The following is a 71,161-nucleotide window of genomic DNA, read 5'->3' on the forward strand; positions in this document are numbered from 1 at the left end:
ACAGCACCTGTCCACCTAATTTTTTAAAATTTTTTGTAGAGATTGGGTCTCACCATGTTTCCCAGGCTAGTCTTGAACTCCTGGGCTCAAGCAATCCTCCCTCCTCAGCCTCCCAAAGTGCTGGGATTACAGACGTTAGCCACCATGTCCAACCTAAGAGTTCTTTAGATGTTCTGGATACTAGACTCTTGAGTAGAAAAAATATACAAACTGTTTTTCCCTCTGTTCTCATACCACAGCAACAATCAACACAGAAGACTTCTGTAATCAATGCAAGCAATCTATTCTGCAGCAGACACAAGCCGGGTATCCTCCAGTTCAATTCAGACACTATCTACCTGGACAGTTTCAGATCCCACAGTTGAAGGTTCAGTCCCACAAGATTATCCCCACCCTCCCACCAGTCACAAGTCCAGACCTCTGGAACTTCTGACCGGTTACTTCAAGTTGGGATTCCCATGACCTTCATTGGGTTTGATTAATTCATTAGGACTGCCCACAGAACTCAGGGAAATACTTATGTTTACTGGTTTATTACAAAGGATAATGACACAAATAAACAGCCAGATGAAGAGATACATAGGGCAAGGTCTAGAAGGGTCCCAAGCACAGAAGCTTCTGTACCCGCCGAGTTGTGGTACGCCACTCTCCCACAACACAGATGAGTTTGGATTTTTTTGTTTTTGTTTTTGTATTTTTCTGTAGACCTGCACTGTAGACATGGATGAGTTTTTATTTACCTTCTTGTGTTTAGCTCTCTGAAAGCTCCCTAAACCCTGTCCTCTTGGGCTTTATGGAGACTTCGTTGGATAGGCATAACTGAAGCATGGACAACCATGTAAAATTGTGATTAGAAAAAAGGGTATGATCAAGGCCGGCCACAGTGGCTCACGTCTGTAATCCCAGCACCTTGGGAGGCCAAGGCGGGCAAATCACCCAAGGTCAGGAGTTCAAGACCAGCTTGACAATATGGTGAAACCCCATCGCTACTAAAAATACAAAAATTGGCCAGGCATGGTGGCAGGCGCCTGTAGTCCCAACTACTTGGGAGGCTGAGGCAGTAGAATTGCTTGAGCCCAGAAGGCGGAGGTTGCAGTGAGCTGAGATTGCGCCACTGCGCACCAGCCTGGGTGACAGAGCTAGACTCTGTCTCAAAAAAGAAAAAGAATAAAAGGTATGATCTAATGCTAATAGACTGGGGAAACCCAGCAAGGCCTGTCTGTTCAGATTCTTCTTGGCCTCTCTGTGCAGCATTCCTTCACCCAAGATATGGGCAGGACCCTGTCTGGAATGAGGGTCTCATGATCTACAATCCAACAAGATAGGTCAGTTTTTTGTTTGTTTGTTTTTTGTTTTTGAGACAGCCTCCTGAGTAGCTGGGACTACAAATGTTTGCTACCATGCCTGGCCACGTTTTGTAGAGATGGGGTCTCACTGTGTTGCCCAGGCTGGTCTTGAACTCCAAGGCTCAGGCCACCCGCCCGCCTCGGCCTCCCATAATGCTGGGATTACAGGCATGAGCCATCATGCCCAGTCAGATTATTTCTTTATAGCCAGTGTTTATATGGAAAAGAGGGAGAATTAGAGTAGTATTTTTAGGTTTTATGACTGGTTTGGGGGAAAGGAGGTGCTGGTTTCTTTGACTGCCTTGTGGAAGAGAGATTCTAGTTTTTATGGATGGCCTCAGGGAAGAATGAGGGGCCAGAGACAGGACGGCAGGAGAAGGTCGGAGAGAGTTTTGCTTCTGAGGTCTAAACCATCCAACCTTATAACATGACTGTAACAAGGGTGAGGGGGGTTATAAGCCAGGAACTATGGACAAAAACCAACATATATCATAATATCACAGCCCTTATTAGATATATGATTTGCAAGTGTTTTCTACTACTTCTGTGGGTTGTCTTTTCACTTTCTTACTAAGTATCCTTTGATTCACAAAGATTTTTAATTTTGATGAAGTCCAACTTATTTATTTTTGTCTTTGGTTACTTGTGCTTTTGGTGTCATAGTTAAGGAACTGTTGCCTAATCTAAAGTCATACAAATTTTTACCTATGTTTCTCTCTAAGGGTTTATAATTTAGGCTCTAATATTTAGGTATTTGATAAGTCTTTAGTTAATTTTTATATATGGTGTGTGGTAGAGACTCAAATTCATTCCTTTGCATGTAATATCCAATTAGCGCAGCACCATTTGTTGAGGTCATTTTTTCTCTAATGAATGGTACTTACACCCTTGTGAGAAATTAGTTGACTACAGATGTATGGGATAACTTCTGGACTCTCAAGTTTATCCCATCATACTGATTTTTTATTTTAACTTAATATAAATCACTTTTGTATTATTGCACTTGGTATTTTGTCTTCAAAACTTCCAAAGTTATTTATCATTTATTTAATTGATTGAAAGTGAGCCAGAGGCAAATTTGCTGTCATAAAAGTTTACTAAAAATCAAGAGAAACGGCTTCATAGCACCATTACTTCAATGTTACAATTACATACATTGTTATTAGAATCATTTCTAAAGTTATAAATTTATGAAGCTTTGGGAATCCATTTCAATATATCAGAAAAGGAAATCATGTTAATAAAAATATCATTAGACACAAAATAATATAAAATATAAATGAATACATGAAGTGACAATTTTTAATATTTAACTCTTTTACAAACTTACGTACAATAAGATTAAAATAAGACAGCTGTGTATACAAGTTTTCCTATGGATCTGTTCATCTTCACTGCAAGGGTTGCTAGGTAATAACTGCACAGGGATATAGTTATTCTGAATGTTTTTCTCATTCTCAAAGCCAGTTGTTAGGGACAAATAGACACCAAATAGAGACAAATAGGGATCCCTTATTGGCTCCTTACATTTTGTTGGATAAAGCACAATTTCCTTGCAATGCTTTCCCATCCTTCTCTCCCAAATATTATTCTCTTTCTCTCTCTCTCTCTCTTTTTGCCTTTCTTTCTTTTTTTTTAATACAGAGTCTTGCTCTTGACACCCAGGCTGGAGTGCAATGGCACGATCTCGGCTCACTGTGACCTCTACCTCCTGGGTTCAAGCGATTCTCCTGCCTCAGCCTCCCAAGTAGCTGGGATTACAGGCACCTGCTACCATGCCTGGCTAATTTTTGTAGTTTTAGTAGAGACGAGGTTTTGCCATGTTGGCCAAGCTGGTCTCAAACTCCTGACTACAGGTGATCCGCGTGGCTCGGCCTCCCAAAGTACTGGGATTACAGGCATGAGCCACCACGCCTGGCCCTCTCTCTCTATTTTTTTTTTTTTGTTGTTGTTTTTTCTTTTTTGAAGAGACAAGGTCTTGCTATGTTGTCCAGGCTGGCCTTGAACACCTGTCTTCAAGTCATCCTCCCTCCTCAATCTCCCAAGCAGCTAGAACTATAAGTGTGTGCTTTATCGTTCACAGCTTTATAGTTCTGTTTTGTCACAACTCTCTTATATAGTTAATATACCTTTGGGAGAAGCATCACACACATACAAAAAGTAGCAAACCTTGACCTGATTGGCATTTCTGAGATTAAGAGACCTAGGAGAGCCAATAGATTTTCCTCTTCCCAACATTCAAGGAACTTCCTTCCAATTGTTTGCCAATAATGATATATGAAGTTTGTGGGTGTTTCTAAATTAGGGACTTCCTTAAAAGAGTTTGTGTTTCCAGAAGATTTGCTACATCAACCATCAACCCATTATTAGGGTGTCTTGTTCACAGTTCTCCTGCCCATTTTAAGATCATTGATTAAAATAGCTTGAAGGTGACCATGCATGGTCTATACCTCCATCCCCACCCATAACTATCTTCTTTTATACAAACATAAAAACATGCTTCTGCTGATTAAAACATACAGCACATGATTGGATATTAATGCTTTGGAGAGATGGTTTGGGATCACAATCACCCAGATACTCTCATTAGGAGGTTCTATAGATCATGGTCTGATGGAGGAGTTTGTGTTACTTGAAAGTAAACATCAAAGGAAAACAATAGAAAAATCTATCACTAACACCATTGTTAACGCAAATGAATCAAATAATAAAGGATGTTGATATAAAAACTTTTGATCCTCTCACCATGCTTTCTAGGATCTACCTTCTGCTCTCATCCCGCCTAAAAGTCATAGAAAAGCGTTGACACTTTAGGATACTCCCAGGTCCTGCAGTTCTGTTATTCCCAGTAGGGGACAATGTTGCATTCAAAACTGCACCAATTGCAGCATGTCCCTGGTGAGTTCTGTGTTCCTTCTCTATTTTCAAGACATAGATCTTTTTAAAGAGTCGTATATAATATTTTTTCTCTAAACTCTAAGAAAATGAGAGTTGAAGAAGAAAAACAGAGAAGACTTGAAGGATTGTTTTTTATCCACTGTCTTCAGCAGAGATATTTCATCGTGTGTGACATTCCTGGAAGTTGCTATCAAAGTCCCAAGGTACGAAATGCATCTCGTAAGTCATCAACCTCATACAGCGGCTGTAGAGAAAGAGGCAAATTGAGTGAATGGCTTCAAAACTGGGTTGGAGGTTTGGTGGGGCCAGAGGGGCTTCTAAACTGAGTGGATGGCTTTCTAACATTTTGGAAGAAAGTAAATTGGGAAAGAGTTTTTGGGGGTTTTTGTTTTGTTTTGTTTTGTTGTTATTTTTAAAAAAAAAAAAAAAAAAAAGGAGAAAAGAATTCTGACCAGGAAGGAAACACAACCCTCGGGAGAGACGGAAATTTAAAAATGTGAAACAACAAAAGAAAGAAAAGGGAAGGAAAAGGAACCTTTAGCAGAGGGCTCTGAATGGTGAAAGAGCAGAAGAAAAAGCTGATGTGGAGAAGCAATAAAGTTTTCATCAGATGAAAACTGAGAGTGACTAAACAATAAGAAAATATAAGAAATATACGAAGCTCCAAAAAAGACTACAGAGAAAGAAAGGAAATTTAAAAAGCAAGGAAGCCTCTTACCAAAAGGATGCGCCGAAGCTGTCTGGAGAGACGAACTGAATTTTCATGCAACCCTTCCCAGGCTTTGAAAGTTCTTTCACGATTTTCTACAAAAGTATTCCAGCAGTAAAAATAATCTTTAAAAAAAAACAAAAGAAAGAAAGAAAAAAAAAAGGCGGGGATATGGTAGTAGAAGATAGTTCGGGTTCCAAATCCAGGGGAAAGAAAGCAACCTGGCCCCATTTTCTCATTTCCTCAGGGCCTTGGCTCTGAGCCATGTACTCTTTTCTCTACTTGTAATTTTTAATTTCGGCTCCAAAGGTGAACCGGAATCCCCGCCCACTTCTTCCCCTCGTGCTTCCCCACTGACTCATTCGTTCTGCATCGCAATCCCGAATGCAGGCTGCTGCACTGCGCCTGCGCGGAAGGCCCTTTCGCACCTTTGAAGGTCATGATGGCTATTTGCACCCCGGCGCGGTGCAACCGCCTCAGCCCCTCAGGCTCAGCCTTGCGGTCCTCGCAGAAGTAGAGGCGCGCGGTGAAGATCCTCAGACTGAGGTTGGGGTTCCCTCGCAGAAAGTCGGCCACATGTCGGGCACAGTCGTAGCAGGGGCTCCAGGAGGTGAACCAGGTGACGCGGTAGCACCTGCCAGGGTCTAGGTCCCAGTCCGAGATGTAGCGGAGGAAAAGCAATTCCACGTGGCAGCCGGACTGGGGAGACAGAGAAGACCCCGCTAAAATTCACTGACTTTTATTGCGGCTCTGGTAGCCTTAGTCATTGTCTCCTGCAATGATCTTTGGGGATGCTAGGAGCTACTGTCCTTGTGTTACAGAGAGGCTAAGCAACTTGCTCAGAAGAGCACACCAGTAGGTAGAGCTGAACCCTTGGCTGCACTAGTCCTGCAGAGTGAAGGAAGGCTATGGGTGTTTGCGGAATGAGGAAGATGAAGTGCGCTGAGTTTGGAGGAAGCAGTGTCACACTACCTCACCGAAGATTTAATTTGTGTTTATGAAGTTGCTTTTTGCACCTTTTGAGAAGGAAAATGGCGGAAGTGCCTGTTGATGTAACATTGTGGAAATATACCTGGACCACTAGGTGGAGGTAGGACAGTTTATGAGGACCAGGTGAGAGGATCTGAAAAGCGGAAATAGATTTTGGTAAAGCAGACAGATGGGTGTTGTAAGAGAAGTACTAGGCACTGCCACGAAAAGTAAATTAAAGTGCTTGGTAAAATCAAAGCCTTCTGAAATAGAATGTGTCATGTCACCAGATAGGAAGGAGACTGGCATGTACCCAATACAAACGTAGGCAAAGAAAATTGCATGGTAATATAACCATCAACTAATGAGCCAGATGATGACCTTCCACCCCAGGGATGCTTCCCCGAGATTCCGCCAAGTCCAGACGTCACAGCATGTTAGGAGAAAGGAGATACCCACGGGCAGAAGTTTATGTAAACCCATCTGGATTTTGGTGAAAGAGTCTCTTGGAAGTGTAATTCTCTCGGGTAGCTGAAAGATCAGTTTAATTAATCAATCGGCCGAGGCTTCTCTGAGTTTTCTGGGGATCACCATGTTGAATGTATTCACTGGTCTATGATCCATGTGAACAGGAGGGAAAAGAGATCATTTGGAAAACAGAATTGAGCCACTGTTAATTTTTTCCCGAATTCTTCTTCCTTAATCTTCAAAAATGCTTAAGACACAACTTGTTTTTCACATTTAAAATTTCTGCTTGAACAAGCTGATAATAGTCTCCCAAATAAAAATGATTTTAGCTTAATTAATCTCAAAGGCAATTCAGATGCTGAGGAAAGTGGGTAAAAAGTTTGGGAGCAGTTGTTCTTGGCATTGAAGGAAAGTGTGGCATTAGGGTGCCCAGCATTACTGGGGAAGAATTAAATCACATATTTTGGGCCATGTCTAATATGAATGCATGGACATGGAAAAGGAAAGAAAAAAAGGATTTGAGGAATGTAATAGAGACGCGAGTGCCAAAAAAGGATGGAAGTAATAGCATCAGCAGGTGGCTCTAAAAGCACTTACAGTTGACCATTAAACTGCTTGCAAAGCTGACTTTAATTGATACCTTATTGCGAAGATGACCAAAGTCCAGTGAAAAGGAAGTAGCACTGTCCCGCCTCTTCACTACATAGCACAGGTAGGTCTCATGCCGACCCTTAGCCCAGCGGACATTTTTGAAGTGGTAAAGAAACTTTCTCCGGTTCATCAAGAGGCTGTGGGTGAGAGGAGGGAGAGAAAATGCAAGAGTACAGTTTATTATCTGATCACTCTGCATTTTCCTTCAGCTTTTTAAAGAAGTCGTTACTTGGGCTAAACCAAAGAAGATACTCTGGCTTCCTCTGCTGAATGCCTGAGCCCTACTGAGCCCTATTGAGCCTGGAATCCATCATAAACTCCTTTTCCTGCTTATATTTAAGGCCAATTGAGAGATACTCATCAAGGACCCCAAACCCTTACCCACAAGACAGTCACCTCCTGCCACTGTCTCCTAGATGCTGATGACTTGGAATTACAATTAAATTTGTTCTTCAACAAGAAAACAAAACAAAAAATAAAAAACTTGTTCCTCAGTCCCATAATTATATTTTCAGATTTCCCCTCCAGTCTTTACCTAAGTGTCCAACTTGTACCTCGAACTCAAAATGATCAAAACAATATTCCTCAACTGCCTCCTGTCCTAAACTGCCTCTCCTTCTGACTTTGCCACCTCAGGTAAGCAGGTTAGCAGCCTGCAACCATCCTTGACTCCTTTCTTCTTCCTCGGTCCTTATATTTAATTAATCATCTAAATGTGCTGATTCAAACCCCCCAATACATCTTGAATTTGTACCTTCTCTGTCTGCTGTTCTCTGCTTCGGTCCAAGCCCCCATTTTCTTCCTCTTTATCTGCTGTGCTGGCCTTTTAACTGGTCTCTCTACCTCCAGTCCCTCCAAAATAACATTCTCACACTGTCACCACCATGATCTCACAAAAACCCAGGTGCACCATGCCATTCCCATGCTGAAGAGCCCCTGATGGTTCTCTTCTGCCCGCAGAACAAACTCCAAACTCTTTAATGTGGTGTTTAGGCCACTTTTTACAGTTGGACCTCAATCTAAATTTATTTTTTTTATTTTTTTGAGATAAGGTCTCACTTTGTCGCCCAGGCTGAAGTGCACTGGCATGATCTTGGCTTATTGTAGCCTCGACCTCCCAGGCTCAGGCAAATCTCCCAGGCTCAGCAGATCCTCCCACCTCAGCCTCCTGTGTGGCTGGGATTACAGGCGCCCACCACTGTGCCCAGGTAACGTTTGTATTTTTAGTAGAGATGGTGTTTCACCATCTTGGCCAGACTGGCCTTGAACTCCTGACTTCAGGTGATCTGCTCACCTTGGCCTCCCAAAGTGCTGGGATTACAGGCGTGAGCCACTCCACCGGCCTATTTTTTAATGTATAAGAGTAATACCTGGCTGGGCGCAGTGGCTCACACCTGTTTTTTAATGTATAAGAGCAATACTTGGCTGGGCATGGTGGCTCACACCTGTAATCCCAGCACTTTGGGAGGCCGAGGCAGGTGGATCACCTGAAGTCAGGAGTTCGAGACCAGCCTGGCCAACATGGTGAAACCCCATTTCTACTAAAAATACAAGCATTAGCCAAGTGTGGTGGCAGGCGCCTGTAATCCCAGCTACGCAGGAGGCTGAGGCGACAGTATTGCTTGAACCCAGGAGGCGGAGGTTGCAGTTAGCTACGGTCACGCCATTCCACTCCAGCGTGGGCAACAAGACCAAAACTCCACCTCAAAAAAAAAAAAAAAGAGTAATATTTGATCATTGTCAAACTTGAATACTTGAATACTATGGAAAAATAGAAGAACTCTAAATTTTAAAATATTAAAGATTTTTAAAATCTCAAATATCATAGTGTCTAATAATGATAATTAGACATGGTGTCTAATGACAATGACTGTGAAGATTCTTGTGTTTATTCCTCTAGTCTTTCTACAGGTACATATTTACATAATTTGGATTATACTGATTGCATGTGTGATTTTGTACTCTGCTGCTTTTTTAACTAGGCAAAATAATCTAAATATCTTGCTATGCTGTTCCCACATAATGACTGATTTCTCCTCCTCTTTGTTTTCTGGCTCCTAGCACAGTGTCTTGCATATCATAAGCACTAACTTGAATAGCATTTGTGGAAATACTCTGGTAACCCAAGTTTCTTTAAAGAAATCAAGAGTCCCCATTGCAGCTGCAAACAGCAACACAAGCTGTACAGCGTGGTTGATGTGAAAGCACAGTGGTGTCTGGATTTTGTCCCTAGTCTTTTCCAGAAAGGCGTTTATCCAATTTGTGGAGCTAGTGCTGTCACCTAATGGTATGGGGGCAGAAGTGCAGAGAATTTGCAAAGTAAAGGGCTCAGGAATTTGAATAACGTTTGCTGGCAAGAGAATTGAAACTTTTCTTACTCATTGTTTTTTCTTACATTGAGGTATAATTTACATACAGTAAACTTCAACCATTTAAGACGCATAATTCTACGAATATTTTTGGGTGTAAACACCCCAAGCTGCTACCACAGTCAGGATACAGAACCCGAATCACCGCCTTCACTCCACCAGCGCTTCTTCCTCCCCCTTTGCAGTCCTTCCCCTCCCCACAGGGCAACCACTGATTTGCTTTCTTTTTTCCTCTTTTTATGGAGAGTGGAGTTTCACTGTGTTGCCCAGGCTGGTCTTAAACTCCTGAGTTCTAGCAGTCCTCCCACTTGGCCTCTCAAAGTGCTGGGATTATAAGCGTATGCCTGCCCTGATTTGCTTTCTGTAACTATAAGTTACTTTCATTTTCTAGAATTTCGTAGAGCATACATTATCTCCTCCTTCATGTCTGACTTCTTTCATTTAGCGTCATGACTTTGGGATTCATCCCAAAGTACCTTCTTCCTTTGTATTGCAGGGTAGTATTCTATTGCGTAGATATAGCACATGTTGTTCATTTGTTCACTTAGTGGTGGATATTTGGATAGTCTCTACTGCGGGGTTTTGTGAATAAAAGTACTATGAACATTCATGTACCAGTCTTTGTGTGGGTATACATTGAGAATTGATATTTTAGTAATGTAGTGCCGGTGATAGACCCTGACGTTAAAAGTTAAATACCAAAATATCAGACCCTGACGTTAAAAGTTAAATACCAAAATATCATACCAAAAAGGAGACCACCTAGGACAACAACTTTTTGTAGTTGTTTCCATTTATTTTTCATTTCTCCTATTATTTTTTTGAGGCAAGGTCTAGTCCTGTCACCCAGGCTGGAGTGCAGTGGCGCAAGCATTGCTCAGTGCAGGCTTGACCTCCTGGGCTCCAGATTCTCCTGCCTCGGCCCCCTAGTAGCTGGGACCACACGCACGTGCCACCATGTCCAGCTAACTTTTGTATTTTTTTATAGAAACAGGGTTTTGCCATGTTGCTCAGGCTGCCTGGGCTCAAGCGATCCACTCACCTCCGCCTCCCAAAGTGCTGGGATTACAGGGGTGAGCAACAACACCCGGCCATCTGTTTCAATTTAAATGTCTCCCCCTACATACATGAAGCGTATTGGAAAGCACTTTAAACCTTAGGCAGCAAACTGGCTTTATTACCAGTATACACATTATATAAGGTAAAAATTAGCCATGTTATTTTAAAATTAAAAATGCATATTTTGATCTAAATGGATACTAGGCCAGATACAGTGTCTCATGACTGTATCCCAACACTTTGGGAGGCCAAGGCAGGAGGATTGCTTGAGCCCAGGAGTTCAAGACTGCAGATAAGCTATGATTGCACCACTGCACTCCAGCCTGGGTAACAGGGTGAGATTGTCTTTAAAAAAATAAAAAACATAAGAAACATAAAATGAATACTAAAAAAGATACAATAATAATTAGCTTTATTTTAAAAGGATAATAATTATTATGGTAGTTACCATAGTACCAACCACCATTACTATTACTATATTAGCATATAATAACCCTTTGTGTATATAAGCTCAACACATAATAGGTGCTTAATAAGTACAGAAGAAAAAGAAAAGCAATTCTCTCTTTGAGACCCAGAGTTAATTAAGCATCATCTCTTACCAATAAATCCCTTTTATATTTAACTTACCCTCCTGAGCTGTATAGATGAGAAAGGCAAAGGAAACAACATCTTTTTACATGCACCTTGGTTGATGGGGTGTGTGTGTGTAGAGAGAGATAGAGAGAGAGCCTTATCATAAGGAAGAAAAAGTGTCCTGGAAGTATAGATAAGAAGGATGTGGCACAGATAATGGACTTCGGGTGGATTTTTGGGTCCTACTCTACATGAAAATGCAATAGGCCTGCACTGTTTCTGTCACATGTTACCAATCAGAGCAAAATGAATTGCATGATCCTAACCTGCTAGTTTACTTTGTCCATCCATTACTTCCCTTCTCTGGTTAGGGGCCTGTTTCCAGCTCCCTGTTCTGGTCATTTCTCTCCTGCGTAGGAAGGACTTTGCCGAAGGAGTGTTTCAAGCCTGCAGGCTGACAGCTGCTCTGGACAGCTGTGCTCCCTGAAGCAGAACCCTAGCTGCATCCCCAGCCATGCAAACCAGAAACAAGCGGGTTAAAAATAATCCTGACCAAGTCATTTTGCCATCACTAATGAGCGCCACAGATACTTTCCTCTTTAATGATGATATTAATCACTCTTTCGTCCTGTTGAATTTCATCTTTTCTCCTTTTCTGTCTTTCTCTGAATATCAACTGCTGATTTTACGTTTGCTTTGCATTTTACTTTGAACAAGTATTTCCAATGGACCCTTCACAGGGACCTATACCTCAGACTTGTTTTCAAAATCTCAGTGTAAACTGAGGAGACATTTGATATTGTTTGCCCTCAAGAAAATTTTCTGAAGGATATTAAATCCTCCATTAAAAATCTTTATTCTGTATATTGAATGTGATGGCTCATGTCTATAATTCCAGCATTTTAGGAGGCCCAGGCAGGAGGACTGCTTGAGGCCAGGACTTAGAGACCAGCCTGGGCTGGTCTAAGACCCTGTCTCTACAAAAAAATATATTTTTTAAAAATCTTTATTCTGTAATGCAAGTTCTTTATAAAGGAATTAAATTGAGGTAAAGTATAAGAATTAGGCATTATTCTCATACATTCATAGTAATCATAAATGTAGGAATAGAGTAAGTTCTATGATATTAACTGATCAAAAACTGCAAATAAAAACATTGTGAGGACCTTAACCAAATTCACACCTGAGAGGTAAGTTAAGCTATGTCTGAGCAAATGGAAAGATTAGTTAATGGTAAAAGTGCCATTAACTGCCTAACAATTAGTCCTTTAACATTAAATAACTTGCTTGAATGAATTTTTCTCCTTGCAATGGACATAATCAAAGTGACTTTCAAGCAATTAATTTAGAATGTTTGGCATTTCTAAAATTACAAATTGTCTTACTATAGCTAAATTATTTCAGTAACATCTCCCTAGGAAAGTGTGTCTTCAAGTTGTTTTATTGTTGAATATGTACAAAATTATTACGAACATTAACACTATCATTTTTAGTACAGTACTGCTATTACCTTTTCATGATTTGAGTCTCTAAAGATTTGCTATGTTAATATTATTACCATAAATTAGTTTCAACCATGGTACAAATCTCAGGACGAATCAGTACATTGTACACACTACTTCTTCTGCCACGTGAAAAAGAGAGAAATCGAGCGAAGTCTGAAACAGAAAGAATTGGGCTGACAGCATATAAGATCTGAATAGAAGAAAGGGAGACAGATCAAGAAAACATATATGCATATTGATCACGCTGATCTTCTCAGTCAGACAGTTATATGAGAGAAAGGGATAGCTACCAGTCTCATTACTCGGATTTGCTCTGAGAGGAAGGCCAGTGCAATCACCCACAAGGAGACTGCCTCTTTACCTGTCCATAGCGGTGTCCAGGGTATGTTTCTTGGCTCCCTGAAAGTCTCAGGCCAGAAAAATCTTGCTTCAATTAATGATGGTTCTCTGCCTCAGTCTGACAGTGCATTGGCCCCTCACATTCAAATTTGAGCTTGCCCTTTTGGGCTCCTCCCCTGACAGCATCACCCCCACCAGGTACCCCAACGGCCTTGCTCCTGATTTGGATCCAGTGAAGATGGGTGGGTGGGGCTGTCATAGGCAGAGTCACACAGGTTAAACGATTGAGGGCAGCTCTGCTTAATGTTTAGGTTCCTTTAGGGCTGCTGCTCTGAAAGTCCAATCCATGCTCCATAGCTAGCAAAGATCAGGAGGCAGTAGCAGTAGACACTTAAATTATAATCATGATAACACAAAATAAAAGTACAATGATAATAGTAATATTTATGTAAATACCTTAAAGAGCATTTAAATAGCTTCTTGTGGTGTTGTGTTAAAGAGCACTTTAAAAGCCTCTATTCCCCCATAGTCCCACAATATCTCTGAATTCAGTAGACACAGCCACTAACAGTTCCTGCTTTGCAGTTAAGCAAATGAACTCAGTTATACAGAATTTAGAACACAAAAATTTTCCCTCCCAAACCATGGATTTTTTTCTTTCTGATTGCATTACAAGAATTGCTTGAAGACTAGATATTTACACCAAAGAATGATTTTTGCATGAGCCATCCTTTTTAGAAAAAAAAAAAAAATCCTTAATTTGGAGTCGGAAGCAGCAGCAGTCCCCCAAAATACAAAAATGCTTATTTCACCAGACAGAATCAGTGTCTAATTGACTACATTGAATTTGGAAAACAGGCTAAGATCTTCAAATAAAAGACTTTAATTTTGTGCTCTCATAGAACTTGGTCTATTAAAGATTTTATTTCTCTCTCCTACTGTAGCCCATATGCATTCTATTTATTCACTGAGTGGATACTTAATGGCTACTGTGTGATGGAAACTATGCCAAGTGCTAGGGATGCAATGGTAAGCAATGCAGGGTCTCTGCTTGCTTCCTGACTCAAGGCTTTGATACCATCTATACCTTGATGATTTTCAAATCAATAGCGCTAGGTTGGACCATGTATTTGTCTGTTCCCACACTGCTGATAAAGACATGCCTGAGACTGGGTAATGTATGAAGGAAAGAGGTTTAATTGACTCACAGTTCCACATGACTGGGGAGGCCTCACAATCATGGCAGAAGAGCAAGGGACATCTTACATGGTGGCAGGCAAGAGAGAGCTCATGCAGGGGAACTCCCTTTATAAAACCATCAGATCTTGTGAGCCGTATTCACTGTCACGAGAACAGCATGGAAAAGGCCCATCCCCGTGATTCGTCTGCCTCCCACTGGGTCCCTCCCATGACAAGTGGGAAGTGTGGGAACTACAATTCAAGATGAGATTTGGGTGATGACACAGCCAAATCTATCAGACCGCTTCCTTCAACTCAAGACAAGGGTGTCCAGCTTTCCTCTCAGAATCTCCATTTGGATGGCTGAGCACCTCCAGCCTGTCTAAAACAGAGCCGCTCTTCTCTGCCTTACCTGCACTTCTTGCCATCTTTCCCATCTCAATAAACAGCAGTATTCTTCCAATGGCTTGGCAAAACCTGGGCAGAGTGTCTCTCAACTCCCCTCTTTCTTTTAAATTCCATGCACACTCCATTAGCAAATCCTGTTATCTCTGCTTCCAGAATATATTCACAAACTGATCACTTCTCACCACCTCCAGGTCCAAGCAAACTGGATTATTACATTTTGCCTCCCAACTGGCCTTTCTGCCTTCCCCTTGTTCGACTGTAGTCTGATCTCCACACAGCAACTAGAGTATTCATTCTGGAGCATTTAAGGTCCTGTCACTCCCCTGTCATAACCCTCCATGGATTCCCATTCTCTCAATATAGGCCAGCAGCCTGAGATGGCCCACAAGCCCCGCTACCATCTGCTCTGCTTCACCCCTCTGGCTGCATCTGCCTCCACTCTCTCCCTTGCTCACACAAAGAGCACACACTCCTTCCTCTGCCCTTGAGGGTCCCTCTGCTGAAAAGTTATTTTTTTGTGTATGGTTGTGGCTTACACCGTCATATATTTCACGTCCTTATTCAAATACTCTCTGGTATTTCAGATTTGTCCTAGTCACCCTATCTAAAATATCAACAAAATCTCACCATTCTGACACTCCCTTGCCCCCATCCCCTAAATTATTTTTCCCTTTAGTACTTGTCACTTAAAATACACTCCTCAGTAAACTAAAGACAAGTAAAATAATCTGTTTAAATTATTTTTTAATTAGCCATGAGATTCGAAATAATAATTAATGATAATCATTTCTGATAATTATATAATTATAATCATTACTATTTTGAGGCAGAGTCTCTCTGTGTCACCCAGGCTGGAATACAGTGGCATGAACACGGCTTACTGCAGGCCTTGACCTCCTGGGCTCAAGTGATACTTCTGCCTCAGCGTCCCGAGGAGCTGAGACTACAGGCATGTGCCACCACACTCAGCTCATTTTTGTATTTTTCTTTAGAGATGGGGCCTTTCCATGTTGACCAGGCTGGTCCTGAACTCCTGGGCTCAAGTGATCTGCCCTCCTCAGTCTTCCGAAGTGCTGGGATTACAGGTGTGAGCCACTGCACCTGGCTTTGTCTGAATTACTATTGCTGAAAAAATTCCTCAGGGCACCAGCAAGATAGTAGACGGTAAGTTGCCTTTGGCACTCTCAGTTCTATAGGACAGTTGATCAAGGAGCAGAATGGAGACTCCAAATTCATCTGCAGTGTCCACTGGAAGGTGCAGGCGTTTGAAATCTGAGCCTTTTAAGTTGTATCCTCAGATGTGAGTTGGGCTTTTATCATATTTTCACCCATTTGTCAAGAGAATAACACACAGGTACACACAATTGGGCTGTTTTATTGTTTTAAATAAAAATGGCATAGATTTAAGGTGCATAACATGGTGTTTTGATATCCATAATGAAAGGATTACTACAGTCAAGCTAATTAACTTATCCCTCTCCTCACATAGTAACCTTGTATGTGCAAGTGTGTGTGATTACCGCACCTGAAATCTGCTGTCTTAGAAAATTTCCAGTATACAATTTTTTCTTTTTGAGACAGAGTCTCACTCTGTTACCCAAGCTGGTGTGCAGTGGCACGATCTTGGTTCACTGCAGCCTTGACCTCCTGGGCTCAAACAGTCCTCCCACCTCAGCCTCCCGAGTAGCTGAGACCACAGGTGCACACCACCACACTGGGCTACTTTTTTTAAAAAATTTTTTTGTACAGAGAGGGTCTCACTATGTTGCTCATTTGGGTCTTCAACTCCTGGGCTCAAACAATCCTCCCATCTCAGCCAAAGTGCTGTGATTACAGGTGTGAACCACTGGCCTGGCCCAATACAGTATTTTTTAACTACAGTCATCATGCTGTACAATAGACCTCTAGACTTATTAATTCTGTATAACTGCAACTTTGTACCATTTGAGCAACATCTTCCCATTTTCCCTACCTCCCCATGCCTAGTAACCACCATTTTACTTTCTTTCTTTTTTTTTTTTTTTTGAGACGGAGTCTCTGTTGGCCAGGCTAGAGTGCAATTGCGAGATCTCGGCTCACTGCAACCTCCACCTCCAAGTTCAAACGATTCTCCTGCCTCAGCCTCCCAATTAGCTGGAATTTCAAACATGCACCACCACGCCCAGCTAATTTTTGTATTTTTAGTAGAGACAGGGGTTTCACCATGTTGCCCAGGCTGGTCTCAAACTCCTGACCTCAAGTGATCCACCCACCTCGGCCTCCTAAAGTGCTGAGATTACAGGCGTGAGCCACTGTAGCTGGCTCACCATTTTACTTTCTGCTTCTATGTATTCAACTTTTTAGGATTACACATATAAGTGAGATTATGCAGTATTTTTCTTTCTGTGTCTGACTTATTTCACCAAGCATAATGGCCTCCAGATTTATCAATGTTGTTGCAAATGGCAAGATCTCCTTTTTCAAGGTGGAATAATAATATATATATATATCACATTTTCTTGATCCATTCATCTGTCAACAGACCCTTATGTTGCCTCCGTCTCTTGGCTATTGTGAATAGTGCAAGAGTGGACATGGGAGATATCCCTTCAAGGCACTGATCTCATTTTCTTTGGGTATTTACCCAGAAGCAGGATTACTCAATATGGTAGTTCTGTATTAAAATTTTTGAGGATCGCATAGTAGTTCTATTTTTAGGTTTTTTTTTTGAGAAACATCCATACTGTTCCCTATTAATGGCTGTGCCAACTTACATTCCCACCAACAGTGTACAAAGCCTCCTTTTGCTCCACATTCTCACCAACACGTGTTTTCTTTTGTCTTTCTGGTAACAGCCATCCTAACATGTGTGAGGTTATGAGATAGGAAAAAATAAAAATGTAAAATGCGAAACCAAAAGTATATAATAGGGGCCGGACACGGTGGCTCACACCTGTAATCCCAGCACTTTGGGAGGCCGAGGCAGGCGGATCACCTGAGGTCAGGAGTTCGACATCAGCCTGGACAACATAGTGAAACCCCATCTCTACTAAAAAAAAAAAAAATAGCCAGGTATAATGGCAGGCGACTGTAATCCCAGCTACTCAGGAGGCTGAGGCAGGAGAATTGCTTGAACCCGGGAGGTGGAGGTTGCAGTGAGCAGAGATTGTGCCACTGCACTCCAGCCTGGGCGACAGAGTGAGACTGCGTCTTAAAAAAAAAAAAAGATGTGTGATAGGAAAAACTGACATTTTTTTCTTCCACATTCACACATCACTCAACACAGCCCTTCTGACACCAGATGTGTGCCGGTCTTTTCCCAAACACCAAGCAGTTTTCCAGGGGACACCAATTGAGTGTTCTATAATTTAATTCAGCTCTGGCACTATCTACCTAGAGATAGCATCAGACCTCACACAGATGGTGGGTCTGTGCCACAAGATGGCCCCCACTTCCGATGCCAATCTCAAATTTCAGGTTGTGACCTGTACTTCTGATCAACCGGCTTAGGGGTTCCTACAACCCACGCCTTGGGTTCCATTAATTCGATAAGCTGGCTTAACAAACTTAGGGAAACACTTACTTAACTTTTGCCAGTTTATTATGTTAATGAAGCATATGATAAAGCATACAGGCCAGGTGTGGTGGCTCATGCCTGTAATCCCAGCACTCCGGAAGGCTAAGGTAAGTGGATCACTTCAGACCAGGAGTTCGAGACCAGCCTGACCAGCATGATGAAACTTCCATCTCTACTAAAAAAACACAAAAATGAGTTGGGCATGGTGGCTCACACCTATAGTCCCAGCTACTCAGGAGGCTGAGGCATGAGAATCGCTTGAACTCAGGAGGCAGAGGTTGCAGTCAGCTGAGATCGCACCACTGTACTCCAGCCTGGGTGACAGAGTGAGATTCTGTCTCAAAAAAACAAAAGATACATATGAACAGCCAGATGAAAGTACAGAGGGTAAGAACGGGAGGGGTCTGAGCACAGAAGCTTCCTTCCCCTGGACTTGGGGTGTGCCACCCTCCTGCTACACAGATATATTTACCAACTCAGAAGCTCTTTATGGAGACTTGATCATGTAGGCACGATTAATTATTAACTCTATTCCCAGCCCCTCTCTTCTCTCAGGAGAATGGGGAGTGGGGCTGAAAATTCTAAGCTTCTAGTCATTACCTGGTCTTTCTGGGGACTGGCACCTCTCCTAGAGCCTATCAGGAGTCATATCATTAGAACAAAATGTACTCCTGTCATCCAGAAATTCCAAGCTGTTCAAAAGCTCTGTGTCAGATGCTCTTATCACTCAGGAAATTCTCAGAGTTTTAGGAACTCTGGGCCACGAACCAGGGGCAGAGACCAAATATATATTATCCTTATTCTTTCACAGAGATGATATCTCATTGTGATTTTGATTTGTATTTCCCTCATGATTACATTTTCACACACTTGGACAATTGTATGTCTTCTTTTGAGAAATGTCTATTCAGGTCCTTTGTCCATTTTTAATTGGGTTATTTAGGTGAGAATAAATATGACTTAAAAGCTGTTTGTGGACCAGGCGCGATGGCTCACGCCTGTAATCTCAGCACTTTGGGACGCTGAGGTGGGCGGATCACTTGAGGTCAGGAGTTCGAGACCAGCCTGGCCAACATGGTGAAACGTCATCTCTACTAAACACACAAAAATTAGCTGGGCATGGTGGCGCGTACCTGTAATCCCAGCTACATGAGAGGCTGAGGCAGAATTGCTTGAACCCAGGGGGCGGAGGTTGCAGTAAGCCGAGATCACACCATTATACTCCAGCCTGGGCGACAAGAGTGAAACTCCATCTCAAAACAATTTTAAAAAGCTGTTGGATCCCCAGAAATACTGTAAGCCTTGAGAGAGATGTGACTGTATTCTGAGTCACATATGGTTGCAACATCTGCTTCTCAAGTTATAGACTAACCCACTTCCTTATTTTTCTTGTACTGTATAGTAACTAGAGAAAATTAAATGACGTCAAGGACAAAAACCTCCTGCCTTGTTAATTAATGACCCTTATTATAGGTTAACTTCTCCTTTGTTGTCTTGCTTTGCTTAGATCAGATGACAGAAAACATATGACTATTACACCGTCTGCAAAAGATGCTATATGTACCCTTCCCAAAAAGAAACACTGCCTATAATCAATCAAATTGTTATAGCTATGCACCAACCTTGTATGAAAAATGTTGTAATTATGCATAAACTCCTGTGTCTCTACCTGTATAAATGATACTTTAACTTCCCTAGTTCGGAACACTGACTCCATTTCCTTGGAGCTGGTGTTCTTAACGGACTATCTTCCAACTTTGTCCTTGAATAAACTTTATTTAAATTAGATTCTGACCCTTTTGATTATTTTAGGTTGACATTTTTGTTTTGGTACTAAGTTGTATGAATTCCTTATATATTTTGGATATTAAATCCCTGTTCACCTTTTTTTTTTCTTTTTGAAACAGTGTCACCCAGGCTAGAGTCCAGTGATGCAATCATAGCTCACTGCAGCCTTGACCTCCCAGGCTCAAGCAATCCTCCTGCCTCAGCCTCCTGATTTGCTGGGACTACAGACACAAGCCACCATGCCCAGATGATTTTTATACTTTTTTTGTAGAGATAGAGGCCTCACTTTGTTGCCCAGGCTGGCCTTAAACTCCTTGGTTCAAGTGATCCTCCTGCCTCAGCTTCCCAAAGTGCTGGAATTATATGCATTAGCCACTGCACCTAGCCGGACATTAACCCCTTCATCAAATATATCATTAGCAACCATTTTCTTCTAACCTATAGGTTGCCTTTTCATTTTGATGACTGATTTCTTTGCTGTGCAGAAGCTTTTCAGTTTGATTTAGTCCTGCTTTTTATTTTTGCTTTTGTTGCCTATTCTTTCGGTGTCATAGCCAAAAACATCATTGCCAAGGCCAATGTCAAAAAGCTGCCCATTCCCACCCCCATTTTCTTCCAGTAGTTTTACGGTTTTAGGCCTTATTTAAGTCCTTAATTCATTTTAGTTGATTTTGGTGTATGGTGTAAGATAAGGGACCAGTTTCATTCTTTTGCATGTGGATATCAGTTTTCTAACACAATTTATTGAAGAGACTATCCTTTCCCCACTGTGTATTCTTGGTGCCCCTGTTGAAAATTAGTTGACCTGCTGGGTGTGGTGGCTCATGCCTGTATTTCCAACAGTTTGGGAGGCCAGGGTGGGTGGATCACTTGAGGTCAGGAGTTCAAGACCAGCTTGGCCAACATGGTGAAACCCCATCTGTACTAAAAGCACAAAAATTAGTCAGGCATGGTGGCTCACACCTGTAATCCCAGCTACTTGTGAGGCTGAGGCAGGAGAATTGCTTGAACCTGGGAGGTGCAGGTTACAGTGAGCTGAGATCATGCCACTGCACTCCGGGACAGGCAACAGAGACTCTGTCTCAAACACGCACACACGCACATGCACACACACAAAGAAAATTAGCTGACTTTGCATGCTGGAGTTTATTAGGGATTTTCTATTCTGTTACATTAAACATAAAAACAGACATCTACGTGTCTGTTTTTGTGCCAGTACCATACAGTTTTGACTACCATAGTTTTGTGATATAATTTGAAATCAGAAAGTATGCTGCCTGTAACTTTGTTCTTCTTTCTCAAGATTGATTTGTGTATTCAGGGTCTTTTGTTCCATACAAATTTTAGAATTGTTTATTTCTTTGAAAAATGGAATTTTGATAAGATTTGTGTTTAATCATTTATTCTCTATGTCCCTTTATTTAGTATAAACTTTTTTTTTTTTTTGAAGGAGTGGAGTGCAGGCTGGAGTGCAGTGGCATGATCATGACTCACTACAGCCTCGATTTCCTGGGCTCAGGTGATCCTCCCACCTCAGCCTCCTAAGTAGCTGGGACTACAGGTATGTGCCACCATGCCCAGCTAATTTTTGTATTTTTTGTAGAGATGGGGTTTTGCCATGCTGCTCAGGCTGGTCTCGAACTCCTGGGTTCATGTGATCCGTCTGCCTCGGCCTCCCAAAGTGTTGGAACTATAGGCGTGAGCCACTGTGCCATGCCAGTATAGACATTTTAACAATATTAACTCTTCTAATCCATGAACACAGGATATCTTTCCACTTATTTGTCGTCGTCTTCAATTTCTTTCATCAATGTTTTATAAGTTTCAGTGTGTATATCTGTCATGTCCTTGGTTAAATTTATTCCTAACTATTGTATTATTTTTGATGCTGTCATAAAGGAAATTATTTTCTTGATTTCCTTTTTGGGAAGATCTTTGTTATCATAAATAAATGCAACTAATTTTTGTATGTTGGTTTTTTAATACTGCAACTTTACTGAATTTATTAGTTCTAATCTTTTTTTGTGTGTGGACTCTTTAGTTTTCTACATACAGAATTATGTCATTTACAAAGACAAATAATTTTACTTCATCCTCTCAGATTGGATGCCTCTTATTTTTCTTGTGTGATTGTTCTTGCTAGCACTTCCAGCATTATGTTGACAAGAAGTGGCAACAGTGGGCATCCTTGCTTTGTCCCAGATCTTAGAGGAAAAGTTTTCAGCTTTTCCATTAATTTTGATGTTAGCTGTGTGCTTTTCATAAATGGCGTTATTGTGCTGAGGAATTTCCTTCTATACTTATTTTGATGAATTTTTTTCTACCATGAATGAGTGTTGAAGTTTGTCAAATGCTTCTACATCTTTTGACATGATCATGTGGATTTTAATAGCACATTGATTGATTTGTATGTGTTAAACCACTCCAAAAGATAAATCCCACTTGGTCATGGTGTAGAATCTTTTTGATGTGTTGTTGAATTTGGTTTGCTACTATTTTATTGAGGATTTTTGTATCTATCACATATTTCTTCCTTCCTTCCTTCCCTTCCTTCCTTCCTTCCTTCCTTTCTCCTTCTTTCCTTTCTTCTTTCCTTCCTTCCTTCCGTCCTCCTTCCCTTCCTTCCTCCCTCCCTCCCTCCCTCCCTCCCTCCCTTCTTTCTTTCTTTCTTTCTTCTTTCTTTCTTTCTTTCTTTCTTTCTTTCCTTTCTTTTCTTTCTTTCTTTCTTTCTTTCTTTCTTTCTTTCTTTCTTTCTCTCTTTCTCTTTCTTTCTCTCTCTCTCTTTCTCTCTCTCTCTCTCTCTCTCTTTCTTTCTTTCTTCTTTCTTTCTTTCTTCTTTAACTGAGTCTTGCTCTGTCACCCAGGCTGGAGTGCAGTGGTGCCATATCAGCTCACTGCAACCTCCACCTCCTGGGTTCAAGTCATTCTCCTGCCTCAGTCTCCCAAGTAGCTGGGATTACATGTGTCCACCACACTTGGTTAATCTTTTTTTTTTTTTTTTGAGGCGGAGCCTCGGTCTGTCGCCCAAGCTGGAATGCAATGGTGGGATCTCAGCTCACTGCAAACTCCGCCTCCTGGGTTCAAGCGATTCTCCTGCCTCAGCCTCCTGAGTAGCTGGGATTACAGGCGCCTGCCAGTATGCCAGGTTAATTTTTGTATTTTTAGTAGAGATGGGGTTTCACCATGTTAGTCAGACTGGTCTCCAACTTCTGACCTCAAGTGATCCGCCCACCTCAGCCTCCCAAAGTGCCGGGATTACAGGCACGAGCCACCACGCCCGGCCAATTTTTTTGTGTTTTCAGTAGAGATGGAGTTTCACCATGTTGGCCAGCCTGGTATCAAACTCCTGACCTCAGGTGATCTGCCCACCTCGACCTCTCAAAGTGCTGGGATGACAAGGCGTGAGCCACCGCACCCGGCCTATCACATATTTCTTAATGGCAGCTCTTTTAAACACACACACACACACACACACACACGCAAACACACTCACATCCTTACTGAAACTGAAATTATTTTTTAAAGCCCAATAGCTTCCCTGACAAGGGCCCTCTTTCTTTCTGCTCAGCCTCTGACTGGGGAGTGATCCCATTCTCTATACAAAAAGTCATCTAAAAAGTTCAGCCGACAGCTAGAAAGCAGAAAAGCTGGGACTGAGATTTGAATGCATCAGCCTTATTCCAAAGCCCATGCAATACTCTCAAGCTGGTAAAATCAGTCCTACAGACCTTAATCTATTTGACCATATCAATTTAGAAATCTTCATCAGAGCTACGGAGAAAGATCCCCCCGCCACCTCCACATAACTGTATCATTTAGAATTGGTAGATGTCAGGCAAACTCAATAAATGGCTTATGCAAGAAAGACTTGGTTGGTTATTACCAAGGCTTTTAGAATGCAGTTTCTCATTTGCTGTGGACATGACCATAAAAAAATTTCCCAGTAGGTTTTCTATCTGCTACTTTGCTAGCAGTCAGCTTATTGGGAACAGTTGATTAGCTGTAATAGAAATGCAGTACAAATACAATGTGAACCACATGTGATTTTTCTTTTTTTTCTAATAACTTTCATCAGTAATCAATGAGATTTTAAAATTCTGCTGGATCTCTTGAATCATGCAAATGTGCTTTGCCTTTGTGTTGTAACCCTTGTGGGATGCTAATAACCAAGCAGTTTGTAGTAGAGTTAACTTAGGCTGGTTCTAGGACTCATTCATGTTCACTCACTGTACAATCATCTCTGGAAATGTAAAATTTACTTTTATATTGTTATGTAGGGCTGACAGGACAGCTGGATCAGTTTCAGTAAAAAGGTTTTTCCTGCCAGGAAAAAAAAAAAAAAAAAAAAAAGGAAGACTTTGTCTTCCACCCAAAAATGTAGACAGTTGACCTAGCAAGTATTAAACCTAAATCTAGTTGAAACATGGACCTGTACGTCTTTGGAGCTCCTTGTTTTATCAAAAGAGGCTCTGTTGGCAGAATTATCTGTGGATATTTGTTGACTCTATTTTATAAAGTGTATTTGATATGGTGCTGGCAAAACCTAATAAACACAACACAAAATACAGTCTACATTCCTGTATAATGTCTCTTTCTGTTTTGAAAATCTTTTCAGTATGTAGACTGTAAAAAAAGATTCTCTCTAACGTATATCAGTCGTTTTAGATATTCAGCATTTGAAAATGAAGTTCCTGAAGAGAAACAAATATTCTGTTTGTTTTGATGTTCTACCCCTTTGGGGTCAAGTTAAAAAAGTGATTTTATGGCTGGGCGCGGTGGCTCACGCCTGTAATCCCAGCACTTTGGGAGGCTGAGGCGGGTGGATCACGAGATCAGGAGATCAAGACTATCCTGGCTAACACGGTGAAATCCCATCTCTATTGAAAATACAAAAAAATTAGCCAGGCGCGGTGGCGGGCGCCTGCAGTCCCAGCTACTCGGGAGGCTGAGGCAAGAGAATCGCTTAACCCGGGAGGCGGATCTTGCAGTGAGCCGAGATCGCGCCTCTGCCCTCCAGCCTGGGCGACAAAGCGAGACTGTCTCAAAAAAAAAAAAAGTGATTTTATGATAAATTTATAAAGATTACCTTTGAAAGCTGAAATTCATTCATCTGATTAATATTTATTAAAGGCCTATTATGAGAGAGCATAAGGGGAACATCGAAGGTGAATACTGGTGTGCATTACAGTTCTTCAAGCAGTTTATAATGTTGTTAAAAGCTTTAAAAATAGACATAATACTTAAAGGCAGTCGCAGTGGCTCACACCTATAATTCCAGCACTTTGGGAGACTGAGGCAGGCGGATTACCTGAGGTCAGGAGTTTGAGACCAGCCTGGCCAACATGGTGAAACCTTGTCTCTACTGAAAACACAAAAATTAGCCGGGCGCAGTGGTGCATGCCTGTAGTCACAACTACTCAGGAGGATGAGGCAGCAGAATTCTTTGAACCTGGGAGGCAGAAGTTGCAGAAAGCCGAGATTGTGCCACAGCACTCCACCCTGGGTGACAGAGTGAGATTCCGCCTCAAAAAAAAAAAAAAAAAAAGGAAAAGACAAAATACTTAAATGACTGACAACATTAAAATAAATAGCTATAAAAGACAAATCTAAAAATTACTGAATCATGGCATCTCAAAGTTGAAGGAACTTTAGTGTTTCTTTAGCCGTATGCTTTTCAAAATGGGACATGCACATCTGGAGATGTGCTTATTTTTTTGAGGGTGATCAAGGGTAAGTTGAAGCCACAGGATGGACATGCCATGCTTTCCTGGAACATAAAGGTTTTCCCAAAATTAGAGGAAAACATTATTTTTATTTAATAAATTATTTAGAGAAGAATGTAATATGTACATTAATTTCCTTATACTTATGTCTTTTCCCCACTTTTTAATTTAATTTTATTTTATTAGAGGAAAACATTATTTTTATTTAAAAAAGTATTTAGAGGCGCATGTAATATGCACATTAATTTCCTTATATTTATGTCTTTTCCCCACTTTTTTTTTTTTTTTTTTGAGACAGAATCTCACTCTGCCACCTTGGCTGGAGTGCAGTGGTACAATCTTGGCTTACTACAACCTCCATCTCCCAGGCTCTCCCACCTCAGCCTTTTCAGTAGCTGGGACCACAGGCACCCACCACCACTCCTGGCTAATTTTTGTATTTTTTTTAGAGATGGGGTTACGCCATGTTGTCCAGGCTGGTCTCGAACTCCTGGACTCAAGACATCCACCTGACTGGGCCTCCCAAAGTGCTTGGGTTACAAATGTGAGCTACCACACCGGGCCTTTCTTTTCCCCATTATTATCTTCTACTCTCATGAGAAAAGGAAAAGGCCTCAAGACATGGAAGACTTCAACAATTTTTATTTTCCCCTGTCTGCATAGTAAACCCACATGTAGCAGGCCTACCAGTGTGATTGCTAATATAGCATCATGAAACTTTCAAAGATAAAACATAGATTCCAAGTAAGTTGATTGATTTGCAATTTTACCCTCACATGCTCAGCATTTCTTAGTTTGCTCTTCTTTATATAGACAGTTTAATGGGGAAAAGCTGAGAAAAAATGATTCTCTAATTCTCTGTAAAAAGCATGAATTCTTCCTAAAATTTTCCAAATTGTGGTCTCCTACATTTTTTTTTTTTTTTTTTTTTTTTTTTGAGACAAGTTCTTGCTTTGTTGCTTTGTTGCCCAGGCTGGAGCACAGTGGCGCAATCTCAGCTCACTGCAGCCTCAACTTCCTGGGCTCAAATGATCCTCCCACCTCAGCCTCCTGAGTAGCTAGGACTACAAGCATGTGCCACCACTCTTGGCTAATTTTTAAATTTTTTATAGTGACAGGATTTCACTATGTTGCCCAGGCTAGTCTTGCACTCCTGGGCTCAGGCGATCCTCTCACCTCAGCCTCCCAGAGTGCTGAGATTACAGGCATGAGACACTGCACCTGGCCTCTCTTACTCTCTTGTACAAACCCAGTATGGTTGGCCCTCTGTATCCATGAGTTCCACAGCCTTGGATTGAAAATAATTGAAAAACAAACAAAATAACAATTAAAAATAATACAAATTTTAAAAACAATATGGTATAGCAACTATTTACATAGCATTTACATTGTATTAGGTATTATAAATAGTCTAGAGATGACTGAAAGTATACAGGAGTATGTGTATAGGTTATATGTAAATACTATGCCATTTTATATAAAGGACTTGAGCATCCTTGGATTTTGGTATCTGAGGAGGGTCCTGGAACCAATCAATCCCTCGTGGTTCCCAAGGGACAGCTGTACCAGGATATGCATCATCCACTTTGTGGCATGAGTTCAGAGGAAGAAGAAAACCATGGTAGATAGAAGCTACAATAATCAAAATAATTGAAATAATCACAAGTTTAATGATATACAGGCAGTGCTTGATTGAGACATTGATGAATAGATAGGATTTGAACATTTATTTATCATTCGAATAATAAAATGAATAGAAAATATTTGACTATTCATTTATCTTCATTGATGATGGGGCAGAGAATTCTGGGAAGAGAGTATAGTGTAATGAAACCAGCATGGTCTTCGAAGACAGAGAGACTTGGGCCCAAGATCTGTCCCCTTTTATTTTTTCTTTGAGACAGGGTCTAACCCTGTCACCTAGGCTGGAGTGCACTGGTGCAATCATAGATCACTGCAGCCTCCAACTGCTCAGCTCAAGCGATCCTCCTACCTCAACCTCCTGAGTAGCTGCGACTACCGACATGTGCCACCACACCCAGCTAATTTTTGTATTTTTTGTAGAGACAAGGTTTCCCCATGTTTACCCAAGCTAGTCTCAAACTCCTGGGCTTAATCGATCTGCCTGCCTTGGCCTCCCAAAGTGCTGGGATTACAGGAGTGAACCACCGTGTCCAGCAGATCTGGCGCTTTCACTTAGGAAATGTATGGCATTGGGAAAGAATTCCTTCCTCACAAAGTCATCCTGATGGTTTTCTTAGCTACTCTGTGTGAATTTGAAAGCATGGCATCTGGGATATGTAAAACATGCTTGATAAAATTTCTCATCTCTCCAGGTGACAGAAACAGCATGAGCTTGTTGTCCTCACAACCTTGCTGTTCCTGTCATCTTCTCTCCAAGTGACAGGAACAGCAGGGTTGTGAGGACCTGCTTCTGATATTTTAGCAACAGTTTGACCTCAGTCTGGTTTGAGTGAAGGCTCATAGTAAAGCTATGATGACATAAAATTAAGATGTTATTCATATTTTATATAATCTTCTTAAGGAAAACTCTAATAAAATCCAGAGTTAACTAACTTACATGTAGCTATAAAATTATTTATGTTAAGGAAACCTGATATGTCCAGCATAAGAAAATACTTTATTTCTTAGAAAGCAATATTCCCTGTTCACCTTGCTTCTTCTAGAGGAATAAAAATTATATCTCTTATAATTACAGAAGCATTTTCTCTTTTGGGGGATTTGGAGTTAGTGAGACTGAAAAACAATTTTGTGGGGTTTCATTCAGCTATTAGTTATTTTCCTTACTAACTACTCTCTCCCCTCACCAACTTCTATTGAAAAACCACAGCACAACCTGGCTAGTTCATTTTTAACAAAAATAACATGACTTGGAAATTGTGCTGCTGGTGCACATCTGGACTTCACCACTTAATCCTCACCATGAGAAGCACAAGGTGAGGTTTCATTATGGCCACTGTGTGAAGCCAAATTGGGGACTTCCCCTGGGAGTCTCCAGGGTGTACATTCCTGTGTCTGAGGCCAGCATGCTCCAGCAGTGACTCCCCAGGCCACTATTTTTGGACACCAGCTAGATTGTTCAATATGATACTTTGTTGTTTTTTAAAAGAGCTCAAAAAGGAGTCTGTGTGGGTGAAAGTGTGATTTTTGGAGTGCTTCTACTTCTGCATTCCCCGATTTTTGTTTTTCTCAGTTTACTGCCAGCCATATTACAGAACTTCTCTGGGGTATGAAGAAGTTGAGTGACAGGCCTTTATGCATATACAGGAATTACTCATTCAACTTCTGCTGTGCAGCTGCCCAGGACTCTTCAAGGATGAGAGAACAGTAAACAAGAATGTAGCAAAAATCTAGGACTGGACAAAGGGCTAAAACAAAAGAATTATTTTTAATGGGAAAAAGAACTAAGGAACCTTCTCTGATCATGCACATATAAGATGTAGAGTAGCAGGAAAAGTTAGGTTTTGTAATCTAGCACATAGAGATTTGAATTCTGTCTCCACCATTTCCTAACCATCCTCCTCCTCCACATTTCTTTGAATGTGTTACTTAATGTCACATGTTTCAGTTCCTCCATGTATAAAATGTGATCAAATAATAGTGATAATAGCTAATGTTTATTGTGTACTTACTTTATGGAAGCACATTGCATATAGTATCTCATTTAAATCCAAGAGGTAGGAAATATTATTATTCCTATGTTCAGGCATAAATATCTGAGGCGGCTCAGAGATGAAACAACTATTTTGCAGGATAGCCAAAGATAACATAGGCCAGGCATGGAGGCTCATGACTGTAATCCCAACACTTTAGGAGGCTGAGGCTGGTGGATCACTTGAGGTCAGGAGTTTGAGACCAGCCTGGGCTACATAGTGAGACCCTGTCTTGAAAATAATAATAACATAAACAAGTGTCTCAGCATGTTGCACAGAAGTTACTCTATAAATAACAACTATTTTTATAAAATATTATCTTACAATAACTGGTATATTTAATAACTGGTATTTTAGAAGATGAGATATTTCAATGCCACACCTCTACAACCATTTGATCTTTGACAAACCTGACAAAAACAAACAATGGGGAAAGAATTCCCTATTTAATAAATGGTTCTGGGAAAACTGGCTAGCCATATGCAGAAAACAGAAAACTGGAACCCTTCCTTACATCTTATACAAAAATTAACTCAAGATGGATTAAAGACTTACATGTAAAACCCAAAACCATAAAAACCCTAGAAGAAAACCTAGGCAATACCATTCAGGACATAGGCATGGGCAAAGACTTCATGACTAAAACACCAAAAGCAATCGCAACAAAAGCCAAAATTGACAGATGGGATCCAGTTAAACTAAAGAGCTTCTGCACAGCAAAAGAAGCTGTCATCAGAGTGAACAGGTAACCTACAGAATGGGAGAAAAAATTTTCAGTCTACCCATCTGACAAAGATCTAATATCTCAGCATCTACAAGGAACTTAAGCAAACTTACAAGAAAAAAATAACCCCACCAAAAAGTGGGCAAAGGATATGAACAGACACTTCTCAAAAGAAGACATTCATGTGGCCAACAAACACATGAAAAAAGGCTCATCGTCACTGGTCATTAGAGAAATGCAAATTAAAATCGCAATGAGATACCATCTCATGCCAGTTAGAGTGGTGATTATTAAGTCAGGAAACAACAGATACTGGCGAGGATGTGGAGAAATAGGAAGGCTTTTACACTGCTGGTGGGAGTGTAAATTAGTTCAGCCATTGTGGAAGACGGTGTGGCGATTCCTCAAGGATCTAAAACCAGAAATACCATTTGACCTAGCAATTTCATTACTGGGTATATACCCAAAGGATTATAAATCATTCTACTATAAAGACACATGCACATGTATGTTTATTGCAGCACTATTGACAATAGCAAAGACTTGGAACCAACCCAAATGCTCATCAATGATAGACTGGATAAAGAAAATATGGCACATGTACACCAGGGAATACTATGCAGCCATAAAAAAAAAAGAGCTATTGTCCTTTGCAGGAACATGGATGAAGCTGGAAGCCATCATTCTCACCAAACTAACACAGGAACAGAAAACCAGACACTGCATGTTCTCACTCATAAGTGGGAGTTGCACAATGAGAACACATGGACACAGGAAGGGGAACGCCACACACCAGGGCATGTTGGGGGATGGGGGGCAAGGGGACAGAGAGCATTAGGACAAATACCTAACGCATGCAGGGCTTAAAACCTAGATGACGGGTTGATAGGTGCAGCAAACCACCATGGCACATGTATACGTATGCAACAAACCTGTAAGTTCTGCACATGTATCCCAGAACTTAAAGTAAAATTAAAAAAAAAAAAAGAATAACAAAAATTTCATCCTTCTACTTCAAAGCTTCTCTAAAAAAAAAAAAAAAAAAAAAAAAGACGAGATATTTCAAAAATATAAGTTGTGACCATCCATAAGTTATCTGCACCCATGGTTCAAAGTTTTCTGATTAGTTATGAAATATGAGTAGATTTATGGTTCTCACATTTTGGTGTGAGTGAGTGAGTGCATAAAATTGCAGATTCCACAAATTTTGACTTCGTGCATCCCAGGGCTCTGCGTTTTTGAAAAACATGCCAATAATTCATTCCAAAGCTGGTGGTCAGTTTGGAGGCAAACTTTGATAAATATTGGCCTAGAAGATCTCCAAAGTCTCATCCAGCTCTAAAATGACAAAATATATTTTTTTAAGCTGTCATGGGGTTATGGGGGAAGGAGGGCAGTTTTCAACAAATTGAAATGTCAGGGAAAATTAGAGGTGTTCCAAATTACATGGAACTCTTCACAGGGTTTTTTTCTCTTTGTGGATACATTCCAAAGACCAAATTCCATATTAGTTGTTTGCTCAGAGATGCAATGTAAGGTCTGATATGATTCCAAAGATTAGTAGAGTAAATATTGACCCAATTAGCTCTAAAATGGATGAGGGACAGTTCCTAAGAAAATTATAGCATATTAGAAACACCATGCCATCTGTAGAATTGCCATTCTCATCTCTAAAGATACTTCTTTCCAGAGAGTCTCGAAGTCCTGGAACCATGTTGGCAAATGCTTCCTCCTTGGCTCTCTTTTTCTTTTTTTTTTTTCTTTTATTTATTTATTTATTGAGACAGAGTCTCACTCTGTCGCCCAGGCTGGAATGCAGTGGTGCGATCTCAGCTCACTGCAAACTCGGCCTCCTGGGTTCACGCCATTCTCCTGCCTCAGCCTCCTGAGTAGCTGGGGCTACAGGTGCCTGCCACCGCACCCGGCTAATTTTTTGTATTTTTAGTAGAGACGGGGTTTCACCGTGGTAGCCAGGATGGTCTTGATCTCCCGATCTCATGATCCACCTGCCTCGGCCTCCCAAAGTGCTGGGATAGGAATGAGCCACCGCACCGGGCTGGGTTTTTTCTTTTAGGGTCTGCACTGGTGATTGCCTTTCTTTTATGATAATCTATTCAGTCACTACTAATCAAATCACAACCCCTCTTGTTTTCATTAAAATCAGTGTCCTTAATGAGATTTGAGAAGCAAATGACATCAGCAGCTCCAAATTCTTTAGTTCACACTGCAGCCAGTTTCCCCTCCCCACAACCCCTCACCCCTTTTACCCACCCATCACCGATCCACACACTCCCCACCCGCATCCACACATTGGCTAAAAGTACCAATCAATGAGGGCCTTTTCACTTTGTTCCCAGAGGAGGAAAGGAAACGTCAACCATCTCAGCACAGTTAGAAAACAACACCAATAACTCACTCAGTACATGCTAGCACTGTGGGTAATTTATTCAGCCTGCCCTTACCTCCATGCATTCAGGTGACTTTAGACCTCCCCCACAGGTTCCCTAAAGGAGGCATGGCTACAGCAAAAATGAAATAAAATCAAAATTCTCCATTGAGACCATTTTCCTGGATGTGCTCTGTAATTAGTTATTTGTGCTCCATGCAAATAATCCTAAAATCTTAAGACAGACTAGAAAAGTCACATTGTGCATGATTTCATTTATATGGAAGTATTCCATTTATATGAAAATATATCCAGGATAGGAAAATCCCTAGAGGCAGAAAGCAGACTGGTAGTTGCCCAGGAGCTAGAGAGGAGGCTAGGGAGTGGCTGCTTAAGGAATGTGGGGTTTTCTTTTGGGGATAGGAAAATAGAGGTTCGGCCGGGCTCGGTGGCTCAAGCCTGCAATCCCAGCACTTTGGGAGGCCGAGGTGGGCGGATCACGAGGTCAGGAGATCAAGACCATCCTGGCTAACATGGTGAAACCCCGTCTCTACTAAAAAATACAAAAAACTAGCCGGGCGAGGTGGCGCGCGCCTGTAGTCCCAGTTACTCGGGAGGCTGAGGCAGGAGAATGGCGTGAACCCGGGAGGCGGAGCTTGCAGTGAGCTGAGATCCGGCCACTGCACTCCAGCTCGTGCCACAGAGTGAGACTCCATCTCAAAAAAAAAAAAAAGAAAGAAAATAGAGGTGGTAGTTACACAAGTCTGCATATGCTGAACGCCACTGAATTGTATACTTTAAAATGCTTAATACCATCTTATGTCAATTTCACCTCAATTTTTAAAAATCTTGATTAAGAGGAAAACTCCTCCGCTCGGCCGGCCCCGCTAAAAGCGCTCTCCACTGCTGTCCTCTTCAACTCAACATGGTGGCCTACTGGGCGATTGGCATCCTCAGCCGCGTCTCTGCCTTCAGGATCCTCTGCTCCCGAAGTTATATATGCTGCAGTTTTACAGAGTCTTCTGCTTTGCAGACCAGAACCCATATGAACCATGGAGTCAAAGGGGATGTGGCAATTATTCGAATTAACTCTCCCAATTCAAAGGTAAATACACTGAATGAAGACCTGCATTCAGAGTTCACAGAAGTTATGAATGAAACCTGGGTTACTAATCAAATCAGAAGTGCCGCCCTTATCTCATCAAAGCCAGGCTGCTTTATTGCAGGTGCTGATATCAACATGTTAGCCACTTGCAAGACCCCTCAAGAAGTAACACAGATATCACAAGCAGCATAGAGAACATATGAGAAACTTGAAAAGGCCACAAAGGCTGTTGTGGCTGCCATCAGTGGATCCTGCCTGGGAGGAGGACTTGAGCTTGCGATTTCATGCCAATACAGAATAGCAACAAAAGATAGAAAAACATATTAGGTGCCCCTGAAGTCTTGCTGGGGATCTTACCGGGAGCAGGAGGCACACAAAGGTTGCCCAGAATGGTGGGTGTGCCCTGCTGCTTTTGACATGATGCTGCCTAGTAGAAATATCCTTGCAGACAGGGCAAAGAAAATGGGACTGGTTGACCAATTGGTGGAACCCCTGGGAACAGGACTAAAACCTCCAGAGTAACGGGCAATCGAATACCAAGAAGAAGTTGCAATTACTTTCGCCAAAGGTCTAGCTGATAAGATCTCTCCAAAGAGAGACAAGGGATTGGTGGGAAAATTGACAGGGTGCGCCATGACTATTCCATTTGTCAGGCAACAGGCTTACAAAAAAGTAGAAGAAAAAGTGCGAAAGGAGACTAAAGGCCTTTATCCTGTGCCTCTGAAAATAATTGATGTGGTAAAGATGGGAATTGAGCAAGGGAGTGATGCTGGTTATCTCTCTGAATCTCAGAAATTTGGAGAGCTTGCAATGACCAGTGAATCAAAGGCCTTGATGGGACTCTACCATGATCAGGTCTTGTGCAAGAAGAATAAATCTGGAGCTCCACAGAAGGATGTTAAGCATCTGGTTATTCTTGGTGAAGGGCTGAATGGAGCAGACATTGCCCAAGTCTCTGTGGATAAGAGGCTAAAGACTATACTTAAAGATACCACACTCACTAGGCTAGGCCAAGGACAGCAACAAGTGTTCAAAGGATTGAATGATAAAGCGAAGAAGAAAGCTCTAACATCATTTGAAACCTCCAGAGGAATCATTTGAAAGGGATTCCATCTTCAGCAACTTGACTGGGCAGCTTGATTAGCAACATTTTAAAGGTCGACATGGTGATTGAAGCTGTGTTTGAGGACCTTAGTCTTAAGCACAGAGTGCCAAAGGAAGTAGAAGTGGTGGTTCCAGATCACTGAGTCTTTGCCAGTAACACATCTGCTTTCCCAATCAGTGAAATTGCTGCTGTCAGCAAAAGACCTGAGAAGGTGATTGGCATGCACTACTTCTCTCCCGTCGACAAGATGCAGCTGCTGGAGATGATTACAACCGAGAAAACTTCCAAAGACGCCAATGCTTCAGCTGTAGCAGTCGGTCTCAAGCAGGGGAAGGTCATCATTGTGGTTAAGGATGGACCTGGCTTCTATACCACCAGGTGTCTTTCACCCATGATGTCTGAAGTCATCCGAATCCTCCAGGAAGGAGTTGACCTCAAGAAGCTGGATTCCCTGACCACAAGCTTTGGCTTTCCTGTGGGTGCCGCCACACTGGTGGATGAAGTTGGGGTGGATGTAGTGAAACACGTGGCAGAAGATCTGCGCAAAGCCTTTGGGGAGCGGTTTGGAGGTGGAAACCCAGAACTGCTGACACAGATGGTGTTCAAGGGCTTCCTAGGTCGCAAGGCTGGGAAGGGCGTTTACATCTATCAGGAGGATGTGAAGAGTAAGAATTTGAATTCTGACGTGGATAGTATCTTAGTGAGTCTAAAGATGCCTCCTAAGTCTAAAGTCTCCTCAGGTGAAGACATCCAGTTCCGCCTGGCTACAAGATTTGTGGATGAGGCGGTCACGTGCCTGCGAGAGGGGATCTTGGCCACACCTGCAGAGGGAGACATCGCAGCCATCTTTGGGCTCGGCTTCCCGCCTTGTCTTGGAGGGCCTTTCTGCTTTGTGGATCTGCGTGGCGCCCAGAAGGTAGTGGACCGGCTCAAGAAGTATGAGGCTGCCTATGGAAAACAGTTCACTCCATGCTAGCTGCTGGCTGACCACGCTAACAGCCCTAACGAGAAGTTCTCGGTGAGCAGGTCTCATGCCTCGCTCGGTCAGTGCACTAACCCCAGCCGCAGGCAGTGCTGGTTTTCCAACAGAGTGGCGTCTAGATTTATCAGAGTAACGAGAAGGAAGACAAACTGGCACTGGGTTTGCTCCCTGATTAAAGTGCCTTCAGCCAAAGACCATCTCTCCCTCCTGGTGAAGTCTGACTGTGAATTAGAGTTTGCACTTCCTATTGGAAGGTGGAACCCACTGTGCTCATTGTATAAGCCCTGAGGCCTAGAGTGGCAGCCAAGAGCCATCTGGAGCCATCTCTGCCTGTTCCTCCCAGGAGGCCAGGTTGGCCGGGGTGGTGAGGGCAATTCTGCACCCAGCCAAACACGTAACAGTAAACTCTGTATCAGCGTCTCTGCCTGGCTTTTCCTTTTGCTTCTGTCTTTGCCCTTCTGGTTGAAATGCCTCCTTCGAAAAGCAAGCTGGAAGAAAGCCCTGTGCTTTGGGAGTAAGAATGCTTGTGCAGAATTCTAGGCAGCACCTTAGGGAGGGACTGTGATGAGAGAAAGTGGGACCTGGTGGGCTTAAAACCACACACACCTGCCTGTGTAGATGTTTTGCCTGGGCTTCTGCTCACCGTGGTGTACCAGGATATTAAAGCAAAAAAAAAAAAAAAAAAAAACCTGATTAAACTCAGAGACTTCTAGGGACTGAATAGCCAGAAAAAAGAAACAAGCAATGACTGGGCTGCTCTCTCTTCAAGTATGTTATTAGTTTGTACAATCAGAGGAGAAAATCCATAAATAAGGGTTGCAAAGATGACAAGGGCTCTGGGACCGAGAAGAAAGAACAGATACGGGAATGGGAGGAAAGAGCCCAGGATATCAATGGAAAGTTCACTTGGCCAAAACTAGGCAGCAGATGTGTAGAGGGGAACTAAAGGCGGTGAGCGGATGTATATTTTCCCTGAACAGGAGGACACGTGATAAATTTATAGTATAATTTAAACCATTACTTAATTTTTTATTATCAAAAATGATAAAAACTTGAAAACAAGAAAATGAATGTCATTGTAGGAGGCAAAAGGTGTTATTAAAAGCAGAAAGAAGCAACTTGAGCAATAAAGAAGTGACTCTAGACCAGGCCTGGTGGCTCACGCCTGTAATCCCAGCACTTTGGGAGGCGGAGGCGGGCAGATCACGAGGTCAGGATTTAAGACCAGCCTGACCAACTGATGAAACCCCGTCTCTACTGAAAATACGAAAATTAGCCGGGTGTGGTGGTGCGCGCCTGTACTCCTAGCTACTCAGGAGGCTGAGGCAGGAGAATCGCTTGAACGCAGGAGGCAGAGGTTGCAGTGAGTGTGATTGTGCCATTGCGCTCCAGCCTGGGTAACAGAGCATCTCAAAAAAAAGTGACTCTAATAAATGCGGAGGCCATGTCTTAGTTAACTCTGCATCCCAGCACTGACCTGGGCGCTTGGGGTTCTAAAGTTGTTTGTTGACTGGAGGATAATGACTCACTTAATTCATTTAATCTCGCAGTAGCCTTAAGGGTTTTCTTTGTTTTGGTTTTTTTTTTTTTTTGAGGCGGAGTCTCGCTCTGTCGCCCAGGCTGGAGTGCAGTGGGCGATCTCGGCTCACTGCACCCTCCATCTCCCGGGCTCATGCCATTCTCCTGCCTCAGCCTCCTGAGTAGCTGGGACTACAGGCGCCCCGCCACCATGCCCGGCTAATTTGCTGTATTTTTAGTAGAGACGGGTTTTCACCATGTTAGACAGGATGAACTCGATCGCCTGACCTTGTGATCCGCCCGCCTCAGTCTGCCAAAGTGCTGGGATTACAGGCGTGAGCCACCGCGCCCGGCCGCCTTAAGGGTTTTATATCACTGATCTCTTTTACAGATGAGAAAAGTGAGGCATAGAATGATTTGAATCATAATGGTGGTGTGGAGGCTAAAGTAACTCCATCTTGGCTGCTAAAACACCATGTTAACTTCTGATTAACTCCCAGTTCCAGTAATACCTCTAATATTTCTACTTTATCTACTGTTAAGAACACATATTTACCATAAGTCTAGCCCCTAGATTAAAAAAACCTTGATGTTATCATAAACGGGCACTTACTATGAATCCTGCCCTTAAGCAAATTATAGGCTATGATGCAGGTAGCATTCCTGCCTTTCCCTGAGGAGTCAGCTTCAATTGTCTTACACATCCCTTCTGAAGCACGTATACCCTTTCCCTATGGTATATAAGCCCTGGGTCTGGGTTGGGGTAACAGCAAGGGGATCCACCATCTTGCAGACACCTAGGACATGGCTTCTGCTTTTAAGTTCTTATTAAATGCTTTTTTGCTGAGAAACTGGGCATGTCTGCCTCTTTATCTGGCCTTTCAGCTCCCTCAGCCTTTGGGGGTAGGTTTGCATAGGCCTGCTCACCATAGAACAGGTGGAGTCAGAAATTGCACCCATATAGTCTAGCTCCACAGTGTGTGCTCTGACACGTAGGCTATCCTTCCTGAAGGAGTCAGTCAAAGAATCAGGATAAAGAGAAAGACTGATGAGCCAGTAAACACACCGATTCTCTACCCTTCTGAGAAGAGGAAAAATCGGAACCTCTTTGGCCTTTTCCAGGCTCTTGTTTCTGGTCAGATTCATAGCTAACAGCCACTGGCTGAGTCTCCATAGAATTCCTGGTAGTGTGTGTGATGTGTGAAAACAAAAGAGACACCTGTACTCTGCCTCAACTTTGTTTGTTTTTTTTGTTTTGTTTGTTTGTTTGTGAGACAAGGGTCTCACACCTTTTGTTGCCCAGGGTGGCCTTGAACTCCAGGGCTCAAGGAGTCTTCCTGCTTCAGCCTGTGGAGTAGCTGGGATTACAGGCAGGAGCCACCACACTAAGTTTCTCTGCCTCAACTCTGAATAAGAGAGCACTTCATATCCAGTGGACATAAAAGCATTCTGCACCTTGAGGTAAGCAAGAAAACAAATAAGCAGGGCCATAACCTCTAGTTCTAGTTTCCAAAATAAATAAAACCTTCAAGTCTCCTCCATAAATTACTGACTCATGCAAACAACTGCATCTCTGACTTTGCCAATGACAATCTCTGAAGGTGGGTAATAATCTTTGAGGATATGAGAACCATATGCAAAAAAAAAAAAAAAATCTGACAGGTTGTGGTGGCTTATGCCTATATTCCCAGCACTTTGGGAGGCTGAGGCAGGAGGATCACTTGAGGCCAGGAGTTTGAGACCAGCCTGGCCAAAATAGCAAAACCCCAAAATACAAAAACAATTAGGTGGGCATGGTGGTGCATGCCTATAATCCCAGTTAGGAGGCTGAAGCATGAGAATCCCTTGAACCTGACAGGCGGAGGTTGCAGTGAGCCAAGATGACACCACTGCACCCCAGCCTGGGCAACAGAGTAAGACTCTGTCTCAAAGAATTAAAAATTTTTTTTAAAAAATCCCACCATGAACAGATAAACAGTAAGTCTAGTGACTTTGGGAATCTAATTTGTTTCTCTTTCAGTAGATTGTATTTTTTATTCCCGTTTTTCTAAGGTGTAGCCTCCCAAACAAACCTTTGGCAAGCAAGTAAACTACTCCTTTGTCTTGGAGTCTTCCTTTTGCGACTGAATGAACTTTTAGAACTTTTAGACCTTTTAGAAGTTTTAGAGTTTTAGAGTTCAGGCATGGTTCTGCTGCATCAAAACCGTGTGAACTTGGTTAGGTCTTATTAAACCTTTTTCTCTGTCTGAAAATATGAATAATAATACTTCTGCTTCCCAACACACAAGGAATATGATGTTTGTTTTAAAAAAAGCACAGAACACTTTATTTAAAAGTTGTTGTTGTTATTGTTGTTGTTGTTGTTGTTGTTTTAGTCTATTTTCTGTTATTGAATCTGTCACCCACTGAGTAATTTATAAAGAAAATAAATTTATTCTCACAGTTCTGGAGGCTGAGAAGTCTAAAAACATGGTGCCATCATCTGATGAGAGTCATCCCATGGTGGAAGGACAGAAAGTGCAAGCAAACTGGTGAGGCAGAGAAAAGAAATCGGGCAAAACTCACTTTTTTTTTTTTTTTTTTGAGATGGAGTCTCGCTCTGTCGCCCGGGCTGGAGTGCAGTGGCCGGATCTCAGCTCACTGCAAGCTCCGCCTCCCGGGTTTACGCCATTCTCCTGCCTCAGCCTCCCGAGTAGCTGGGACTGCAGGCGCCCGCCACGTCGCCCGGCTAGTTTTTTTTTTGTATTTTTAGTAGAGACGGGGTTTCACCGTGTTAGCCAGGATGGTCTCGATCTCCTGACCTCGTGATCCGCCCGTCTCGGCCTCCCAAAGTGCTGGGATTACAGGCTTGAGCCACCGCGCCCGGCCAAAACTCACTTTTATTATAAACCCAGTCTCGTGATAACTAACCTACCCCTGCAATAACAGCAGCAGCAATCCATTCATGATGGATTTGCCATCACCCAATTACCTCTTTTCTTTTCTTTTCCTTTTCTTTGAGATGGAGTCTCGCTGTGTCACACAGGCTGGAGTGCAGTGGTATGATCTTGGCTCACTGCAACCTCTGCCTCCCAAGTTCAAGCAATTCTCATGGCTCAGCCTCCTGAGTAGCTGGGAATACAGGCACCTGCCACCACACCTAGTTAATTTTTGTATTTTCAGTAGAAATGGGGTTTCACCATATTGGCTGGAGTTGGCTGGTCTTGAACTACTTACCTCAAGTCATCTTCCTGCCTCAGCCTCCCAAAGTGCTGGGATTACAGATGTGAACCACTGCTCCTGGCCCTAATCACTTCTTCTTTCTTCTTCTTCTTTCTTCTTTCTTTTTCTTCTTTTCTTCTTCTTCTTCTCTTCTTTCTTCTTCTTCTTTCTTCTTTCTCTTCTTCTTCTCTTCTTCTTCTTCTTCTCTTCTTCTCTCTCTCCTCTCTTCCTCTCTTTTCTTTCTCCTTCTCCTTCTCCTTCTCTCTTCTCCTTCTCCTTCCTTCTCCTTCTCTTCTCCTTCTTCTTCTTCTTCTTCTTCTTTCTTCTTTTCGATGGAGTTTTGCTCTTGTTGCCTAGGCTAGAGTGCAATGGCACAATCTTGGCTCACTGCAGCCTCCACCTCCTGGGTTCAAGCAATTCTCCTGCCTCAGCCTCCCAAGTAGCTGGAATTATAGGTGCCCACCCCTACACCTGGCTAATTTTTTGTATTTTTAGTAGAGACAGGGTTTCGCCACATTGACCAGATTGGTCTCGAACTCCTGACATCAAGTTAACCACCAGCCTCAGCCTCCCAAAGTGCTGGGATTACAGCATGCCCGACCCCTAATACCTCTTAAAGACCCCACATCAATTAAAACTCAACATGAGTTTGGGAGGGGACAAACATTCAAACCATAACAATGGTGTCCCAGAGTTCCAAATACCAAATTTGAATTAATTCCACTTTTTAAAAAAGTTTTACTTTTAAAAAACTGTTTTACAGACAGGATCTCACTCTGTCACCCGGGCTGTTGTACAGTGGTACCATCATAGCTCACTGTAACCTCGGCCTTGTGGGCTCAAGCAATTCTTCTGCCTCAGCATCCACAGTAGCTAGGACTACAGAGGCAGCTACCATGCCTGGCTAGTATTTTAATTTTTTGTAGAGACAGTCTTGCTATGTTTCTCAGGCTAGTCTTGAACTCCTGCCTTGGTCTCCCCCAAAGCGTTGGGATTACAGATGTGAGCTACCTAATCTGGCCAAACAATAATTTGTAATTAAATTTAAATTAGGACCAGGAACAATGGCTCATACTTGTGATCTCAACACTTTGGGAGGCCGAGGTGGGAGAATCACTTGAGACTGGGAGTTCAAGACCAGTCTGGGCAACATAGCCAGATTCCCCATCTGTACGAGGAAAAAAAAAGGTAAATTTAAACACACTTTAAACAGTAGAGAAACTAGTATTTGTGGTATTGCACATTTTTTGCAAGTTTCCTACTCATTGACTATCCAAAGGTTCATGTCATTTTGTTACAAGGGAAAGAAGAGAAAAGCCAACCTACTTAAGAACAGTTTAAGAGAAGCCAATCAGCTTAAGGAGAAAAAAAGGCCGGGCGCGGTGGCTCACACCTGTAATCCCAGCACTTTGGGAGGCCGAGGCAGGCGGATCACGAGGTCAGGAGATCGAGACCATCCTGGCTAACACGGTGAAACCCCATCTCTACTAAAAATACAAAAAATTACCCGGGCGAGGTGGCGGGCGCCTGTAGTCCCAGCTACTTGGGAGGCTGAGGCAGGAGAATGGCGTGAACCCGGGAAGCGGAGCTTGCAGTGAGCTGAGATCACGCCACTGCACTCCAGTCCCAGGGAACAGAGCAAGACTCAGTCTCAAAAAAAAAAAAAGTAGAAAAAAAACCCTATAGTCTTATTATATATTTAACAGTCTTACTACACCTTTGAACACATAATCTTGTTAATTCACAGAATCACCCCTAAGGCAGGTATATTGCCACCAGTTTACAGTTGAGAAGTTACTTGCTTAACATCACACCATTAGTGAGTACCAAGTCTGGACTGGCACTGAAACTGAAATACCTTGTATTTGAAATTAAAATGAACAGGGTGATGTAAGTGTTGCTTTTATTGTACCTAGAACCATGTTGATTTGGGGATCTAGATGTCCCATATATCAATGATGTAATAATTTTTTTTAGTTTCTACATGACAAGAGATAAATTATTCCTACCCTATCTCATTAGAATATATTGGCATTCTTGTGAGTACTTGTACTTTAATTATGAATTATTACATTATGTCAGATCTTTCTATCTCAGTCTTTGTCAGATAGTGGCAACATAAATGACCACAGTTGTTTGACTTTCTCAAGTTATAAATTAACTTCTGGCAAACCAGTTTCTCTTAATAACCAATTAAGGAGCTATCATTTATTATTTTATATGAGTATTTGAAGTCATTTTTGTTTTCAACATATATTGATTTTGATGTTAATGTTACACATTTTCATAAGCTTATCTGTATTTTTTTTTTTTTTTTGAGACAGAGTCTCACTCTGTTGCCCAGACTGGAGTGCAGTGGCCTGAGATCTTGGCTCATTACAACCTCTGCCTCCCAGGTTCAAGTGATTCTCCTGCCTTAGCCTCCCGAGTAGCTGGGACTACAGGCGCAGGCCACCACGTCCAGCTAATTTTTGTGTTTTTAGTAGAGATGGGGTTTCCCCATGTTGGCCAGGCTGGTCTCAAACTTCTGACCTCAGGTGATCTGCCTGCCTTGGCCTCTCAAACAAAGTGCTGGGATTATAGGTGTGAGCCGCCGCGCCTGACCTGCTTATTTGTATTACTACCACTTCATTCTCCTTTCCCCTAAAATCTCATCCATTTTCAAGAATAGATGGATTTATAGAGGTAATTTTATACAAATGGAAGAAATGTTTTTGTGTACAATTCTCATACCATTCATTATAACTCCTTGTGTTTGATCATTTGGGGCAGAAGCACCTATTAGGAAATGGTATACAATGATGCAGTTGATACCTTAACACCCATTAATCTCTTCAGTATAATACAGATTTTCCAGAAAATGAATTTCCTTATACTTGCTCAAAACTTAACTATTCTGGTTTGGTTCGGGGTTTTTGTTTGTTTGTTTGTTTGGTGGAAGAGGGAAGACAAGGTGAATCTCCCACAAATTTATGAGATCATCTTGAATCCCTATGGATTGTTACATAAATTTAACCAAACACTCCATAAAGCTACACAGTACAGATGTATAGCCAGGTAAGCACATAGGAGAAAGGAAAAGGGAGAGGAAAGGGAAAAATACCAGAGGTAGAGCAAAGCACTGCAAGACCCAAGGGTTAGGAATAAACTAGAACCTTACTCTAAGTGATTGGACAAGTTGAAAAATAACACAAAATCATTATCAGCTATTTAAAAAAAAATGAGGGTTTGAGGTAGAGTGAAGGTCGATTTGTCAACAGGAAGCTGTGGGCTCTGCACTTCTATTTATATAAACATTTGCTTTTTCCATCTTGGGTTCTGCCCAGAATTTGTCGTCTGACTGCTGCTTCTGGGTCTGCTTGACTGGTTTTTAGAGAAAAAAAGAAAGAAAGAAAGAAAACAAAACTGTGGCCACCTGTTCCTCTCCTTACCACAGTCTTAACAAGTCACTTTCCCTGATGTTTGGTTGGTGAAAATGCTCAAAGATACAAGAGCTTCCGTCTTTATCAGAGTATTGCTTTTTTAATCAAGGCCTCCCTGCGCTGACAAAGCTACAAGGACAACCCTGCCTCTCCTCCACTGTGCTCCTGATGTCTTCCTGTTTTACCCTAAGTTTCCAGATCCCCCAGGACCCCTTCCCCACTTCTCAAATTTGCTTTGAATTTGGAATTGTACAATTTCCATCTTTTAGCTTCCTGGCTCCCCCACCCTGGCGTCAGCCTGTTGTCACGCTCTCATCTAGCTATCCCCTGGTCTGGTGCTCTTCCATCTTTGTTCCCACTTCTTTTAGGATTCCTTTCCTTCTTCACTGTGTTATAGCTGCTTCAGTACAAAAGGAAGAGGAATCTTAGAGGTTGCTTGTGCCTTCTCACCAGGTGTAAAGTGGTTGGTTAAACATCTAACTTTGGCCACAAGTACCCTGAAGCGGAGAAGGGAGGAGCTTGTGTTTAGCAACATATGCTGCTGTATATGTCATCAAAGTAAGACTCAGAAGTTGGGAAACCAGCTGTGGTTTGCACTCTCTGCCATCAGTCAAAACAATACTGAGAAAAAGTGTGCATAGAACTGTATTTAGTGAGTAGAAGACACACTCGAATTTTCAGAATGCGTTCATTTGAGGAGAAAGGAGAATTTTCTTGAATCATAAGCACGGAATATGGAAAAAGCCTCAGAATAGAATCAACTCAATTAGAGAAGGGAAAATAAAAGTGAATCTTTATGAATAGGTAGATGACACTGCTATCTGTTCAGGATACCAGGAGGGCATTCAATATCTAACGATATTTTTACCAAATTCCTTAATTCTAACATTAAAGATCCATTATTTTGGTTTAAAAAATGGCTTTTCATTGAAAGCCATTGCTTAGCAAGGTTTTCGTTTGGGCTCACCAGGAAAAAAATATATTAACACCTTAATGAGGAAAAACTTTCTTCTGAATCTTCTTTTATTCTTTGAGATGGAGTTTCACTGTTGTTGCCCAGGCTGAAGTGCAGTACCACGATTTTGGCTCACTGCAACCTCCAACTCCCTGGTTCAAGCGATTCTCTTGCCTCAGCTGCCCGAGTAGCTGGGATTACAGGCACCTGCCACCATGCCTGGGTAATTTTTTTGTATCTTTCTTAGAGACAGGGTTTTATCGTGTTGGCCAGGCTGGTCTCAAACTCCTGACCTCCCTTGTAACTTTTGTTACAAGGGAAAGAATGGAAAAGCCAACCCACTCAAGAACAGTTTAAGAGAAACCAATCAGCTTAAGTAGAAAAAAAAAACCCTATAGTCTTATTATATACTTAATAGTCTTACTAAACCTTTGAACACATACTCTTGTTAATTCACAGAACCACCCCTAAGGCAGGTACTCCCTAATGCCTAGGCCTCCCAAAGTGCTGGGATTACAGGTGTGAGCTACCGCGCCCGATCCTGAATCTTTAAAAAAAAAAAAAAAAAGAAAAAAGACAGCGAGTAAAAGGTTTCCTAATTATTGGAAACAAGATTATCAGGGACCTGAGATGGGATGGGGTAAACAACAACAACAACTAGGGAGGTGGTGGAATTTCCGCCAGTGGGGAGGGGAGGGAGGGAAGTAGCTGGGACCGAAAACAACCACCTGAAATTTGATCTGGGACCTTTCTCAGGGGAAAGTCAGAGGGGGAAATAAGACGTTATAAGGACGTGGAAAGAAGCATGGAAAGCAGGTTACAAATTTGTTTTACATAGTAAGAAGAGTTTAAAAGTGTAGAGAACATAAGAACAATGAGAAATGGCAACATACAGGAATTTGATCATGTAGAAGTGTGAGTACAGCATGAAACTTCACCGAGCAAGATTGTCAGACTTTCAGGGGACAGAAAAGAAAAAGGGGGACACATTTGGAGGAGTATAAATACATTTGGAGTGTTGGGGAACTGATGGTAAAGTTATGGAGTGAAGGAAAGAATAGAGGATAGCAGAAGAGAGACATGTGAGCAATATTGTGTGCTATATATGTATTTTTTTTACATTTTTATATATATTTATATTAGATATATATATATATATATATTTTTTTTTTTTTTTTGAGACAGTCTTGCTCTGTCACCCAGGCTGGAGTACAGTGGCATAATCTCAGCTCACTGCAACCTCCGCCTCCCAGGTTCAAGCAATTCTCCTGCCTCAGTGTCACAAGTAACTGGGATTACAGGCACCCGCCACCATGCCTGGCTAATTTTTGTATTTTTAGTAGAGATGGGGTTTCACCATGGTAGCCAGGCTGGTCTCGAACTCCTGACCTCAGGTGATCCGCCCACCTCAGCCTCCCAAAGTGCTGGGATTACTGGCGTGAGCCACCACGCCCGGCTGATACACATTTTTAAAAGTGGAATAAAAGTTCATAAATTCAGGCCTTTTTTGTAAACATAAAAGAGAAAAATAACCAGAACAAATGACATTTTATTTTGAGAAATAAATTGGAAAAAATATTTTAAAATGTTTAATTTGCAATATACATAATACTGGAATTGAAACGCTGTCTGATGGAAATGTTGCAATGTGGAGTAGGAGGGTCAAGTTCACGAAGATATTCTTAAAATGAATCTTGGAAACGCTGCCTATGAGGCTTCTCTAAAGTGGCTAAAATATGCATTTAATATGTCTGTCTAAATGAGTACATTTAATCCTAGAGACTACAAGGAATAGAGATTATATGCTTTGGGGCTTTTCGTAGCATTTATTTTTAATCAGTTGTACAGATCCCATTAAACTAAATTGTTTCTTAACAGCAAGAATCTGATCATTTAACTAGTTTCCTCAGCAATATAAAAGGAATACAACCTCCACTGTCTTATGTAACTTGTCTCCTAGCTCCTATTTGAATTCCATTGGCTTTTATAGAAAGTTATTGAGTTATTCAGACAGAAGGATTCATGATATATAATTTGTCATCTGTTATAATGGGATTTTGTTCTATTCCATTATGGACTGCTATCCTCACCAGGATAAAACAGATATGGTTGCTGTAAATTAGACTTTATCTAAGCTTCAAGAAATATGAATAAAGCATTTAAATCCAGAGAATCATAGAATTAAAGGAAATCTTAGAACTAAGAATATATATAATACATATATATTTCTTAAGATGGACTTTTGCTCTTGTCACCCAGGCTGGAGTGCAATGGTGCCATCTTGGCTCACTGCAACCTCCACCTCCCAGGTTCAATTGATTCTCCTGCCTCAGCCTCCCGAGTAGCTGGGATTATAGTCACGTGCCACCATGCTTAGCTAATTTTTGTATTTTTAGTAGAGACAGAGTTTCACCATGTTGGCCAGGCTGCTCTCAAATTCCTGACTTCAAGTGATCCACCTGCCTCAGCTTCCCAAAATGCTGGGATTACAGGCATGAGTCACTGTGCCCGGCAGAACTAAGATAAATCTAACCTTCTCATTTTAAAGATGAGGAAATTAAACCAGGACCTAATGAAGGAAAATGACTTATCCAAGGCTACACGGTTACTGCTAGAGCCAGGATAAGAATGTGGGTTGTCTGAATATTGTGTTTCTTTCACTCTTTCATATTACCTATTAGGCAAAGTTTCTGTCTGCCTATTAAAATTCAAGTCTGAATGCCCTTCTTAGGCCCCAGTCAGGATATTCCAAAAGCTATGTGCACAATACTTCTACCGTGCACTGGTAAGTTGGGAGGACGAACGAAGTAGCAACTCAAGGAAATGCCAGCCAATGGTATGGTTTCACATGAAGCTGTCTAATTTGCTTTGTGGTGGTGGGTTAACCCCAGTCTACCCATAAACGAATCAGTAAATGAGACTTCCTTTCCAACCTTACTTCCCGACTGGACAACTGCATGAAAAATTGGATAGAGAATTATGAGTTCAAGTTCTATACCTGGCATAGCCCTCATGCTTTAGCCCCAGCCTCTGAGCTTAGCAGAAGACTTTTTGGGTCCTTGTGTATTGCTGGTAGAATTGTATAATTCTTGACTGTGTTGCAGAATCTTACAGGACTACAAAAGTTACCATGATGTATCTTATAAGGAAGACTTGGCAGGCAAATGTTCGGGCAAGCCAGCAAAATAGTTAAAGAGTAAAGAGGAACATGTGAATGATGGGGAGTTGGTCTAGGAAACTCTTGTGAGGAAAATAAATGAAGTTCTCTGGTTAGCCCAAATAGACAAGGATAGCTTCTTCAACAACCCTAAGATCTATATCAGACAGATTCAATAGTAAAGATTACTAGCCTAAAGTTGAGTCTCCCTTGAAACTGTACATAGAATGTTTGCCTATAAGCCATATAGTCATCATCTATTCACTGTGTCTATGATATTGAGAAGCAGCAAAAGTATGCAATCCTATAGACTTTGTATTTTAAGTGCTAAAAAATGAGATAAATGTTATCAGTTTGGGTGAAAAATTAGACAGTAGGGGTAAAAGCTGGACACTGCAAAAGGATCGGTTTAAGAAATACTGTCTAAGGGTTAGCTGTCAATGGTTGGAGAAGAAGGAGATCCTCCTTCCTCTCACCCACGTATTTTTTCTTCTTTCCTCTTTTTCGATGATCACAGACCATTGGGTCTCTGCAAATCCACATTTTCACAGGGAGGAAGTCGGAAGTAATTGGAGCGACGGAGTCTCCTAGGGGGCAGACCAGCCATCTGACGGCAAAGTTCATCTAGAAGAGAAGCAGAAAATCATGAGAAGAGAATGCAGGAAGATAACAAAGACTCTTGTTTTAATGGATAGAGAATACTTTGCAGTGTGGTGTAGCGAAAAGGTTGGAGAGAAAAAGATCTGGGTTTTAACCAGCTCTGCCACTTACTCTAGTTATTTGCCACTTCCTAGAAAGTTTCTTAAATTTTATAAACCTCACTATCCCTTTCTGTAAAATGAGAATTAAAATACCTACCTCAACAGTATATTTCTGAGTATTAAAATGAAATCATGTATGCAAAGTACCTAGCACAGGTGACCAGTAAATGTTAGTTTCCTTTATATATCCAGTTGCCAATTCTTCTAATCATGGATCTATTAAATAGAAAAATGAGGTCCAATCATTCAGTATACATTTACATGCTTACTATGGGCAAACAGCTAACTTTAGTAAGTCCCCTGAGATACTTGAAAGTGCCTAGAGTCCCAAATACTCATCCTCAATCTCAAGGTGCTTCCCTTGCAGGTGGCTTGCACAGAGCCAATGGGGGCACACAGCAAGTTTCCTTCTGCGAAGTTAACTACAGCTCTTACTCAGGAACTCAGCACAAAGCGCGCTGCTGAGTCAGAAATGGCTTTGTCTGCGGTGTTTTCACCAACCACAGCCATCATTCGGGGCCGGCCATGGGGAAGGTGAAAGCATCTTTGTTCCCACCATGTGTGGTCTATAACCACACATTTTGGGCCCTTGTAATTGGTCCTATAATATCTTTCTACTTTCTTCTACCTGAAATGTTACAGTAGGAAATTTACATTGTTCCTGGAATTGGTGAACTATTTATAACGTAGCTGATTTCTAAATGTCCCATCTATTTTTTATTTATAGGTCCTATCCAAACCTTACTGTCTCCAAATTAGTGCATGTGTGTGTATATGTTTTATTTTTAGTTATGAACATGGCTGCGGACTAGCAGAGTCTATTATCTGTAATGGCTGACTTGAAATTTTCCCTAAAACCCCAGTGAATGATCTTTAAAATAGCCAGAGTGTCAGAAAGCTCTCTAAATAGGAGACACTGTGGGGTTACAATCTAGTAGAAAAGGGATCTAGGGGTACTTTTCCTAGGGTTGTGTTTGTATATCAAGCATACTGCTTTACATAGATTGTTTATTTGAGATCACTTCCAGCAGGAACTGATGGAATCTAAGGGGGTAGCCTAAAGCCCTCCCCCAATACCAGACTTTGGATATAGTAATATCATGCTCCTATTTATCCCTCTCATAACTGCTTCTCTCCATTAAACATCCAGACATCATCTTACCTTTCATAGCTTCGTGTTCCTTACAGACAAGACGAGAGCAGATCTCCTTGTTGACGATGTACATACGTCGTAAACTGCAGACGTCCCAATGTCATAGGCAAGGAAGGAGATGGAAGAAAGCCTTGAGAGGAGAACTAACCTGGGTCTGGGATGTCTCCTCGACTCTCATATTCCCCACTTTCCCTATCTGCTCTTCCCCAACTGGATTTCCTTAAGTATTTCAGACTTTTACCCCCCACTGGAAAATAGGGGAGGGAATGGTATTAATTACTCTTCTATTTTTTTAATTTTATTTCAATAGTTTTTGGTGTACAGGTGGTTTTTGGTTACATGGATAAGTTCTTTAGTGGTGATTTCTGAGATTTTGGTGCACCCATCACCCAAGTAGTGTACACTCTACCCAATATGTAGCCTTTATCCCTCATTTCTCTCCCACGCTTTCCACTGAGTCCCCAAAGTCCATTATATCATTCTTATGCTTTTGCCTCCTCATAGCTTAGCTCCCACTTATAAGTGAGAACATACAACATTTGGTTTTTCATTGTTTAGTTACTTCATTTAGAATAATGGCCTCCAGTTCCATCCAAGTTGTTGCAAAGGCCATTGTTTTAATTATTCTTCTTCGTGACACTTTGCACACTCTACCTAGGGTCAGGCTTAATATTCCTCCCCACTATTTTCTACCTTAGAGCTGGGCCATTTTCTTCAGTCTCCTTCTATCAGGTAATAAATTGAGTATGCCAGTGTTTCCCTCATGACCCTTCTTCCTCCAGCCCTCACCTTCATTTCCCTTGTAAGTTCTATTACTCTGCCTGTTCTTTGTATACCTCAGCCCAGACTTCAGGTTCTAGTTGGTACATTCAGAAATAGCTAGGAGGGTCATGCTAAAAACTTGGACCCCCATCAAAGTTTGCAATTCCATAGTGGGTACTCATTAAATAGTTACCAACACAAAAACACTACCATGGAAGATGCTTTTTGGGCATTCTGGGATCCCTTACCTGGTGAAGCATAACTGATGAATGCATTGTTTAACCGGCCGATGCACAGAGTAGAGCCTTGTGCAAGTAAATTTCTCATCCCAGCACTCTGAAGAAGCCCAACACAAAAAATAAGGAGGTCCAAATAAAAGTAGCATAAACAAAGTATTAAAGGAATTGGGAAGAATAGATAGAGGAGAAAAAAAAAACAGAGTAATCTCTGCAGAGAATCATCATAAATTGGGCTACATCCTTCCTGCTCACCAAAAACACAGCAAGAGGGAATTGACTAAATGAAGTTTCGGTGCTTCCCTACTTGGAACTAGAAGTGGATAAAATAGGCCGGGCGCGGTGGCTCACGCCTGTAATCCCAGCACTTTGGGAGGTCAAGGCGGGTGGATCACAAGGTCAGGAGATCGAGACCTCCTGGCTAACACGGTGAAACCCCATCTCTACTAAAAATACAAAAAATTAGCCGGGTGTGGTGGCGGGCGCCTGTAGTCCCAGCTACTTGGGAGGCTGAGGCAGGAGAATGGCATGAACCCAGGAGGCGGAGCTTGCAGTGAGCCAAGATCGCGCCACTGCACTCCAGCCTGGGCGACAGAGCAAGACTCGGTAAAAAAAAAAAAAAAAAAAAGATAAAATAATCTCTGAAAGCACTTCTAGGAAAAAAAAGTCTTTCTAGGATTATCCATTATACAATATAAAATAGGCTGGGCGTGGTGGCTCACGCCTGTAATTCCAGCACTTTGGGGGGACCAGACAAGGCAGGCAGATCACCTGAGGTCAGGAGTTCGAGACCAGCCTGGCCAACATGGTAAAACCCCGTCTCTACTAAAAATACAAAAATTAGCCAGGAGTCGTGGCGGGCGCCTGTAATCTCAGCTACTTGGGAGGCTGAGGTGGGAAGAGAATCGCTTGAACCTGGGAGGCAGAGGTTGCAGTGAGCCAAGATCATGCCACTGGACTCCAGCCTGGGTGACAAGAGTAAGACTCCACCTCAGAAGAAATAGAATGAAACAAAACAAAACAAAATAAAGTAAAATAAAATAAAATAAAATAGAAATGCTGATAATCCCATTCTGAAAAAATAAGATTATTTAGGCAGGTTGCTATTTCTCTGTTTCAGTAGTTTTCAACTCTAGCTATATATCAGTACATTAGGAAACACAATTTTAACCATGACCTCTATGGTAATATGGAGTCCTTGAAGTTAAATTGATGTCACTTCCTAATCCACTAACCACCATGTAAAGTGCAAGGTACTTTAGGGAGACGGCCATTTGGGGACCATGTAACATTCGTTCCATTCTTTCCCCATGACTTTTATGACAGGCGCTCATTTTTTTAAAAAAAGGAGTAAGGGAGTGAAGAACACTAATACTCTTTGAGAAATAATTGGAAGTAAACTAGAAGATGTACCAAGTAACCTCCAAAGAACAAGGAGGGAAAGAATCCACGGGAAGAAAGAAGACATGCAAGCAACAATCATACCTGCAGTAGTATTTTTTTCACCAAGGGAGGCTGAAAGGCAAAAATTTTATTCCATTATTACCAATTCTAGAAGTTACTACCTCTGTAACTGCCACGCTGCCTCACTTATGACCTGCTTGGAGTGCCCATAGATAGGGAGCAAATGAATTCATAACTCTTAGCAACTTCTAAAAGAAAACCTTTATTGAGCTGATTTGCTCCACAAAATTGAAGAGATTAGGAGGTAGGATGGGGTTTTTTTCCTTTCTCCTTTCCTTCCTAAAGAGTTGAGAAATTCACTGCATTGTGAATATCTCTGTATTGTTGACAAGAAGCAAATTTAGTAGGAACACAAGGCAAAGAGTTATATGCCCAGAGGAGCTTCTAGAGCTAAGTAGAGAAAAGATTATCATCCTGTACAAGCTCTTCCTTATAAAGGAAAATTTATTTTCTGTAGATTAGACACATCATCATAAATTATTTTAATAAAAGTTGTTGGGTAAAGAATAATGAGGGTCGGCTGGGCACAATGGCTCACACCTGTAATCCCAGCACTTTGGGAGGTTGAGGCAGATAGATCATTTGAGGTCAGGGTTCGAGACCAGCCTGGCCAACATGGTGCAACCCCCTCTCTACTAAAAATACAAAAATTAGTCGAGTGTGGTGATGTGCACCTATAATCCCAGCTACTCAGGAGGCTGAGGCAGGAGAATCGCTTGAACCTGGGAGGCAGAGGCTGCAGTGAGCCAAGTTCGTACCATTGCACTCCAGCCTAGGTGGCAGAGGGAGACTCCATTTCAAAAAAGCAATAATAAAATAAAAATAAAAAAAAATAATGAGGGTCATCCTAAACTAGGGGCAAAGTTAACATGGGCCTTATTCACAGAATGAAGAATAAGTCAAGGGGTTAGATGAATAGACTAGTCAGGGGAGTTACCAGGGAAAATGTCACTGGAAATGTTGCAAATAGAATACTAGGACCTGTGTTATGAGATCTCATCTATCCCATGGTTTCAAGGCAGGTCTATATGCTGATAATTTCCAAGCCTATATTTCCAATCTCATCTCTGCCCTAAGCTCCAGACCTATACATCCAACTGCCTTTTTTGGAAGAGTTCTTGAATATTTCAAAGATCTTTCACATTCAATGTATCTCAAACTGACTTAATTATCTTTCCCTTCACTAATTCTAGTTGTTCTTTAGTGAATGAGACCACTATCCATCCAACAGCCACATCTAGAAAACTGGATGTCATGGCTGAGCATGGTGGCTCATGCCTGTAATCCCAGCACTTTGGGAGGCGAAGGTGGGTGGATCATCTGAGGTCAGGAGTTCGAGACCAGCCTGGCCAACATGGTGAAATCCCATCTCCACTAAAAATACAAAAAAATTAGCCAGGCGTGGTTGTGCGCACCTGTAATCCCAGCTACTAGGGAGGCTGAGGCAGGAGAATTGCTTGAACCCGGGAGGTGGAGGTTGCAATGAACCGAGATCTCACCACTGCACTCTAGCCTGGGTGACAGAGCAAGAAAAAAAAGAAAAAGAAAACTGGATGTCATCTCAACAATCCCCTCTCCCTTATAGCTCACATCATTTAATTCTCACTATCTCTACCTTGATTCAGGCCAGCATCTTTTCTTGGGAACACTGCAACAGTGGCCCTACTGGTTTTCCCAGTTCCAGGCGATAGATCATGGTCAAATCAGTTTGCCACACTGCCCTGGGAATACAGTAGGGGGTTTGGAGGTCGGGTGTGATCCTTCCAATGCACAAATCTAATTATAATCTTACCTTAAATGAACGTCTCTCTTGTTGGTTTTCGTGTCCACCCTACACCTTTTGATTTGTATTGTTTTCCTTATCTAAAAGCTCTTCCCTCTTCTATGAACTTAGTTCACTTCTACTTGTCTTTCAGGAAGCAGTTAGTCAAATGTGCCCTCCAGGAAAAGCCTTTTCTCACCCCCAGCACCGAACCTAGTCAAGAACTCTTTCTGTGTCTTGTTAAGAAATAATCTACGCAGTGGCTCAAGCCTGTAATCCCAGCACTTTGGGAGGCCGAGACGGGCGGATCACGAGGTCAGGAGATCGAGACCATCCTGGCTAACACGGTGAAACCCCGTCTCTACCAAAAAATACAAAAATCTAGCCGGGCGAGGTGGTGGGCGCCTGTAGTCCCAGCTACTCCGGAGGCTGAGGCAGGAGAATAGCGTGAACCCGGGAGGCGGAGCTTGCAGTGAGCTGAGATCCCGCCACTGCACTCCAGCCTGGGTGACAGAGCGAGACTCCGTCTCAAAAAAAAAGAAAAAAAAAGAAAGAATCTAGCCGCCTGTAATCCCAGCACTTTGGGAGGCTGAGGCAGGAGGATCACCTGAGGTCAGAAATTCAAGACCTGCTGGCCAATATGGCGAAACCCCATCTCTACTAAAACTACAAAAAATTAGCCAGGCATGGTGGTGGGTGCCTATAATTCCAGCTACTAGGGTGGCTGAGGCAGGAGAATCACTTGAACCCAGGAGGCGGAGGTTGCAGTGAGCCGAGATCATGCCATTGCACTGCAGCCTGGGCGACGAGGGCAAGACTGCGTCTCAAAAAAAAAAAAAAAAAAAAATTCAGTCGAAGCATTGCTTCTTCTACCCTTTATCTTCCAAAACGTGTTTATACTTTTGTCTTGCCTTTACCCATCAAGTCTTGAAATTTTGAGAGAAAGATTAGCACAGTTCCTGTTTGTTAGGTGTTCAACAATGTCATTAATTTGAATTGAACTACTGGAAATATGTGCTCCATAAACTGTCATCCTGTCTATTTAGGATCCTTCAGCAGTTGCACACCATCCAGAATGGGCTCTGGGGAAAGCCTAGAATGGCCCTGATGGCCCGGGGGGTCCCAGATCTGAACTCACCCAAGTCATCTGTGGAAGGTGCAATATCAGCCAAAACTGAAAAGGCACAAAACAGCAGGTATGAGGAAGGCTTCAAATTGCAAACACAAGGCCGAGTAAGAAAAGGGAGAATGGAGATACTGTGGCAAGAGGAAGACTATGTCTGGCTTTGTGTTTTATGTATAAGGGAACAGAATTAATGGAAATAATTATAATTTGTTTAAAGAATGTTAGTTCTGGGTGGCTTGCAGTGGCTCACACCTGTAATCTCAGAATTTTGGGAGGCTGAGGCAGGTGGATCACTGGAGGTCAGGAGTTCAAGACTAGCCTGGTGAATATAGTGAAACCCCTTCTCTACTAAAAATACAAAAATTAGCGTGATGGCGGGCGCCTGTAATCCCAGCTACTCAGGAGGCTAAGGCAGGAGAATCACTTGAACACAGGAGATGGAGGTTGCTGTGAGCTGAGGTTGTGCTGCTGCACTCCAGCCTGGGCTACAGGACTAGACTCTGTCTCAAAAAAAAAAAAAAAAAATCAGCACTGTCACTGAACAACACTCTCACAACCTCAGCATCCAAAGATAAAAGCAGGCCGGACGCGGTGGCTCCCGCCTGTAATCCCAGCGCTTTGGGAGGCCGAGGCCAGGAGTTCAAGACCAACTGGGCCAACATGGTGAAATCCCTTCTCTACTAAAAATACAAAAATTAGTCAGGCGTGGTGGCAGGTGCCTGGAATCCCAGCTACTCATGAGGCCAAGGCAGGAGAATCACTTGAACCCTTGAACCCAAGAAGTGGCGGTGGCCATGAGCCAAAATTGTGCCATTGCATTCCATCCTGGGCAACAGAGTGAGACTCCTTCTCAAAAACAAACAACAACAAATGATAAAAGCACAGAATGAATTCAAGGCTGGAATAAATATTAATATTAATTTTATTAATATTATTAATAATTAATTTTATGTTTATATATTATATAAATATTTATAATATATTATATATTATTATTGATTAATATTATTAATAATATTAATAAAATTAATATTAATAAGAACTATGCCATTTTTTTAACTATGGTAAAACTTACCTGTTTCATCTGTAGCAGGATCATTCACCAGATCTGCAAAGACACATAACAAGGAATGAAAAATGCAGTCAGGAAAAGTAGCTAAGGAAAGCAGGATAAAGGGATGATGATCTCAAAGGAGGAAAGAAAGGCTGAAGAGAAAGCATGTGGACTCCGGCAGCTGAGGGACTATCACAGAAAGGAATGGAAGAGAGAATAAGATTGGGCGTGTGTACAGAGATGCTGGCATCTAAGGTGGCAACAGAACTCTGCATGAGCTCAGAGCACCCACCAACCCTTTTGAAGTCTCTGTTTTTCTATATATAGACATGACCTTCAATCTATCTATCCCTAATCAAACAGCACATAAACAAACAAACAAAAAAGGCGTAGCTTACTAGGATCTTCTGTGAATGTTTCTGGAGTCGTTTGAGTCACATCGTCTGAAAAGAAAATTAGAAAACAATTTCTGAGATTCTCTGTCTGCCTGCCACCCTTCCACTTCCAGTAACTTAAATTGTGAAGCATAGTGCCCAGCGGAATTGAGTATCCCACAAATGTTTTTCCTTGATTGCTTACAATGACAAACGATTGATGACCTCTTTTCAATACTTACTTAAAATGAAATCGGCTATACCAAAGGCATTGTGATTTTGACATTCATAATTCTGATATAATTGGGTATAAATTTGCTGATATGCTTATGAGTGTTTATAAAAGGTAGTATTGATTTTTTTCTTTTTTTTAAGAATCTCGCTCTGTCACCCAGGCTGAAGTGCAGTGGCCAGTCTCAGCTCACTGCAACCTCCGCCTCCCAGGTTCAAGCAATTTTCGTACCTCAACTTCCCAAGTAGCTGGGATTACAGGCACACACCACCATGCCTGGCTAATATATACATATATATATATATATATATATTTTTTTTTTTTTTTTTTTTTTTTTTTTTGAGACAGAGTCTCACTCTGTCGCCCAGGCTGGAGTGCAGTGGCGTGTGATCTCGGCTCACTGCAACCTCCGCCTCTCAGGTTCAAGCAATTCTCTGCCTCAGTCTCCTGAGTAGCTGAGATTACAGGCGCCTGCCACCACGCCCAGCTAATTTTTGTATTTTTAGTAGAGACGGGGGTTTCACCATGTTGGCCAGGCTGCTCTCAAACTCCTGACCTTGTGATCCACCCGCCTTGGCCTCCCAAAGTGCTGGAATTACAGGTGTAAGTCACCACACCCAGCCATGTTGATGGTTTTCCGATGCTCATTGAGAAGTGAGGTAAAAATGGGGAGGGAAAATGTCAATATAAGTACAGAATGGTTTGCATTTGATTATTGGAAAGTAAAGGCAGGAGGAAAAGAAATAAAAATGGTCCAGGTCTTAAGGTGGAATCTATTATATTAGAATAAACTGAGAAAACTGTTTCTGAAACTGTAAATAATAGCACTTCCTAAAACCAGTGGTCTCTAAAAATAACAAAAAGCAAAATAACAAAACAGCATTAACATTTACTTTTATTTTTTAATTTACATATAAATTTTATTGTATGTGTTTACAGTATCCACCGTGACATTTTGATAGATGTGTATAAAGTGAAATGGTTACTACAGTCAAGCAAATTAACATATCCATATCCTCATTAGTTTCCTTTTTTGTATGTGTATAATAAGAGCACCTGAAATTTACTCTCTTAGCAAACAATATTTAAATATTTAGCAAACAGGCCCGGTGCAGTGGCTCACACCTGTAATCCTAGCATACCGGGAGGCCCAGGCACGCAGATCACCTGAGGTCAGGAATTCAGAACTAACCTGGCCAACATGGTGATCTACTAAAAATACAAAAATTAGCCTGGCGTGGTGGTGCACGCCTGTAATCCCAGCTACTCTGGAGGCTGAGGCAGGAGAATCGCTTGAACCCGGGAGGCAGAGGTTGCAGTGAGCTGAGATCGTGCCATTGCACTCCGGCCTGGGTGATAAGAGAGAAATCCTATCTCAAAAAAATAATTAAAAAATAAATAAATATTAAGCAAACATGACATCAGCAATTACCCTTCAATGTAAATAGCTTATATTCATAATCCATTCTACCCACTAGGGGTCAGCAAATTCACATAGTTTACTTTGACCTTTTTTTTTTTTTTTTTTTTGAGACAGAGTCTCTTGCCCTATCACCCAGGCTGGAGGGCAGCGGTGGCATGATCTCGGCTCACGGCAACCTCCACCTCCCAGGTTCAAGTGATTCTCCTGCCTCAGCCTTCTGAGTAGCTGGGACTACAGGCATGCGCCACCATTCCCAACTAGTTTTTGTATTTTTAGTAGAGACGGGGTTTCAACATGTTGGCCAGGCTGGTCTTGAGTTCCTGGCCGCAGGTGATCCAACCACCTTGGCCTCCCAAAGTGCTGGGATTACAGGCATGAGCCACCATGCCCGGCCTGACTTCTTTTTTTAACTTCGGATTCTATTAATAAATGTCAGATGTAAATCTGATGGGAATAAATATTTTTATAAGCATGTCAGAGTTATGGATGATTGTTTAAAAGGTGAAATACAAATAAAGCATTTCATGGGAGTTCCCTTTGCCCACCTCATCCTTTTTTCTAAATTACAGATAGAAATTCATCAGGTTTGGCTAGGCTTCATGGCTTATGCCTGTAGTCCCAGCATTTTGGGAGACCAAGGCATGTGAATCACTTGAGGTCAGGAGTTCGAGACCAGCCTAGCCAACATGGAGAAACCCCATCTCTACTAAAAATACAAAAATTAACCGGGCATGGGTGGTGCATGCCTGTAGTCCAAATTACTAAGAAGGCTGAGGCAGGAGAATGAATTGAACCCAGGAGGCGGAGGTTGCAGTGAGCTAAGATCTTGCCACTGCACTCCAGCCTGGAACAGAGGGAGACTCTCCTTCCAAAAAAAAAAAAAAAAAAAAATCAACGGCCTTGACAAAAAAGCCTCTTAACCTTTCACATTCATTATAGTATTTCTTCTTTCAGAACACTCTTTTTTTTAGCTGGACGTCATTGATTGGAAGAACAATCTTTCATAAAAGGAATCCAAGTCTGTTCCAATCCCACAGAATATTTGAAAAACCGCTAACCTGAATCATTCCAGAGACTGCAGGAGAGGAGTGGAGTCTCTCCTGGGTGTAGCCCAATCCTTCCTGGTTCCCTTTCTCCGGAGGCCTAGCTACATTCCAGTCCAGCCATTCACAGAAACAGGAGCAAAGCAATGGGAGAACAGAGGGCTTGAGAATGTATCCTAGCTGTCTCTGGGATTTCAGGGCAGAGTATGGTTTTTCTGCGTATACCTCAGTTTAACCAACTGTTTCAAGAGCTATCACCATATAAATGCTTTATCTAGTATTCATGAAGTTCTCTCTGAAAAAAAAAAATTAACATATTTTCTTTTCCTTTTCTTTTTTTGAGAGAAACTCTCACTCTGTTGCCCAGGCTGCAGTACAGCGGTGCCATATTAGCTCATTTGCAGCCTCAAACTGCCAGGGTCAAGTGATCCTTCTGAGTAGCTAGGACAACTGGCAAACCACCACACCTGGCTTTTTTTTTTTTTATTTTTTATTTAAGAGACAGGGTCTCGGCCGGGCGCGGTGGCTCAAGCCTGTAATCCCAGCACTTTGGGAGGCCGAGACGGGCGGATCACGAGGTCAGGAGATCGAGACCATCATGGCTAATACGGTGAAACCCCGTCTCTACTAAAAAATACAAAAAACTAGCCGGGCGACGTGGCGGGCGCCTGTAGCCCCAGCTACTCGGAGGCTGAGGCAGGAGAATGGCGGGAACCCGGGAGGCGGAGCTTGCAGTGAGCTGAGATCCGGCCACTGCACTCCAGCCTGGGCGATAGAGCCAGACTCCGTCTCAAAAAAAAAAGAGACAGGGTCTCAGGCTGTAAGCAGTGGCTCACACCTGTAATCCCAGCACTTCGGGGGGCCGAGGCGGGCAGATCACCTGAGTTCAGGAGTTCGTGACCAGCCTGACCAACATGGTGAAACCCTGTCTCTACTAAATGCAAAAAATTAGCCAGACGTGGTGGCGCATGCCTGTAATCCCAGCTACTTGGGAGGCTGAGACAGGAGAATCACTTGTATGTGGGAGGTGGAGGTTGCAGTGAGCTGAGATTGCGCAATTGCACTACAGCCTGGGCAGCAAGAGTGAAACTCTGTTTCAAAAAAACAAAAAGGAAGGGTCTCACTGTGTGGCCCAGGCTGATCTCAAACTCATGGCCTCAAGTGATCCTCCCACCTCAGCCTCCCAAAGAGCTTGGTATTACAGGCAAGACAATTCATCGTACCTTATGATATGTCTGCAAGAAAAGCATCTAAAGTCATAACACAGGACTGGTTCCTAATCAGCCCAGAAAAATGAATTCCAATTTTCAGTTTTGCTGGTGCTGAAATCTCCGGAGGCCTTTCCCCTAGTCTGAAGTCTAGTCACATTCCTGCCCTTTTTTCCTAGATTCAGATCTAGATTCAGAAACTCTGGGATTCAGATATTTTTACCAATAACAGATTAAAAAATGTTTGTATTTTTGTCTTCTGTACCAGGACCCACTGCAAGAAAAATATATTATACAGTACCCTGGTACATACATATGGAAAACTAAGAGAAATTTTATTAAATTTGTATGAAATAATACTTCACTCTTGTAAAACACATGCAATCCATCCTGGTATATTTGTTTTGGTCTATCTTAATTCATTTAAAAAACTAATACCAGTTGTGACCCACTAAATTGATGTCATGATCCCTTTAATAGGTTGCATACTAGAGCGCTCTGTCCTCTAACACTCCTGGAATGGGAGAAATAGAGATAAATTATAATTATGTTGAATGCCTTGAGGCAGAATGGAGTTTTCTTCATGAAGTTGAAGAAAGTAGTCGTTGAGGAGTCACAACTTTTGGGATTTTTGCTACAGAGAATGGTGTGAGCAAAAAATACCTAAAAAGCAGAAAAACCAAAAAATACCTTTTGGGTTTTGCCCGGTTATGCCACAATTTCACTTAGTACTGACATGACTTCTTTTTTCTTTTTTTTTTTTTTTTTTGAGTCAGTCCCACTCTGTTTCCCAGGCTGGAGTGCAATGGCATGATCATGGCTCACTGCACCCTCAGCCTCCTGGGTTCAAACAATTCTCATGCCTCAGCCTACTAAGTAGCTAGAACCACAGGCATGCACCACCATGCCAGGCTAATTTTTTGTTTTTTTCCCTAGAGATGAGGTCTCCCTATGTTGCCCTGGTTGGTCTCAAACTCCTGGGCTCAAGCGATCCTCCTGCCTCAGCCTCCCAAAATGCTGGGATTATGGGTATAAGATGACTTCTTACCCTGTCTTTCATTTTTCCACAGTTACCTGGATTAAGGAATGCTTTTTGTAAGGACTAGTGAGCATTTTCTGAATAAGATAGGAAATGTGTAGAGAAGAGTGAAAACAGAAATGGGCATAGAGGAGGTCTTGGGAAGGTGTTTCAGTCATTTAAACACACACACACAAGAAACTTTTACGAATGGGATAACAGGATTGTGGAAACTGGTGAAGCTGATCCTATTTCTCACACTTTGGCAATGCATCTCTCTGTTGTAGGAAAGTTTTCTTTTTTCTGGCAGCGATAGATAAGCAGGAAGGATTTTTTTAACTCTGTTCATCTAAATTTTTCTGATAAGAACTCCAACAGAGCCTCTATCCAAGGGTTCACCTACCTCCTCGTTGACTATTGACCCCCAGGGGTATCCAGTCTATAGCAAAGGAAGAGAAAAGAGATGTGAGTGACTACAGCTCTATACCTCATAACCCTTTTATGAGACAAATCAGAAAATCATGGAGAAATGGTTATACTTTATCTCTGTGACTTATTCCTGTATAGCTCAATATAAAATTACTGAGACCATTAGTGCTATGAACAAAACCAACAGGAATAGAAACACTTCAGAAAGATAAGTTCCTTCACTGCTGTGCATTTGTTTGGTAAAAAAAAAAAAAAAAGTTCCTGAGAACAAAGCCCTGCTGCTGCCCTCTTACCCTCATTCCTGGCCAGGAATGAAGTCCAGCTCCACTGATAGACCTGGCAGCCCTTTCAGTGCTTCCTGCTCTTCTAGCCCCACGGCTTCCCCTCTAGCTATGCTAGTGAACAAGACAGAAGAATTATTTTTCTCAATCTGTATCGGAAGAGGGAGAAAAAAAAATAGAGTAGGACATCTTTACAGCCTAAAATTCACTTTCTGTGGCCAATCTTCTAGCCAGATTCTGGGAAATCTGTGAAGATCACGTTTTTCTTGTGTGTCAGTGTGGCACATATTTTTCGCATGCCTGTGAATATACCCGTGTGTATGATGGTAATAGTGTATGTATTCTCACTGTTCTTCTTCAAGATTTACATTTGGTCCAGTTTCTTTTTTCTTTTTTCTTTTTTTTTTAAATGGAGACGAGGTTAACTCGTCTCACTATGTTGCCCAGACTGGTCTCAGTGATCCTCCCCACTCAGTCTCCCAGAGTGCTAGGAGTATAGGTGTGAGCCCACCATGCCCAGCCCAGGTCCAGTTTCTTTCTAGGTAGTCCCTCTGTGTTTGTGTATGCATTTGTATATCAGCTTCTTTTTTGCTTTGCAATTTGTTTATTCAACCCTCTTTGGGTGGTTAGTGTGCATTTTTGTGTATCTTCGTTGCACTTTAGTTTCATAATTCTCGGGAGGCTTTCCCCTAGTCTGAAGTCTAGTCACATTCCTGACCTTTTTTCCTTAACACAAAATCTGTTCTTTTCTTCTAATAGGAATTCCAGAGCTCAATATCAAGCATCTCTACTGCTATTCCTCTTCGACCTTATTCCATCCCATCTCCTGCCACACACAGGTATAGCTGAGGAGCTGAGGGTTTAGGGAGCAAAGAATAAAGGACTCACCAGAAGGGATGATGAATGCAGCAAGAAACAGCAGCACCTTGGGTCCCAAGAGCGACATATCTATAGGGGTGGCGGGCATAGCAGAGAATGTGATGCTCAGAGGCACATCAGCATTTCAGTGCCAGGGAAAGATGCCTCCGAGGTCCCTGTCTCTTTGTCTTCCCAGAACTTTCTCCATTTTCCCTTATGACTCAAACCCTTTCTCTCTTTTCTTGCCTTTCACCCAACATTCATTTCTCCCTCAAATCTATTCTTTGGTCACGTACCATCATTCTTGCTTGTATTATTATCTTCCACCAAGTCAGAGGAAATTTTACATTTTGCATTGTCCATACTTGGCTCTACCCTGTGGCCTCTTTCATCCCTGATGTGGAATCTTCCTTTCTCATATGCATGTCTTTTTCATATCATCTGCTCATCTTGGCATCTCCTTCATTGGAATTCCATGGTTATTTGGGAGGTCTGCTCAAGTCTAAGTTCAGTGACGCTCCCTGTTGCCCCTCTCCAGCCCTTTCACACACACACAGACATACCCACATTCCCTCTGTCTCTTTAGGGTTTTAGGTAATCAAACAACTCACTGTCTATGGTGTTCTGCTCTTTCCACCGAGTCCTTTGGCTGCTGAATGTGTCTCTCTCCTCTTATGCTGTTCCTACTTTGGCTGGAGAATAAGATGAACAGAGCCACTCCCTGGAAAGGACTTCAGATTTGGCCTCCTCTGAAACAGTGAGATGAGGGAGAGCAAGAAAGCCAGGCTAGGCGTAGAATGAGTGTTACAATGAGGCTGGAATGAGAAGGGAGATGGGAATTGGCAGTTGCTCACACCCTCATTCCAAATGTTATGACCACACTGATGAGAGCTCTTGCTGCTCCCTGGAAGAGTTGGCACCAGCTCATGTATTGCCTTTCTTCCAGCAGCCTATTTTCTGGTCCCAGCTCTCCTTTTTTCCTTGGGTTCCTTCTTACCGAAAAGTTCCATCTTCTCCTTGGTGTGTTTTAATGCACATTATAGATGCTGTTTCTCTCTCTCCCTGGCTTCTTCTTTTTTTTTTTTTTTTTTTCAGACAGAGTTTTGCTCCTGTCACCCAGGCTGGAGTGCAATGATTCAATCTTGGCTCACTGCAACCTTTGCCTCCTGAGTTCAAGCGATTCCCCTCCCTCAGCCTCCCTATCTTTCATATTTGAATCATTCCTTCATCCCACTTTCTCACTTTCTTTTGCCTCTTTCTTGACCTACACGTTTAGACTCTTCTTCGTTTTTTCCCCTGGGATATTCTATGTATTCTCACAACCAAGCAAGCACAGACGCCATGAGTTTTGTCCAAGAGGAAGGCTGGCTATCTTGGGGTTATAAAAAGTTGAGGAAATTTTCAGAACTCTCCAAATCATTTTCAAATGTAGAGAAGCTCCGTGAAAGGGGTGCCAGCCTTACTTTGTCTTTTGACTTTGTTTGAGCTTAACTAAGAATCTGGGTTTCTGGGATCTTAAGGATAAAATGCAATCAGATACCCAAAGAAAACTGAAAGGCAAGGTTATTATGCTTGCCTTATTTTCTACCAATATTTTTCCTTAGATCATGTAATGTGTAGATAACACTTTCTCTAATCCAGGAAATTTTTTTTTTTTTTTTTAAGATAGGGTCTTGCTCTGTCACCCAGGCTGGAATACAGTGGCATTATCACAGTTCACTGCAGGCTTGACCCAGGCTCAAGTGATCCTCCTGCCTCAGCCTCCTAAGTCTCTGGGACTACAGGTGCATGCCACCATGCCAGGTGAATTTAATGTTTATTTTTTTGTAGAGACAGGATTTTGCTATGTTGCTCAGGCTTGATCCAGGAATTTTAAAGACTTTGTATTTGCTCTTATTCATAGAGACTCTAGTGGTTCAACCACTAAAACATTCCCGCTTTGAATTCAAGAGCAAACTTGAATTACAGAAACTCAAGTCAGAGGAATGGTGGACCTTGCATGCCATAGAAATACGTAAGTTTCAGGTTATCTGTTAGCTCCTTTAGTCCACATTATATATCTCCCTGATGAAATAAATTACAGAAAAGTACAGGGAGATAGAGAGCAGATAGTAATAATAAATTACAGACTAGAAGAAAAAAAGGGGGGTATGATGGAAGGAAGAAAGGAAGAAAGGAAGGAGTCTAGTTGAGAGGAAGAAAGAGCAAATCGCACTTTGTAAGCACCTCTGGGACCTCCGAGGGAGAGGTAAATGCTACATCTCTAAGATACATGGAATCTGGTCAGTCCGCAGAACAATCCGAGTGCTACGCCCAGCTCTTCCTGATCTTCCTGCCCCAGAACTTGTTCTTCTTCCATCTGCTCCACAGTGAGGGGGCTGAGGCTAGAAAACAGATGTGATTCTAGTCTGAGGAGAGTCAGGGAAAGAAAAGGGTGTGGGGAGAAGAAACAAAAAGGCAGATGCAAAGCAGGACATAGCTAAGGCAGGACATAGAATGAAGAGCCTAGAGCAACGATCAAGTTTTCCATGAAGCTCAGACAGATGGAGACACTGAACTCAGGCCAGTCATTTGGCAGGGAGAGCAATGACCTCAATGTGCTGGCCTGGCTAGAGGCTATAGTTTAGGAGAGCCTCCCCAGGCAGTGGGAGGGGGTGTTCTCCTGGGGCTGTAGGAGGTAGTCTGGAGTTGGGGCAGTGAAAACAGGAACAGAATGTTCAGAGCAGGGCTGAAGAAGAGAACAGGCAGGAAGTAGCATCCTAGAAGGAAGGAGAGGTAGTGAGGCAGGAACTGGTAGAAGAACAGGACAACAATATGCTGTTGGGTTTTAGAGACTTTTGAGAATGCAGTTTGTTTCAAGGTTGGTTAGTTTCTTTTCTTTTTTTTTTTTTTTGTGAGACGGAGTCTCGCTCTGTTGCCCAAGCTGGAGTGTAGTGGCATGAACTTGGCTCACTGCAACCTTCGCCTCCTGGGTTCAAGTGATTTTCTTGCCTCAGCCTCCTTAGTAACTGGGATGACAGGCACCCGCCACCATGCCCGGATAATTTTTGTATTTTTAGTAGAGAGGGGGTTTCGCCACGTTGGCCAGGCTGGTCTCAAACTCCTGACCTCAAGTGATCTGCTCCCCTCAGCCTCCCAAAGTACTGGGATTACAGGTGTTAGCCACGGCACCTGGCCAAGGTTGGTTAATTTTTTTCATGGCAACTATGGGGGGCCCTTTATTCTACTACAGTTCCCCGTTTGTTTTCAGAGCCCAGGTTTGGATCCCCAGGCGTAGAGATCCACAGATTTGCTTTTCTCGGGGTGATTTGATCAGCCTCCGTTGCATCGTACATCAATTAATCATTTAATTACATCAAGTCAAAATCAGCACCAACGGTCAGAAACCAGCAAATGCCATCCAGCGTTACAAGCCCATAATTTTCTGGGGTTCTTTTTGACTCATTGAGTAGCAGCCCATACTTCCATCCCATATAGGCTGGATTTCCTGAGGGCAGACAACACATTCTCCAGCAAGAAGAAAGCCCCTCATGGGATTGACTGGCAGGTATAGAAGTGACTTAATGAAGGCAATCTGTGTTTGAGTTACCCAGGAAAATTTTAGTTTTTATAAAACGTCTGGGAAAGATGGGCAACGTGCAAAGAAAGAGGAGAGAGACAGAGATGTGAGATGTCAGGCTGGCTTTATTCATCTGTTTATTGGCCTGTAAAGAATACACCCATTAGCTGAAGGCCTCTGGGCAAATGTACAGAAACGTTATTACTACAGTCCCATCCAACTAAATTATACCCAGGAGCTAAACACACACCAAAAAAATTTCCCATAAAAGGAAGGAAAAGGGGGAAGGTTATATGAGACAGAGAGGGCAGGAAGAGGGAGTGGTGTGTGTAGAGGAATGAAGCAATGAAGTAGTAACAGCCAAACACAAAAGATGGACTTAGATGCCAAAAGACATATGTCCTTAGAAAACTTAGGCTAGGGAACACTTGTTTGTCCATCAAAATCCAGCCTAGATGTCACCTCCTGCCAGAAACCTTTCCTGGTCCCCTCTGCTTCTGAAGAGTTAATCATTCCCTCTATTAAATCAACTCTTTGTTTATTTGTGTAATTATATAATCCACTTTATTAAACTCTTTTACATATCTTTAAACCCTATTAGGCTGAGTGTTTCTTTTTCTTATTTTTTTATTTTTTATAGGAATGGGGTCTCCCTATGTTGCCCAGGCTGGTATCGAACTCCTGGGCTCAAGTCATCCCCCTGCCTCGGCCTCTCAAAGTGCTGGAATTATAAGCGTGAGCCACTGCCCCTAGTTTAGGCTGAGTTTCTTGATGGCAGAGGCTGTCTTACTCCTCTTTAGCTGACATAATGGTTAGCACATTAAAACTCAAAATTTGCAGCCTGGGCAACATGGCAAGACCTTGTCTCTGCAAAAAAAAAAAAAGAGAGAGACAGTTTGAGACAGTTTCACTCTGTCATCCAGGCCAGAGTGCAATGGCACAATCTCGGCTCACTGCAACCTCTGCCTCCCGAGTTCAAGCGATTCTCCTGCCTTAGCCTCCCAAGAAGCTGAGATTACAGTTACCCACCACCACATCCAGCTAATTTTGTATTTTTTAGTAGAGACAGGGTTTCACCATGTTGGCCAGGCTGGTCTTGAACTCCTGACCTCAGGTGATTCACCCGCCTCTGCCTCCTAAAGTTTTGGGATTACAAGCATAAGCCACCATACCTGGCCAAAAGATTGTTTTTAATTAGTCAGGCATGGTGGCATATGCCTGTGGTCCCAGCGACTTAGGAGGCTGAGGCGCGAGGATCACTTGAACCCAGGAGGTCTACGCTGCAGTGAGCTATGACTATACCACTACACTCCAGCCTGGGCAACACAGTGAGACCCTGTCTCAAAAAAATATATCTAAATTTGGTCAACTGGATTGAATTGAGATGAAGACTTGAAATAGTAACTTCCTATTTCTGAAATATTAACATTCAAAAACTTAGTCAAATGCAAGGGGGTAGAGGATAACGTTTTAGGGAAGTAAGCAGCTTGAGAGTGGTATACCTGGAGTCCAGCAAGCGGAACAAGCAATCAATGTATTGAAGTGATATGGGAGCAATAGAGCAAAAAGGAATAGGCTCCCTCAAAGCAGAAAAATTGGACAACAGCTAGTCTTAAAGGGATTTCAGCAGTAAGACTGTAAAAGTTGTCTCATGTAAAACATATAGAATTTATATCTGCAGTCCTTAGTGCTTCTGTCTCGTCATTTTGCTTTGTGTAAATTTTTTGATGGCACTGGTAGTCAGTCTTACCCTGTTACGGTCATACTTTCTTGACCACACAAATGTAAAATGTTTGATCCAGGTTTAAGATTCTGCTCAAGTTCCTGAACCCACAACAAAAAAGATATAAATAACTCTGATAAAACTGGCTGTAAACAAACAAAACAGGACAAGTTCTAAACATTCATTCATTCATCTATCGTCTCATTCTACCTGCCAGAATAGAGAGAGAGAGAGAGAAAGAAACTCTGGAATTTGCAAATATGGTTTAAAACAGGAAAGTTCAATGTATATAGTTATTAATAATAACTCATATAATTAGTAATTTAAGCACATCTATATAATAAATATATAGTTTTAGAAATTATATGTATTAATACTAGGCAGCCTGTAAGAGAGTCCCAATGATCCCCATTGCCTGTTTTGTTTTGTTTTGTTTTGTCTTTGAGAGGGAGTCTCTTTCTGTTGCCCAGGCTGGAGTGCAGTGGTGTGATCTTGGCTCACTCCCAACCTGCACTTCCCAGGTTCAAGCAATTCTCATGCCTCAGCCTCCCGAGTAGCTGGGATTACAGATGTCAGCCACCCCACCATGCTAGTTTTTGTATTTTTAGTAGAGACGGGGTTTCACCACGTTGGCCAGGCTGGTCTTGAACTCCTGGGCTCAAGTGATCCACCCGCGTCAGCCCCAAAGTGCTGGGATTACGGGCGTGAGCCACTGTGCCTGGCCTCCCACCTCCTGTTCTTCATCCTCTGTGTGATCCTCCCCCTTTGAATGTGGGCTGGTCTTAGGTACTACTAGCAAATGGAACATAGCAGAGGTGATGGGGTGTGACTTCCCGGATTGTGTAACAAGACGACTCTGGCTTCTATTTTTGGTGCTTCCTCTTGCTCTCCTGCTTTCTTCTTTGCTCTGAACAAAGTCAGCTGCCATGTTGTGAGCTGCTTTATTGAGATGCCCATGTGGCAAGGCACTGATGTCTGTAGCCAAGAGCCAGCAACCCAAGGCCTGCCAAAAGCCACGTGCATGAACTTGGACGTGAATCTTCTCTCAGTTGGGCCCTGAGATGATGACAGCACCAGCTAACACCTGGATGACAGCCTTGTGAGATACCCTGAGCCGGAGGTACCTAGCTAAGTCGTGTTTGGATTACTAATCAACAGAAACGTTGGGAAAATAAGTTTTTTGTTTTAAGCTGTTAAATTTTGGGCTAGATAGGTAACTAATATGTTGTATAACTACAATACAGGATTATTTGTATTATATAAATTTAATATATATATATATATATATGTAACTATATATAGTATATGCCTTAGTCCATTTGTATTGCTGTAAAGGAATACCCAAGGCTGGGTAATTTATAAAGAAAAGAGGTTTATTTGGCTCATGATTCTGCAGGCTGTGCAAGAAGCGTGGTGCCAGCATCTGTTTCTGGTGAGGGACACAGGTTTCATCCACTCATGGATGAAGGGGAAGGGGAGCTGGTGTGTGTACCTATCACATGGCAAGAGAGGAAGGAAGCAAGAGAGAGGGGAGGGAGGAGCCAGGCTCTTTTTAACAACCAGCTCTCACAAGAATTAATACAGTGAGAACTCACTAATTACTATGGGGAGAACACCAAGCCATTTATGAGGAATCTGACCCCATGATCCAAGCACCTCCCACTAGACCTACCTCCAACATTGGGGGTCAAATTTCAACATGAGATTTGGAGGGGCCAAACCATATCCAAACCATAGCAGTATATAATAATTATATGATATAGTATCAATACAGCTATATTAAGATGAAATACTATAAATTACCTCATATATTAAATATTAATGTAAATTAGTAATAATAGCTAATATTTATAGAGCATTTATCATGTGTTAGGCTATGCTAACTAAAGAGTAAGTACAGTATGATTATGCTGCCGGGCGCGGTGGCTCAAGCCTGTAATCCCAGCACTTTGGGAGGCCGAGACGGGTGGATCACGAGGTCAGGAGATCGAGACCATCCTGGTCTACACGGTGAAACCCCGTCTCTACTAAAAAATACAAAAAACTAGCCAGGCGAGATGGCGGGCGCCTGTAGTCCCAGCTACTCGGGAGGCTGAGGCAGGAGAATGGCATAAACCCGGGAGGCGGAGCTTGCAGTGAGCCGAGATCGCGCCACTGCACTCCAGCCTGGGCTACAGAGCGAGACTCCGTCTCAAAAAAAAAAAAAAAAAAGTATGATTATGCTACATAAATTATATACCTCCTTTGGAAAATAATACATTCACAGGAAAGCAGAGAGAAAAGAAAGGAAGGAGATGAAAAGAGAAAAATAAAGAAGAGATAAGGGAGAAGGGAGAGGAGAGAAGGAAGAGACATGGAGAGTAAGAAGGAATCAAGACCCCCCGATTCAGTTACCTACCCCGGGTCCCTCCCACAACATGTGGGAATTCACTCAAGTTGAGATTTAGGTGGGGACACAGCCAAACCATATCATTCTGTCCCTGGTCTCTCCAAATCGCATGTCCTCATATTCCAAAACCAATCATGCCTTCCCAACAGTCCCCCAAAATCTTAACTCATATCAGCATTAACCCCAAAGTCCACAGTCCAAAGTCTCATCCAAAACAAGGCAAGTCCCTTCCACCTATGAGCCTGTAAAATCAAAAGCAAGCTAGTTACTTCCTGGATACAATGCGGGTACGGGTATTGGGTAAATACAGCTGTTCCAGGTGGGAGAAATTGGCCAAAACAAAGGGGATATAGGGCCCATACAAGTCCAAAATCCACTGAAGCAGTCAAATTTTAAAGCTCCAAAATGAATTCTTCGACTCCAGGTCTCACATCCAGGTCACACTGATACAAGAGGTGGGTTCTCATAGCCTTGGGCAGCTCTGCGCCTGTGGCTTTGCAGAGCACAGCCTCCCTCCCGGCTGCTTTCACAGGC

General features: G+C 42.2%; 2 protein-coding genes, 1 non-coding gene and 2 pseudogenes across 7 annotated transcripts; 3 read left to right on the forward strand and 2 right to left on the reverse strand.

The window, feature by feature from the left end:
* Positions 1–3,297: 3,297 nt before the first annotated feature.
* Positions 3,298–13,039, reverse strand: AICDA (activation induced cytidine deaminase). Of its 2 annotated transcripts, none has more exons than XM_033222875.1 (5): positions 12,912–13,039; positions 7,031–7,178; positions 5,382–5,652; positions 4,963–5,048; positions 3,298–4,488 (listed from the first exon to the last, which is right to left on the reverse strand). In XM_033222875.1, exons 1-5 carry the CDS (start codon positions 12,917–12,919, stop codon positions 4,435–4,437), a joined length of 567 nt encoding a protein of 188 aa, XP_033078766.1. In that variant the 5' UTR covers positions 12,920–13,039; the 3' UTR covers positions 3,298–4,434. The 2 variants fall into 2 exon arrangements, with proteins under 2 accessions (XP_033078766.1, XP_033078765.1); XM_033222874.1 differs by having other exon boundaries at positions 4,963–5,078.
* A 10,654-nt stretch (positions 13,040–23,693) lies between these two features.
* LOC117091236 lies at positions 23,694–23,814 on the forward strand. The gene has a single exon (XR_004440344.1). It is a non-coding gene; the product is annotated as a small nucleolar RNA SNORA32 (small nucleolar RNA).
* Positions 23,815–33,235: 9,421 nt separating this feature from the next.
* LOC117090911 lies at positions 33,236–35,807 on the forward strand (annotated as a pseudogene). The gene has a single exon (XR_004440148.1). The product of XR_004440148.1 is annotated as a trifunctional enzyme subunit alpha, mitochondrial-like (transcript).
* Positions 35,808–46,144: 10,337 nt separating this feature from the next.
* MFAP5 (microfibril associated protein 5) lies at positions 46,145–63,788 on the reverse strand. Of its 3 annotated transcripts, XR_004440045.1 has the most exons (11): positions 63,568–63,788; positions 62,987–63,046; positions 61,792–61,827; positions 56,489–56,533; positions 56,112–56,144; positions 55,049–55,084; positions 52,170–52,199; positions 50,697–50,784; positions 49,696–49,769; positions 48,681–48,749; positions 48,263–48,396 (listed from the first exon to the last, which is right to left on the reverse strand). XR_004440045.1 is itself a non-coding variant. In XM_033222876.1 (10 exons), exons 2-10 carry the CDS (start codon positions 63,042–63,044, stop codon positions 48,284–48,286), a joined length of 513 nt encoding a protein of 170 aa, XP_033078767.1. In that variant the 5' UTR covers positions 63,045–63,046; positions 63,568–63,776; the 3' UTR covers positions 46,145–48,283. The 3 variants fall into 3 exon arrangements, 2 of the variants coding, with proteins under 2 accessions (XP_033078767.1, XP_033078768.1); XM_033222876.1 differs by lacking the exon at positions 48,681–48,749 and having other exon boundaries at positions 46,145–48,396; positions 63,568–63,776; XM_033222877.1 differs by lacking the exons at positions 48,681–48,749; positions 55,049–55,084 and having other exon boundaries at positions 46,145–48,396; positions 63,568–63,782.
* Positions 63,789–65,228: 1,440 nt separating this feature from the next.
* The window catches only part of LOC117090912, a 16,117-nt pseudogene continuing 10,184 nt past the window's right edge, over positions 65,229–71,161 (forward strand).

Source organism: Trachypithecus francoisi, unplaced genomic scaffold, assembly GCF_009764315.1.
Source record: "Trachypithecus francoisi isolate TF-2019V2 unplaced genomic scaffold, Tfra_2.0 Lachesis_group11, whole genome shotgun sequence".
Taxonomy (NCBI): domain Eukaryota; kingdom Metazoa; phylum Chordata; class Mammalia; order Primates; family Cercopithecidae; genus Trachypithecus; species Trachypithecus francoisi.

Coding starts and splice junctions, on each gene's coding strand:
- AICDA (XM_033222874.1), bottom strand. Junction 5,653..7,030: donor TTGGTCATCTTCGCAATAAG/GTATCAATTAAA, acceptor CTGTCTCCCCAG/TCCGGCTGCCACGTGGAATT. Junction 4,489..4,962: donor AGCTTCGGCGCATCCTTTTG/GTAAGAGGCTTC, acceptor CTTTCTCTACAG/CCGCTGTATGAGGTTGATGA.
- MFAP5 (XM_033222876.1), bottom strand. CDS start 63,044: ATGTCGCTCTTGGGACCCAAGGTGCTGCTGTTTCTTGCTGCATTCATC. Junction 50,785..52,169: donor TGAAAAAAATACTACTGCAG/GTATGATTGTTG, acceptor GGGCTTCTTCAG/AGTGCTGGGATGAGAAATTT. Junction 48,397..49,695: donor GGAACACGAAGCTATGAAAG/GTAAGATGATGT, acceptor CTTCTCTTCTAG/ATGAACTTTGCCGTCAGATG.